The 72,089-nt window shown below is 34.5% G+C and overlaps 1 non-coding gene across 1 annotated transcript; it reads right to left on the minus strand.

The window, feature by feature from the left end:
- Positions 1-14,050: 14,050 nt before the first annotated feature.
- Positions 14,051-21,439, minus strand: LOC131046337 (uncharacterized). Its single transcript, XR_009372576.1, has 3 exons — positions 21,257-21,439; positions 19,626-19,723; positions 14,051-19,111 (listed from the first exon to the last, which is right to left on the minus strand). It is a non-coding gene; the product is annotated as an uncharacterized LOC131046337 (transcript).
- Positions 21,440-72,089: the final 50,650 nt, after the last annotated feature.

Genomic DNA, 72,089 nt, shown 5'->3' on the forward strand with positions numbered 1-72,089 from the left:
GACCCAAAACCCAACTCAAGAATGGGGGGGAACACCCGAGCCATGACCAAGAGGGTTTTGGGGGGTGGGAGAAGATTTCCCTTTTCGTCTACGACAAACCACAATCCAAGCAATAGTATCATTAGGCTCAACAAAAGGAGAGTTAGGCAAGGAGGGACCCGCAAAAGGTTGATCAACAAAAGAGTAGGGGATGAAACAACAAGAAGATGTTGCAGAAAATCATGAGTGGAAATGGCCTAAAGAGAACGTTGCGGATTTGGAGAGGGAGTTGCAGGGACGGTGGATGCAATGGCCGAAGAAGCGAGAGGATATGAAGCATCAGAAACTAACAAACTATTGATTGTTGTTGTGTATGTTGATGATATCATATTTGGAGATGATAATGTATGTCAGAAGTTTGAAGAAGAGATGCAAAAAGAGTTTGAGATGTCTATGATAGGCGAGTTGTCTTTTTTCCTTGATCTTTATTCTCTAGATAGGGGTGTGAGGTAGTTTCTCCTCAGATTGGTAGTCCTCCCCTATCTATCTATCTATGAGTGTGAATCGAGGTTCCTACTAGAACTATATACATAACATGATTGATCGAAGATCTATCCAACCACTTCCCAATCTAGAGCTAAAGCACCACTTCCCAATCCCCTCTTTGGATATGGGACCACTTCCCAATCTCACTAGATGGAATGGATGTCCACAACATAGCATACAAAATCCATCATACCAATCAACTAAAGTCCCACCCATCCCTGCAGATTAGATTGGGAGATAGATTAGAATAAAGCAGTCCCTCGATCTTGGGGTGAAGTTAATAAAAAAAGACATTTTTAATTCTCAGATCAAGTATATCAAGGAGATATTGAAGTTTGGGATGGAGAATTCTCGACCAGTTGCAACCCCTAAGGCTACTAGTTGTAATTTAAGCAAGGATGATGGATCTTCGGATATTGATTAAAAACAATATAGATATATGATTGGAGGATTGTTGTATTTGATTACTTCAAGACCGAATATCATGCAGGTTGTTTGTTTGGTTGCCAGATATCAAGCTAATCCTAAGCAATCCCATGATCAAGCAGTGAAAAGGATATTCAGACATATGAAAGTGACTCCAGATTATGAATTATGGTATAAGAAGGAAGATGATTTCACTTTGAAAGAATATACAAATGTTGATTGGGCTGGATGTGCAAATGACAAGAGAAGTACACGTGATGGTGCATTTTTATTGGAAGTTAGATTGGTCTCTTTGTGGTGTAAGAAATAGGATTTAGTGTCATTATCTATTGTAGAAGCAAAATACACTGCAACATCTCACTTTACTCAGGTCATGTAGATGAAGCAAAATATCAAGGTAAAGTACGATGAGACAGTCCTATTTTGTGTGATAATATAAGTGCAATTAACATTTTAAAGAATCTAGTGACGCATTCAAGAACTAAACACATTTCAATCTAGTATCATTTCTTAAGAGAGAAGGTTGCAAAGAAGGAAGTCAGATTGGAGTACGTCCCTACTAAGGAACAGATTGCATATATCTTTACTAAGACTTTGGCAAAAGATACCTTTGTGTATCTCCAACAAAAGTTAGGGGTTATTGCCCTTCCTTTAAACTAGATGCATTTAAGTTGTGCATTTGTCTAGGGGGAGTTCTAAAGTTCATTTTTTGCTCTTGGATTGATGCGGTGGTTGCTCTTAGGAGCAGTGGGTAAAGTAGTTATTTAAGTTTTGTCCAGAAGAGTGAGAGATATGTTGTTGGTAGCTCTTGCACCCTTTGTCCTTGATGTCAAAGGAGGAGAGAGATCAGTTGTGAGTTCAATGTTTTTTGCTATTGGTGGTACGTGTTGCCATCAATGACAAAGGGGGGGAATGTTGTAAACTTGAGTTATGTTTAGCTATGTTGTCATTGATGCCAACATGTCTGGTGTTTTAATTGATGTCTCAATAAATTCTTGTTGCTCTATCTTACCTATTGCAAATGATGAAGATAACTACCCTATTGAATTTTTATCATAAAATCCAAATAGCTAAGTTCCTAGTGATCTACCATTATTGAGTTTGGTGACTCATTTTTTCAATGCATATATACATCGACAAAATATGAAATGTATTTTTTTTAATGAACACTTGCAAGATTGATAAATGTGGAAATAGACCCAAACTATCAACAAACAGGTTGTTGTCCAAAGATCGGAGTAAACATAAACCTCCTTAAGGACCAAATAATAGTAGAAACTATATTAGCTTTATTTATCCATTAAAGATTCAAACCTCTTACCTAATCGAATGAGAGGAACCCTAATTTTAATTTGAAAACTATAAATGAAAAACATTGTTCAGTAATTAAAAAGAAAAGTGCATTGTAGGGTTTAAGACTGCGTTGTTTAGGGTTAGAGAATATGTTATTCAAGACATGTGGCTAGAGCTATTGAACATCGCAAATAAAAACATCTACTTGAAATTCACAATATAAGACTTTGAATGATAGAAAGGGTAGCAATGGCAACTAGGGTAACAAAAAGTAAGAGACCTAGGTAGGGAGCAAGAACATCTAGGGTAGTGTAGCATCGTAAATTGTACGCACTTGCTAGGGTGGTACAATTTCACACCTAGTTTAGCACCCACCTTGGCGCATTTTGCATTTTGCATTGCATTTCCCCTTTAGCACTTAATTAATTAAATTAATTAGGTCTAGGGTCTTATTGTATCATCTCCCATATCATAAAGTTGGGTCCTTTTCATTAAAGTGTGCCCCTTTCATTTTATTCTTCCAATACATCATTTAATCAAAAACCCTGATTAGGTCCTATTTTGAACTTGGGGGCTTGATTTCGGGGGTCAAAACATCTCGAAATCAGCTGTAACTTCGGGATTCGCTCTAAAATCATCATATCCGACGACCTTGAAAATTTGGTGAAAAGTTGTCGGGACCATGGCGCCCGGCGTGCACATGGTCCTGGACATTTTTCCCAAAATTTTAGGAGCGTGATCCAATCATAAAATAAAGCTTAACCCCAAGAAATTGGCGGGAGATTCAATCTCTAGGTCGGCCAAAAGTTGAAATTAAGACCTAGGGTTTCGTATATAAGAGCTCTCTTTCTTCATTAGAAAGGATCCAGATTTTTGGTTTCAAGGGCCTTCTATGTCGTGAAAGAGCAGATCCTTGAAGACTTCAACAACATTCAACATCCATCCATCAAGCATTCATCAATTTCATTCATCCATTTAGGGCTTTGAAGACATTGAAGAGCAATAAGGGATCACCGACTGAAGATTGGCTTGTACCCCTCCCTTGGGGTTGGGTATGATTTCATGTTGTTTTCATGTCTTTGCATAGGCCTCATTATATCATTTATATTCATGCTTTAGATCACTTTGCATCTTGATTTGGAGCATTTACATTATCATTTACAAGCAATTAGGGTTTACTTTCTAGGTTGCTCTAGTTTGCTTACTTGCATTTTAGGATCTTGCACACACACAAGGTCTGCACACACATTACTTTTACAATACAACTTGGCTATTCGTGGAGGTGGAAATCACCAAAGCGGGGGTTTGACTAAGGCAAAACCTTATATAGCCGCCCAAACACCTTTTTCAGATATAAGTGCTTATTTCGGGATTCAGACGACGTCGCAAGTTGCAGATCCGAAAGAAGTAGGTCGAGACAGCACCCCACACCAAATTGCAGAGCAAAAGACCAGGACAGGGGCGCTGGGCGCCTTGGTCCTCTTGACAGACAACAGTTTTCAGCATTTTTGACAGCTTTCCAGGTTGCAAAATAGTAGTTTCCGGAGCAGTTTCAGGGGCAGAATCAGGACAGTGGCGCCCGCGCCCTCGTCCCGAACATTTTCATTCATATTTTAACACCAGGTACACATTTACATTCTTATCTTGTCCTTGTGTTTACAGCTTTCCATTATTTAAGTTCAATTCTGCAATCTTGTTATTAGTTCATACTTGCACTTTGGGGTTAGGGATTGAACTTGCATCATTTTATCTTTCAATTACAACAAAGGAATATAAATCCTAATAAGTATCCCGTGGCTCTCTCTTCCACAAAAAGAAGTAGCCAATTGTGTGATACCTCTAGGCTCTTTCGTATTCCACAAATGTGTGATTGAAAGTGAGATTAGGGCATGTTTGCTTAGTGTCACTTTTTCCCCCACACAGGTAGCAAGGAGTGTGAACAAAGTGCAATAATGCTAATGCATTAAATAACTTGATGACAATGCTCAACATAGAGATTCAAAGCTTGCGGTCATTGGTTTGTGTCCTAGTGACGGTAGCCATAGGGGTCATTTTTCATAGTGACCAATGTTATGAAAGATGCATAGAAAGACTCAGTTGCATTTGACATCATTCTTGTCGACAAGTTTGTTGTCTCCATTGCTTCCTTAACTATAGTGATTGTGATTGGATTTGGGTCTGTCCTTAGAATTAATTTTTAAGATTATCAAATTTTCTTAGGTAAGTTTCTTGGTAACATTTGGATTCTTCACCCTTGGTATTTTTCAAGTAGTGGTTTTATTATTTCCTAATGGTTTTGGAAGGATTCTATTGGTTGTGGGTTGATGACTATGACCACAAAAGGTCTTTGTCGTGGCATTATTTGAGTGCTTGAGTAATTTAAATATGGCTAGTCTTTTGGTTTTGATTTTTTGATGTTGATGTAAGTTTTCCAAATTCAATAAATTCAATTAGGTTTCAAATGTAGTCCTTCAAATTCTAACAACTATAGAAGGATCATTACAATTGTAGAAGGACCGTCATAGTTGTAGAAGGACCATCATAGTTGTACAAGGATCATCACAACTATCAAAAGTTGGACTATATTCAAGATCTAATTATTCCCAAAACTATTGAATTTGGAAAATCCACATCAACATCACAAAATTCAAATGCAAAGACCAACCATATTAAAATTACTCAAACACTTGAATAATGTTAAGCTAAGGACATTGTATGGTCATAGTGAACACACCCACAACCATTAAAATCCATCCAAAACCGGTAGGAAATAATAAGATCATTGTTTGAAAATTACCAAGAGTGAAGAAATACAAATGCTACCAAAAAACTTACCTTGGTGAATTTGACAATCTTAAACCTAATTCTACAAACATGCCTAAATCCAAGTGCAACCACAACAATTAAGGAAGCAAAGGAGAAAAAAAAATGTTGACGAGAAAGACAATCAATGCAACCAAGTTTTCTTGTGCATCTTTTAGAGCATTGGTCATTGCAAAAATTACTCTTATTGCTACTATCATTGAGATACCAACCAATGACCACAAGCTTTGAATCTCCATGTCGAGCTCTATCCCTAAGGTATTAGGGGCATTGGCATTATTATATTCTATTTGCACATCTTGCTACCTTGACTGCTCTTGCTCCCTACCACCTTCTTGTTTCTTAAGCTATGCTTGCTACTCTTCCTATCATTCAAGGTCTCCTACTTGTGAAATTTCTTGTGCAAGGTTTTCACTCATTTCAAGTAGACAATATTCTTCATGATGTTCAATAGATGAAGCCATGTTTCTTGAACACAATCTCCAATCCTAAACTTGACACACTCTTGAACCTTAAAATGCATTTTTCCTTTTAATTAGAGTTATCTAAATAGTGCTTTATTTTTATAGCTTTCAAATTAAAATTAGGATTCCTCTCATTGAAATTGTTTTCCCTTGTCCCTATTTCCATTAAATAATGGCGTTTGAATCCCTCATGGATTAATAAAGCGAAATTGTGTTTTTTCTTTGAGGCGTTTTTTTTTTTCTCACTAAAATTAAATAACAAAAAAATATATGTCTCAAAGATGATATATGTCGAGGTATTTTGCATAGATTAATCTGAAGATATATAAGCTTGTAGCAATGAGAGATTAAAATAATATATATCCCATTAATATTAATATATAAGATAGAAACAAAGTAAAAGTAAAATAAGATATAAGATATAGTAATATTTCATCAATATTTAATGTTGGAAGGTCCATACAAGAGGTCATGTATCCATGTTATATGTATAAATGCCAAATAACTACCTTGTTGAAATATTTATCATACACTCTAAATCGCTAGTTTCCTAGTGATATATCAAAATATGAAATGCATGTTTTTTCTTGATTAATGCATGCAAATTTGATAAATGTGGAAATAAACCCAAACTATCAACAAATAAGTTGTTGTGGAAAGATCAGAGTAAACATAAACCTCCTTAAGGACCAAATAATAGTAGAAAACATATTAGCTTTATTGATCCATAAAGGATTTGAACCCCTTTATTGAATGGAAATAGGGACAAGGGAAAAATTCCAATGGGAGGAACCATAATATTAATTTAAAAGCAATAAAAGGAAAACACTATTCAGGGATCTCTAATGGAAAGGAAAAAAAATGCATTTTAGGGTTTAAGATTGTGTTGTTTAGGGTTAGAGACTTGGTTGTTCAAGACACATGGGTTTAACCATTGAACATCACAAATAAGACCCTCTACTTGAAATGGGCGAAAACCATGCATAAGAAATTCCACAAGTAGGAGTCCTTTAATGACAAGGACAACAAGGGCAACCGGGGCATCAAGAAGTAGGAGACCTTTGTGGGGAGCAAAAGCATCTAGGATAGCAAAGAGTGCGAACAAAGTGTAATAATCTCAATGCCCCAAATAACTTGGCGACAAAGAGCTCGATATGGAGATTCAAGTTTGCAGTCATTGATTGACATTCTGGTGACTGTAGCCACGTATCATTTCCACAGTGACCCATGTTAGGAAAGATGCACATAAAGGATTGGTTGCATTTGACGTCTTTCTTGCCAGCGAGTTTGTTGCCTCGTTTGCTTCCTTAGTTGTTACAGTTGTATTTGGATTTGAATATGTCTGTGCAATTAGGTTTAAGATTGTCAAATTCACCAATGTAATTTTTTAAGTAGCATTTGCATTCTTATTTCTTGACACTTTTCAAAAATAATTTATCATTTCTTAATGGTTTTGGAAAGATTATACTCGTTGTGATTGTATAAGGTCTTTGGCTTAGCATTATATCAAGTGATTTAGTAATTTTCATATGGTTGGTCTCTAGGTTTTCATTTAGTGATATTAATGTAGGTTTTCTAAATTCAATAGTTTTGTTATCAGTTGGATTTTGAATGTAGTTCTTCAACTTCTGACATTTGTAGAAGGATCGTCATAGCTGTAGAAGGACCATCACAATTATCAAAAGTTGAAGAACTACAACCGTTATCTAATTGATGGAAGGACTATTGAACTTGGAAACCCACATCAATATCACAAAATCAAAACCCAAAGACCAACCATATTGAAATTACTTAAACACTTGATAATGCCAACCCAAAGACCTTGTACAATCATAGTTAACACATAACTAGTAGAATCTTTCCAAAATTCTAGGAAACAATAAAATCGATGTTTGAAAATTACAGAGGTTGAAGAATGCAAATGTTATTAAAAAACTTACCTTCAAAACTTTGACAATCAAAAACCTAGTTATATGGAGACCCAAATCTAAGTGCATACTACAACAATTAAAGAAGCTAATAGGGTGAAAAAATCATCGATGAGAAAGACATTATATGCAACCAAGCCTTTCTATGCATATTTGAGAGCATTAGTCATTGTGAAAATGACCCTTATAGCTATCATCGCCATGACACCAAGCAATGACTACAAGCATTGAATATCCATGACGAGCTCTGTCCCCAAGTTATTTGGGGAATTGACATTATTGCATCTACTTGCACTCCTTGTTGTTGTACTTGCAACAATAAGGAAAGAAATAGGGTGACAAACTCACTAATGAGAAAGACATGGACTCAGTTGTTGAACATCACAAAGTAGATTGTCTACAAATGAAATAAGCGAAAACCATGCACAAGCAATTCCACAAGTAGAAGACATTGAACAACAGGAAAAACAAGGGCAAATACAACATCAAAAAGTAGGAGACCTTAGTGGGGAGCAAAAGTTGCGAAGGTGGCAAGGAGTGCAAACAGAGTACAATAATGTCAATACCTCAAATAACATGATGAGGACAAAACATGACATGGAGATTCAAATTTGTAGTCATTGGTTGGTACCGTAGCAACGATAGCCATAAGGGTTATTTTCACAGTGAACAATGCTAAAAAAGATGCACAAAAAGACTTGGTTGCATTTGATATTTTTTCTTTTTGACAAGTTGTTGCCTCCTTTGCTTCCTTAATTATTGTGGTTTGAGTTTGGATTTGGGAATGTCAATAAAATTAGGTTTAACATTGTCCAATTCACCAAATAATTTTTTTTGGTAGCATTTAAATCTTTCAGCCTTGATAGCTTTCAAATAGCAATTTTATTATTTCTTAGCGATTTTGGAGGATTCTACTAGTTGTGGGTGTCTTTTGCTTAGCATTATTCAAGTACCTGAGTAATTTAGTTATGTGATGTTGATTGAAGTTTTCCCAACTTCAATAGTCCTACTATTACTTAGATCTTGAATGTAGTTCTTCAACTTCTGATAGTTGTAAAAGGACCATCACGACATTAGAAGGACTCTCATAGTTGTAGAAGAACCATCATAGCTGCAGAAGGATGATCACAATTGTAGGACCATCACAGTTGTCAAAAGTTGAAGGACTACATTCAAGATCTAGTTGGTGGCAAGACTATTGAGTTTGGAAAATGCACATCAACATCACAGAATCCAAACTTAGAGACAAGCCATATTTAAATCATTCAAGCACTCAAATAATGATAATCCAAAGACCTTGTACGGTCATAATTAACACAATCCTTCCAAAACCGATAGGAAATAATAAGATTGTTGTTTGAAATCTGCTAAGGGTAAAGAATACAAGTGCTACCAAAAAACTTTAGTGAATTTGACATTTCTTCAACCTAATTCTATAGACAGACCCAAATCCAAGTGCAACAACAACAATTAAGTAAGAAAAGGAGGTGACAAACTTGTTGGTGAGAAAGATACCGAATACAACCAAGTCTTTCTGCACACACTTTTCGAAACATTGGTCATTGTGAAAATGACCCCTATTGCTACCATTTCCAAGATGCCAACCAATGATTACAAGCTTTAAATCTCCATGTCGAGCTTTGTCTCCAATATATTTGGGGCATTGGCATTATTGCACTCCTTGTTGTCCTAGCTACTCTTGCTCCCTTCCAAGGTCTCCTCCTTGTTGCCTTAACTACCCTTGCTACCCTTCTTGTTATTCAAAGTCTTCTACTTGTGGAATTTCTTGTACAAGGTTTTCACCCATTTCAAGTATAGAGATTTCTTTGTGTTCAACAATTGAAGCCATGTGTCTCAAACAACGTAGTCTCTAACCCTAAACAACATAGTCTAGTACCCTAAAATGCACTTTTCTTTTTTATTAGAGTTCCTTGAATAGCACTTTCCTTTTGTATCTTTGAAATTCAATATTAACCTTAATGCTAACAATTACTCTAACTGTACCATTTAATTTATTAATTTATTATAAGAATTCAATAAACAAACTAAATACCAAAATAACCATTAATTATAAAACTTAATTGAATTATAAACCAAATTGAATTCTAACCATAACACTAAAACAAATTGAACCCTAACACTTTTAAACCAAAGTGAACCCTAACTCTATACTAAATCAAATCTAAATCTTTAACCAAATCAACCGTAACCCGAACACTAAACCAAATTGAACACTAATCTCAATGAAATTGAACCCTAACCCTACCTTAAACCAAATTGAACCTTCACTATAAACCTAATTAAACCTTAAACCGAATTGAACCCTAATCCTATACTGAATTCAACTAACCCTAATCACATTACTACATAAGAGGGCAATTGAAGACATTTTTTAAAGACGAAATTAATATTTCGTCTTAAACAATTAAATTATTATTTTAATTATCTTAAATAAAAAATTAAACAATTTTAATTGTACCTAATTAAACCTTAAACCGAATTGAACCCTAATCCTATGTTGAATTCAACTAACCCTAATCCTATACTAAATTCAACTAACCCTAATCGCATTACTACATAAGAGGGCAATTTAAGACATTTTTTAAAGACGAAATTAATATTTCGTCTTATACAATTAATTTATTATTTTAATTATCTTAAATAAAAAATTAAACAATTTTAATTGTCTTAAATTAAAAAGTAAGACAAAAGAAACATGCATTTTTTGCCACTAGACGGGAAGGGGGGGAAGTGAAAAACAAGTATATGTTAAACAATTTTTGGACAAACTGCGTACAAATCCTAATAATAAAATCTCGTTTATTCCATGTTCCTCCACCATCTGATTGTACTACAAAGTTTCTCCGCTCTAACAAGTTTTTGAATGGATGCTTCACTTGTTGTGCCATTCGACTAGCCTCCCACTAATTTGTTGAACTCTGGATCTACATTATTCATTCCTCTAGTTTTTCTCAGAATGATCTTGCCCTTTTATAGGTATACTCTAATTTGGGCTCCATAATTTACCACATTAGCAAATAGAATCCCTAATGTTGTATTTCGATGGAAGAGACTGTTTAAACGTCCTCTGATCCTGGTTGATGCAATCTCCAACAAGAAAAGAGGACTTGCATACATCAAGAGTTTTACTTGTTATGTTGAACCCTGATCCTTCTCTATTTTAGAATTTTAAAAAGGAAATCTTGACTATAGTATGACATGTTTTTGGATTTGATGGTGGGTTACCTATCAAACAATACAATCTATCATCATTAATTTAGGCAAACTGCGTACTTACTAGTTGTTGGAACTCTAAATTTTGGCAAAATTTAGGGTCTCCTAAATGAGATAATTTAGTGAACACCCCCAAAAATGCACCCATGAATCCTGATCCCGATGGGCAATTTGACCTTGCAATTATGTTTACCACCCATAAATAAGCATGATAATCCATATCGAGCTTCCCATAATCAAATTTGATACCTCTGTCAAAGAGCGAAATCTAGGTGCATACTAGTCTGAGTCACAAAACTATTCCAAGTAGCCACTTTTGAGAGTTAATAACTTGGTCCCTGTAAGTACTCACTCTAATCCAATTGTTCCCCTCAATTTTCTATATGAAAATGAACTCTCGTGTCAATTTTTAGAGACCTATGACCTCATTTGCTATTTTTCCCAGGTCAATTCCGTTTGTGATTTATTCATTTTATTTCTTACACATTGCAAGATCTACCAAAGTGGTTCAAGGTTTTGGAACCCTAGCAATCCATTTGATAATTTTCTTGAGCTTAAACCAAATACAATCTATGCATATCTGAAACTTGCACAAGGGTAAACTCAATTATGAAGCCCACTTTGAAAATTAATACTTTTCAGCTCACGGTGAATCCCTCAGAGCCATCAGTTGTATTGTAATCTTCGGTTAAATGTTTACATGATTGCCAACTGTCACAACCTTATTATATGTTTGGGTCAATTTTCAGGATTGGTTCCGAATGCAAGAAGTCAAGATCGAACATTATTACAAATAGTCAAAAATGCACAAATTGAACAGTGTTTAAAATTTGTAATTACGAACTCATTCCAAATTATTCTTGTAACCAGTTCAAGTGGGTTTATTGGTGAAATACATCAAAACAAGGTATGGAGTGTTAATTCAAGAAGATCGGTTTAGTTGATCATCAGATAAGATTAATATTGTTACAAGTTCATTAATGAAAGACATCTTCTTTATGAAAGTTGATAATTCAAATTAATATATTTGATATTATTGAAACCAAATGTTTACTATATGTGGGGATAAATGCGGCTCCCATAAGGGTAGAGCCCAACATATGGTTTTAAAATGGGATCGACTTTCATCTGTGCAAACCCATAATGGCTTGTTATTTGATTTCCAATAATATTTCAAATGGCCACCTTATATGTTTGAAGAGGAATAACACTCAAGAAAAATCAAAATTTAAATCAATCAAAAATGATTCAAATTAATCATTATGGAGCATTATAAGAAATGATCTTATATATATAAACTATATATGTGATGGTAAAATGAAAACCATTACGTTGGTTAATATGAGCCAAAGTGGTGGACCCCGCAAAGAGAAGAGTTTGTTCAAATGCATTATCGGCTAAACAAGGCTAATCTACATAACAAAAAATAGCTTCTCCGAAAATGCAAAGTTATATCGAAAAAATGAAGGAACCCTATATAGGGCATATGGCAGATGAGTATGCAGAAAAACTATGAGCTTGAATACCACATGCATTGAGGAGATGACATCTTATAGAATTAATAATTGCAGAAATTGAATACAAAGACAAACGATCTCGCGAGATCTCATGAAGCGTTGAGACATCAGAGATAAGCACAAAATGAATGTTGTAGAAGGATATTTGATTGTTTCAAAAACTAAATTCTATAACCTTTCACCATACGTGCTGCCTCTGATAAAGCTGCGGAATATGGTATGGGCATCCATCAGAGCATAAAAAATGATGACATGGTGAATATGGCTTCAAAATGTGAAATCATGAGCGATATGTACTGAATGAACTTATTGAAAAGTTTTTCAAAGATTTCAACGAAATGATATTGGTGGGTATAAACTCAAAACTTACCAGCATACTCCAAGCCAATATACACTAAATGTAAACAAAATAAATCTATTGACAAAAAAATAGAAGTTGTCAAGCGAATGCGATTAGCAGGTGCAAAGCCATGATCCTCAAACCATGACCACCGTTTTTGCACTAAATGTGAAAGCTTTGAAGCAGTTTATAAATATTCATTAAAGCGTTAAATAGAAGAATTATGTCAAAGGTTGCATCCACACTGCAGAATATTCACAAAGCAAATTTAGAGAGAACGCGATGGAAACTACTAAGCAAATGCAACCAGCAACATTCAAATTAAAGTTTACAGTCAACATTTTTTAAATTGGATTCAAATCTGTCCTGGAACTGTTTTAAATCACGTCCAAAATGTTTCAGGCCAATTTTGGGGTCATGCACAAGCCAAATACTGTTGTTTTAGTGCCCAAAAAGTTGCCAGCATGATTGTCCATGAGTTAGAAGCATTTTCAAGAGGATTTTGATCATTTTTGGAATGCTAGAAGGCTGGAAAATGACCCAAATATGTTAATCACGACCTGCACTATTGTACAACAGCTCAATGCACATTGCTAATGTCGGACAATGAATTAGTTCATCCAATTTCTTCTCATCCAAGGCGCATAAACTTTGGGGCATTACGAAACTTAAACGTAGTACATGAAGTTAAGTAAAATGTTTCTAGGCAAGAGGTGGGCAAGAATGAGGAGAAGGGTAATTGTTTTACCTAAAAGGTGAATAACTGAGTGAAGATGAGGCTTAACTACAAGATGAAATATTTTGGCAGAGAAGTTAAAAGGGTGAATGATATTATATGGTAAGTGTAAAAATTTCATAAAAATTGATAGTGGGGAAATAACTTAATTGGTGAACACAGGATATTGATTAAACATATATATTACCAAGGGTGATATGTATACTGGGATGAATTTATCAAGGTAAAACATTTGATATGAATCTAAAAATATTGAGTAAAATATTGTTACCCAGTGTAAAGTGTTTTCCACAGATAAGGAGTACGAAAGAAGAATTATGTTCTCCTGGGTAAAGATGTCTTTGGAATATTTGGGAGAATTAACCTCTAAATTGGTGAGATGATTCAATGAGATTATGAAGGCCAACATCAAGTAAAAGCATTATTTTTAAGGAATCAAAGTTGTGGCAAGTGAAATAAGTTCATAATTACAAGTGAAAGAATATGAGGGAAATATTTTACCAAAGGATTGTAAGGATTAGAACGAGCAGAGAAAATGATAACAAAAAAACAGAAAAAGCAAACAAGAAGAGACAACACACAATTTATCGTGGTTCGGCAAATTTGCCTACATCCACACTCAAAGCAGGGAATAACTTATATTAATCAATCTCAATACATGGGCTGCACACAGCCATTATATAAACATATCAGATACGAATTGAAGAGTCTGGAGAAGTCGAACAGTCATGTGTCCGTTGGGCTTCACATTCCCAACAAGGAGACTTCTAGAACATTATTCGCATTTATACTCTTAAAGCTAATATTGAGGAAATATTCCAATAGCAAGGTATGTGCATGTCCAGGTCAAGGGGTGCTCGGGATGTGAGTATGAGCACCATAATAAATCCCCAAAACTTGGATACAAAAGTGTGAGGGCTAAATGGTCTGCAAGGTGCAAGGGTTCAAGGGTATGTGAGGTGTGAGGATGCAAGGTTATGTAGGGTGCAAACCCATAAAACTATGGTGCACTATAAACTTGGATACGTTGTCACTTTTAAATGGAAACATTATTATTGAAAGTTCAAACTTAAAACATATCATCATGAAAAATGATAAAAATTGTATTTACTATGAATTGATGAGATAACTATTAATTTTGATGCAAGAAAAGACTTTGAAACAGACACCATTCTTGTGAAGAAACTAATCAGAGAAAAGGAGCAAGAACATAATAGACTGTCAAATGCACATACCATCAATAATGTCCATAAAATTTTGAGAATAAAAAAACAGAAATGCCTTTGGTTTCTCCACATTGAAAATGGAAGTAGAAAAAACAAGAACTACCTTTTTCTTCAAATAGTAGCATATTTCTCATAAAAAAACATAATTATCAAATGTAATGCATAATTATATTATTCAAATCGATCTACCTATATCATCACACAAAGAACTGCAAAGATGGCACTATGAATATGAGCAGAAAAGAAGTCAATTCTCAAATGTTACTTAAAACTTGCATGATCACAAATGAATCATGCTCCAAGGTAACAAAAATATGTCAAGAGAAGTTTGAAGAACTAGCCATCACTCAAAGCTTTTGTTAAATATCTAAGAGATAAAAAGCTACCCCTTTCAAACTGAATGAGATTGTCGCACCAACAATTTGTGAAAAGAAATGAAGCCAAGAAGGAAACAAAACATCACAATTTAATAAAAGCATTTCAATGCTACTCAAAACTATAAACATCATAAAAAAACTTCAGCATATTAATAGCAGAACCTACAGTTAACCACTTACAGTGCCTTTGATGTTTTCAAGGTCAAACTTAATATCTTCCGTCTTGCTCTTTTTAAGCTTTCATCCATCAAAGCTCCTTTAAATTTGGAAAGCATTTTTTATATGGACATAAAATAATTTGAAATTTCCTAGTGTTGGAATTTGGAAAGTCTGAATTTTACATGGCATGACTAACTCCAATGACAACATTTTTTCATTCACCATTACCTCCTAAGTTGACATGATATCTATTTTTCTAAATGCTTATTTCCATAAGATAATCCTATATTTGTAGGCTACAAATATTACAAAGACATTTAATGGGTTAATGGCTCCAACTCCCACCTACCCACTTCCAACTGTTTCTCTCCATTTTAATTTACTTCCGTCTTCCTCTAGCCTACTTAAATGTAAATTTGACTGATTTATAACTGTAGTTAACATACTACCTATAAAGGATGTTCTCATCAGAAGTCCTGATAGCTACCATACAAATCAAACCGATGTGCTATTACTTAAAATTCCAATATCAAAAGCATCAAATTACTATATTTAACCCATACAAAAACTTAGTCATGAAATCATAAGCATTCCTTGTTGCACATGCCTAACACATCCTATCTAACTTTTTTTCTTAATAATAATAATTGAACAAGTTTTGACCTTGTTTGGACAATCTGGTCACAGGTCTTCTTTAAGTACAATATACACTGAAATATTTGAACTTTGACTTGGATTTACACTACAAGTTAGTTCATTGATAAGTAGAATTCTACTTCATAACATACTCTAGAAAATATCTCAAACTTGAGAGCATTAGACTTGTTGGGAAACCATCTCCAAGGTACCATTCCACCTAAATTGGGCATGCTCATTCACCTGCATGTTCTTTACCTTGATACAAATAACTGATCAGGCACCATTCCCAGCTCTTTAGGGAATCTCTCAAAACTGAGAGAATTAACCTTGTTTGAAAATGAACTCAAGGGTACCATTCCCCCTGAATTAGGCATGCTCACTCATGTGCAGCTTCTTTACCTTTCTAAAAATAACTTATGAGGCATCATTCCCAGATCTTTAGGAAATCTTTCAAAATTGACAAAATCAGACTTCTCAGAAAACCTTCTCACTCGTCCCATTCCCTCTGAATTGGGAATGCTCAGTCAGCTTCAATTACTTTATCTTTTCACAAATAACTTATCAGCCAGCATTCCCCGTTCTTTAGGAAATTTCTCCACTCTGGTTGAATTTCCATTGCGAAAAAAAACTTCACAGGTACCGTTACCGCTGAATTGGGTATGCTCACTCAGCTGCAGGTTCTTTGCCTCAGGCAAAATTACTTATCAGGCGCTATTCCCAGCTCTTTAAGAAATCTCTCAAAATTGACTGATTCAGACTTGTCACAAAACCATCTCCAGGGTACCGTTCCCCTTGAATTGGGCATGCTCACTCAGCTGCAGTTGCTTTACCTTTATAAGAATAACTTATTGGGCACCATTCCCACCTCTTTAGGAAATCTCTCAAAATTGACAGAATTAGCCATGTCAGGAAATCATCTCCAAGACACCATCCCCTACTCTTTAGCAAATCTCTCGAAATTGAAGAGATTAGAATTATCGGAAAACCAGCTTAGTGGGCAGATTGCATAAATTTTGGCATCAAACTCTCAAATTTACATTTCCTTAGTTTAACTCCAAATCTACTCAGTGGAAAATTTCCAGATTCTCTTGCTAGCCTACATCAGCTATAATATCTTTATCTTCAGCACAAAAAGTTAACAGTGGAGATCCTTGTTAGTTTAGAGGGAAGTAAGATGTTGAAGATCCTTTACCTACAATAAACACTAGACAACAACATTTGCTCTCAAGGAATATATTGGCTACATTGCTCCAGGTATTTTTGTGAGCTTTCTTTATATTGGCATTATCATTTCCTTTAATGCATATTCCAATTTTATTCTATATTTGGTCATCCCACAAATAGCCGATGCCTTGCCAACATTTACTGTCTCTTAAATTTTCAGTGACTGTTATTCTTCTTATTCTCCAACGGCCGTTTCAAGAAATCTATTTCTTGAGGCATTCTGTCAACAGTTATGTGCCAGGTCTATGCTTCTACATTTTGCATATATACTGACACAGTATTTTTAAATATAATATCTGAAAACAAAAACCCCACTCTGTCATGCATTGATGGATGTCCAGATTCATTTCAAAGCTCCTATTTTGGCATGGGTCGGCAGGATGCTCCTGCATCTGGTCTGTGTTGGATTTAAGGAGATTTCCTATGTTATTCAAAGTGTTAATTTTTCTCTAGCATATAAGCTGCAGAGACTCGTGATAATTTTAAAATATTTGAAGTTCTGATGAATTGATTCCAATCTCAGTGAGAACAGACTTGTTAATCTGTAAGATTCTGGATTTTTTATAATCTCAATGTTAGAATATTTTCAGCTACAAAATTAATACTGCACAGATGTGTACAATATCATCCCAGTCACAATGGATATTTATTTATAAAGCAGGTAGATTTTCTTTTAAATTGTGATTTAAGATTTCTGTATATCTTCAACTATCTCTTTATTAACTGTTTATATTTTCAGACACAGTCTAATTTAATGGGCAGGATGCCCGTTATTTATATATTAGGTGGAGAGTATAGAGGCAGTGCCAAAAGTATTGGGTGAATTAGGTACAGCTTAATTTAATGCGAGGGTACATCATCAAAATTTTCTCTCATTGCTACCGATTAAATTTAGCAGTTTCTTCGAAATATGGTTCCATGAAATAACTCATCAGCTAAGGAACATTTTTTACAAGTAGGATACGATCCCGGCAACATTATAGCTTCTGCTCCATATTAATGTGTCCAAAAAATGTATCAGAGTTACGTATCAAGCAGCCACTAAAATCTCATCAGAGACAGGACACTATATGTGCCTCAAGAATATTGGTCTCTGGAAACAAATAAGGAATAGATTGATTGATAGGATCCTGTTTTCACACCATCAGAATATAGTCACTAGCTTTCCCAGAATATTGTGGTGAATTTAAAGTTTAACCCCAGTATGGAATCATCTTTTTAAGCCAATGCGAATCAGTTAGGATAGCTTTCAATTTCATTGAGCAACACCATACTAAATTATTTCAAATAATAAAGCTTTAGATTATAAAATATGTGAGATGATTTGGATTCAGCTGCCTCGTTTAGATCTGACATCCACCCATATTTATGAGTAGTGTTTCCAAGAATTCATCTTTCTTCGTTTAGCACTCATATAGATGGATAATGCAACGCTAATGTGTGGAATGAAATGCTGACTGCTCACAAAGATAAAATGCTGACTGCTCACAGAGATAGAGCACTAGGATTATCTGGAATCTCATCCATGCAATTATAATTTTGGCTCAAATGCTAACCCAAAGGGACTTGATTATGGAAGAAGCTTATAGCCAATTTATTTCTTTTACCTTGTCTGGGCTTGGAAATAAGCCACGTCTGGATAAATGATGGGATGATCATTGAGGGCTTACTAGCTCAATTGGTAAAGCACTCTAACATCATATTGAAGATCCTAAGTTTGAATTCTAGCTGATTCAATGGGTCTCAACTTAGATTGCACTCAAACAAATATACCATAAAGACAAAATATTTTCTATTGAACTCAAAACTGAAATTTTCAAAATAACTTCTAAATTAAGATTACAATAGTTTTATAGGCAGTTTTATTATTCTTGTACATGACTGGTTTCTGTAACTGTCTGAAGCTACTTATGCTAGATCTTATATGTCTAGAGCTATACGTTCTCTTCTTTGTCTGGAGCTATGTACTACTGCATTGCACTCCTTACTCTTCTATCCACATTCACAAACTATGTTATTGTCGCAACATTCCTCTTCTCTATGCAGAAAACTTGCTATTGTCTGTTGTTGTCTCTACCCACAAAAACTTCCCTCACTTTCAAATTTATAGCAACTAGTAACAAAATCTTATCACCCATTGATCTCTCCTTTTTGTCTCTTTCCCTTCATTGCCAGCATGGCATCAATTTTGATTCACATCCTTATAATCCATTCATAATAGAAAACAAATATGTAAGTCAGAAAACACTCTTAAGAGTTGAGTATTTGGCTGTATATATCCTAAAGTCAACATATTGCAGAAACATATTGAGTCTTACAATAAACATTAAACCTGAGCAATGCACAAGAAAATTTTAACTAAATTGTAAATCTAGCACAGCGCACAAGCAATTTTTCTACCTCACCATATAAACCCTAATTCAGCACAATGCACAAAAAGTTTTACAGCATAAATCATGAATCCATCAAAATGCGTAAACAAAATGTATTATTCCACCATATTAAGCTTAAATCAATCACAATACACAAACAGTTTCACTATATACAAATTAAATCCAATGCATCTACAGTGTAAATCTTAATTCTGTCCAATGCATAAATAATTTTACTGCGTACACCTTCGCATTGCAAATCTTAGGTAACTTAAATTCAATATGATCACACAAATTTTACTGCATAAAATTAAAGCAAACACAATGTACAGAAAACTTTACCGTACGCAAAGGCTGTAGAGGGATTATACTCGCTTCTCACCAACGTATCTCCATCTGGATACCATGCACTCTGATCTCCTCTGTGAATTTCCCTCCAACTGTGAAAACAACCATAGAAATTAAAAAAACATTAAACATAGAGATGAAAACGAAAAAAAAATCAAATAAACAAAAAAGAAACTTCAAAATCACCTCAAAACCTCAGTAGCTAAAAATTTCAGACAATATAAAAGACAAACTGAAAAAGATGAGAGAAAACAAAAACACACTTGTATGTCAAAAACTTGCCATCTGGTTATTCCGTGACCTTGGAAAATCACCTACATCTTCACCTTTTAGATGAAATTTCGCTTCACATTTTGACAAAGCATTTATGAAAGACTATTTCCATATTATAGATATCAGCAAAGAGTAAAATGAATCAGACAACATAGATCTACATCTACGTAGCTTCCAGGTAGAAAATTAGTCACAAAACACACATCTAAGCAGCCTACAGGCATAATATCAATCAGAGAGCGGCTTACAGACGAGATCATTCGGACACTGTACATTCCGGCCAAACAGGGTAAGCTGTCCAAAAGAGGCCAATGCTTTTGTTCCAATTGATCCCTACAGATCCACTTTGAGTTGTGTTCCACTCAGTCCTCTGGTCTGCCCTGAGAAACCCCCAATGAGTGGCACAACAAGTTATCGGTTTTTGGAGCTGGACCATGTTTTTTATTTTACTTATGAATGGAGAAATGCCTCCGTTCCGGGTTTGGTCACAAGGGAGGAATGTAAAGCTCTCTGTGTCAAAAATTACTCTTGTAAAGCTGCTTTTTTCAGGTATGATAACTCTGATGATTACTCTAGTGGGTATTGTTATCTTAAGTCCAATGTCTATTCTCTTAAATTGAAATCTCCTAGTGATGCGTTTTACAATTCCACTGCTTACATTAAACTTCAAAGAAGTTCCATACAATTAAGCTTTCCGTTATAGGTATCAGTTCTCTGTTGTTAGTGGAAATTTTGTACCATTTCTCCAATTGTGGGTTTGGATAGCGAAATCCAGAAAAGCTAAGCAGCAGCAGAGATGAGATGAAACTGACGATGATGAAGAGGATGATGCTCTGAACTTGCGGACAAGGTTACCCATGCGGTTCTCGTTCCAGGAATTACAAGATGCTACAAATGATTTCTCCGTGAGGCTCGACAGCGGGAGATTCGGTTCAATTTACGAGGGCGTTCTGCATTATGGCACAAAGATCGCAGTTAAGTGGCCTACGGTTTCGGTTAATGGTTTGTGGTTTCACAGGTATGATCTAGACGACCACATTCTTGTTCACCGGCGCTCAATTGTTGTGCCGGTTGAAGATCCTGTTCCATTTCTGAGTGAATTTTCTATATGGCCATTCAAATTGGATGAATAGATAGGTCATCGCATGGGCAATGTAGTGAACATCCGTCCCACCCTGCATAGCCAAGGTAGATATTTTCTGGTTTCCCTAAAGAAGTTTCACGCTTATCATTCGCAGTTTATTGGGGTGAGACAGATAAGTAGTCTATCGGCTAATAAAACAAATAAAATCTGATAACTGCGTACAAATTCAGAAATATAAAATCCACTGAAAACATGGTAAATGACTTACTCCAGGCTTCTGCATAATTTTTTTTTTCTCCATGCTTCTTCAGTGTTGCCGATGAGAAAGAATGGAAAGAGTTTGTAGAACAAAAATCTTATCATGGGCGAGAAAATGAGAGCATCAGTTATCTCTGAGAAAAAAAATAACCAAAAAGCATGCCAAAATTTACTCCGGGTTATTCCTCGGTCTGCCTATTGCAAATGCATGTTTCTTTTGTCCTAATTTTTAATTTAAGACAATTAAAATAGTTTTAATTTTTAATTTAAGATAATTAAAATAGTTTTAATTTCTAATTTAAGATAATTAAAATAATAATTTATATTTAAGACAATATTAAAGAATGTTTTAAAATCCTTCTTCATGTAGTGGTGGCAATATTATATTATTGAAAGGCTTTTTGCGTTCATTCAAAGGCTAAATTTCTGATTAACTAAGAGTATATGTTCAGAATATACAAAGAAACATATCTGCAGCAGCCTCAAACTCAAAGAAGGATGCAATTGCGGCAGCACTTCATAGTTCATGATATATCAATATCAAAAAGCAATTTCTTCGTCCCTTCTTCTAATGCACGTAGTTTGTGCAGTAATTTGAATCTAGTGAAATCAACCATCATTGACTCTGTATCCAATTAAAAGAACTAAGATACACACACAATCTTAAACTAAAGTTTGGGTTTATAAATTCCATAAAAATGTTATATAAGTGTAGTAGGAATCACACATTAACTTTGAAAATATGGAATGTTTTCATAGCTTCTTCATTTAGAAGATCATTTTTCTATTTTTCATTATGGTAGGTGAAGAGTCAAAAGAATCCAACACAACTAACTAATCATAGAGGACAAGAAATCAAACTTTCACACCATGTTGTACTTTAAAGTTTTCACAATCAACTTAAACAAAATCAATGCGCTTACATCCAGTGCCTAATAGAAATGTTTCAAGTCAATTATCTCCTATTAACAAAATCTACATGACAAAGAAATGTGAACTAACATAAGAAAAGTCTATAGATGCCACAACCAAAGAGAGAATATGAATACGACAACTGTTGGATTGGTAGCTTATCCACCATCATCAACCTAATATCTCAATTCCTAGTAAATTCATAGAAGAATTTATATAAAGGATTGACAGTAGAGCTTGAATTAAAAGAATACAAAATTTGGGATGAAAAACTTACTACTTATTGACTCCAAAGAACCATTGTGTATTTTGAAATAGTTACTATAAGGTTGTTATTCATATAAATGTCACAAATCAATTGTAATCCAAATCAATAAATATCACAAGATCAAATGTGCTATGAAAAAAAAAACATTTGGAGATTAGTATGAAATTGTTGTTGAAATGAAGGTCTAATGCAAACTATCTAAGACATAAGAACAATCTTGTATCACTCAAAAAGATTTTCTTTTTCATTTGTTTGTATGTAAGATTAATTATTATGATTTGGATAACTACAACCAATGGTTCTCAATGCAAAGACATATCAGAGTTTCTGACTTAGCCACAAGCATCAAAGATCACTATCTTAGGCTTCTAGCCACTTTACATTTCTAAACTCATTGGTCCCAAGGAGGTTTATGGTATGAAATGCATCACCATTTAAAGCATATTCTTTAATTCATTCATACTATAAGGTTCACTACTACATGCTACTAAGATAATTGCTAAATCTAGCATCAAGTTCTGCACCAATTTGTAGTTGTCATATATCACTCCTAAGGCTAAGGCCCACTATATAAGCAACACTTTCAATAATTTGGCGTTAGTTAAGAGTTAAAATTTGCAATTGATAGATGATATAGATTAAATTAAGATTGTAATTCAAGGCTCAAGGTCATAGTTTGGTGGCAAAACAACAATTTACATGGTATTATCATTTGATAATTCTATAATTCATAAATATTTGTGCCCAATTATCTTTCAAGGTTGAGGCCTTGCAATGTTGTTAGCAAATTGTAATGTATTTAATGTCCATGAATCAATAAGATTGGGTAGTCTGCAATAATCTTGTAAATAGAGCATCAATTGTGAAGCAATTTGCAAGAGAGACTGTGAATATATCAACAACCTTAAGGCGGTTTTTTATCAAATCCAAGGACATGATGCCTTCATGAATAATGTTAGTAGAAAGATGTAAAAAATGTTTGAAATGATTAGAGCAATTAAGATCTAGTTGGGTGTTGTAAATGAAGATACAAAAAGCGGTCATTACTATAGAATTAGTGAATGTGGTGATGAAGAAATTAAAAAAAAGAAAGAGAAAATGTACTAGTTGTTGAATAAGATATGGAAGATCAAGAAGAAAACAAAACAAATCAAGAAAAAATGTTGAAAACCATCTCTATAATTGTTCAGAGATTCAATCTTCTACAAATATATGTTCATTAAGTTGATAAATTCAAATTGAGCTTCAATCTTGATCCACAAGATGAACATATGTGATATAAGATGACAAGTTTTTCTGCTCCACATCCTCATCAGGAGGTGCTCCTCTCTCTGCCCTTTTCTATCTCAAAATGCTAACCATCCATCTCATTCATAAAAATTAAAAAGGGGAATCCAATAATACAGAGAAATTGTGCCTAAAACCCTATGTAATAGATTTGAATCTAAGCAACTTCAATTTATGTAAAAAAAATTTGTTGTATAGAATTTTGCTACATTTGATGAATATTTTCTTTCAACTTAAAAATTGAATATTTTCCTATTGAATAGATTATATCCTCCATATGCCTATACTTTAGATCTTAATTACACATAATTCAATGCTAAGACAGAACAATAGGAAACTAATGGCCTCTATCTTATATAAGTTTTAAGAAAAACACTGTCAAACAAATGTTTCCCTATCCTTGTGCTCAACTAAAAGTGAGACCAAATTATCAAGAAAAGATATGTTAAGGCCCATAATCATAACAAAAAGGTGGTTATCTTATAACAATGTCAATTGAATTTATACATGTTTTATGTATTCAATTGTACGTTAGCAATGGATTGTGAAAGCAATTAAATTTTAACATTTATTAATATGTTCCACCTTCATGTGAATTCTCAATTCAACAGTGCATTAAAGACCTATAATGTATATGATGAATGTCTTACTAATGTTAATGTATGAATATTTGAAATTTCTCATTTTTATATAGTCATCCCTTACCATCCCCTAAATTGACCTAAAACAAGGTCACGTTGCTATGAATCAAATGTTGGTAGGATGATTTTGTTTCTTGATATGTAGATAAGTGGAGTAAGACATGGAATCATTGACCATTTTAAGTCCTTGCTAATAAGACATGAAATGAGTCTAGCTCAATTGTTCTTAAGGTACGATTTAAATATAAGTTATGTTTGATAGTTTGAAATTGATTAGAATTTGAAAGACAATTTAATGGTGGTTAATTCATACATACTTATAATATTGTAATATAGTGAGAGCATAAAAACAAATGAAAAGAATACAACTCTACACAAATAGAAATAGAAACAAAATAATAAATATATTAATTAGGCAATGGAATGAGCCTAAAATCAAATGAACAAAATGAATCATACTTGGGTATACAATCAAAGTTATTATGAAAAATAAATGTTGCACATATCTACCATGTCAAATACTTTTTATTCTATTAATTTTGATGGATAATAATTTTGATGAAATTAATTCATTTATGAAGTAATATATAATATTTTTATACCAAGATAATGAAAATATACATAACCAACAATACATTATAGTAGAAAAATGAAAAATATACAACACACCACTAATATAAATGAATATAAAAGGAGAAAATTTATAATTATCAGAAATAAAAACTAATTGTTGCACATATTTGTCATGTAAAATGATTTATGCTCTATTAATTGTAATAAATGATAATTAAGATGACACATATTGAAAGTGTAAGTAGTATATGTTATATTTCAAAATGTTTTGTACTTAGATGAGGAATTATGTGAAATTTATTTAGACCTTTAAAAATATTTTGCAAGTTTGAAAACAAATCAATTTTTTTTTTTTTTGATCGATAAAAGGCCGAAGCCAAAATTTTATTATTATTTTTTATAAAATTTTTTTACATCTCCATTCAGTGTGGGCACCGGTAGGAAAGAATGGAGACAAGAAAACCTCCAGTCTAGCCCAGATCCCTTCTGGGATCAGATATTATAACCAACTGTACATTTTTACAAATCCTCATCAGAGGTTGGAGGCTGACATATTAAGACATTTTAGATTCTTTCTGTACATTAAATCTTTCAGCACTTTCCGGTTGAATCCATCTTCCACACTTTGGCTAATCCACAAATGCATCGAGTAATAACTTCTGACCAGATTCCCGAATCTGCAAAACCTTATTGCAACTTACTTTGCCAGACTATTAGAAGCATAGTAAACATAATAATTTGCTGCAATCATCCAATAAATAGTTACATCTTTCTATTTAAGTAAGAGGATTATAGCCTGGATATCCCTTAGCTTGAAACCATCTTAACCTTTTGGGTTTCAATTTAAGAGATTATCCAGGCTACAATTCTGCCTACTAATGGTAAGGATCAATTTCTTACAGATTCATAATTACTTTTAACTCTGCAGAAATCAGATGCTCCCAAACATAAATATTTTCATATGCATATGTATGTGTATTTATATGCCAATATGCAAAAAGACTATCAATGAGTCTGCTAGGATCATAAGAATATACAGATGTACACAGAAATCAATATGCCAGGAGAAAGGAGTGAAACAACATAAGGACAGAGGGTCTTTCCAGATGTTTGCATCAATAGAACTTACTAATTAACTGAAACCATGAAAAAGTCAGAGTTAACCTCTACCACCCACCACAAAACTTCAACAGGTAACCTACCATCCATTCATCAATCGATTCAAAGAAATCGAATGAACCCAACCCTGTATAGACAGGGTATCTCAAATCGAGATAAATCGAATGCTAAGCTGTTCTATAAGATCTTCTACTGTCCAGCAAACTACGATACAAAAACCAGAAATAACTATCCCAGTTTAACAAGAAGGCTTGAATCCAAAGATAGAATTATTAGCAACTATAACCGATGAGCAGAATCTTGAAGACCGAATATCAAAAAACCAGAAACCATAACTCAAAGACACAAAGCCTGGCAGACCCAGTTTGCCTTTGAAAGAAATGATTTACTCCTTATTTAAGACTATACCTTCGCAGCCCAGAACCATCATAATTCATATTACATTCATTGGAGGGATGACCTGCAAGAACCAAAACAGAGAGACCAGACTACTACCAATCACCCCTCTACACGACTGAAACACCCCTGGCACTCACACACAGATTTGGTAGTCAATGAAACGGTCAGGAAAAAGAAAATCATATATGAAGGTTCAGATATGTATATATATAAATATATATATATTTATATATATATATATATATATACTCATATATATATAGATTCTGTATATATATATGTATATATGCATGTATGCAATTGTGTAAGATTCTATTTATACCCACACATACCCACACATATACATATATATATGAGAATATGGATATATGTATATATATATGATTGTATATATATACACATATCTATATATATGAATATATATATATATGTATATATTTATATATGTGAATACATCATATAACATGAATCAATCCGTTGAATATGGGATAGACTATAAATATATACATATCTATATATGTGAGTACATACATATATATATATATATATGTATATATATATGTATCTATATATATATCTGAATCTTAGAATGCCAAAATACTGAAAAAAGGCGGCTGTGGCCTCCCATCTTAGAACTTATATATGTGAAAATAGGAGAGGACAAGGCAAGGAGTGATATGAAGGGGTGACACGACCATCACCTAAACTTAATCCGTGAGGCTATCCTTCCTAAAAACACACGAATTAGCATCTGCCCCTAAATTGGCTAACTTGTCAGCTATAGAATTGCCTTCCCTATAAATATGTTTAACCGAAGTTTCCTCAAAGTATTTGATCAGATCCAGAATGCTTTTTAATTCCGCCTTCAATTTCCAGTTTGACACTTCCCTAGTCCTGACTGCATTTATAGTTAACGACGAATCCCCCTCTATTTCTAAATATTTAATCTTGAGTGATTTGGCTATAATCAATCCCTCCCGCAATGTAGAAAACTCAGCCAAGTTATTCGAAGCCAAGCCAATAGGCTTATTTATGCTAGCAATCAGTACACCGTTATCTTGATGAATAGCGCACCTATACCTGCTAAACCAGGATTCCCACGAGAGGCACCATCAAAGTTTAGCTTAGCCCAGCCCTTTCGAGGGGGAGCCCATTTTGTTAGCTTCCTATCTATCTCAGCCTGCTTCCCACCTCTCCCAATAAACGGGGGGATTATCAAACCCCTCCACTTAGATCGAAGAACCTCATCCCATCTGGTTAAATTAATAGACTTTTCCTGTACATGTCTAAGTCTATTATTGACTTTTTCCACAATTTTTGCCTCGATCTTATTTAGAAGGGATTCCACCCTCAATTTTGATTCTTTGAAGATCCGCCTGTTTCTCTCCTTCCAAATTTCCCATACGAGAATTGCCGGCGCTATTTGCCACACTAAGTGATAAATATCCTTTGTGTGGGGAGGTTGCCAACTAATCAGCCATTCAGAAATGTCCCTAGGTCTCGGAGTCGGCCATCCAAGGCTTGAGCAAAGCCAATCCCAACATTTCTGACTGAAACTACAATTTAGAAGCAAGTGATCCACATATTCTTCCTCAGATTCGCAAAGAGGGCATCTCGATGGTCCCATGAATCCTAATTTTAAGAACCAATCTGAAGTAAGAATCCTCTTTTGGGAAGCTGCCCATGAGAAGATACCAGCTTTGGGGAGACCCACTTTATTCCAGCAAAGGCTAATCGGAATAATAGGATTGGTTGCAGCTCTTCTGCATTTCAAAAGTGAGTAACCTTCTTTGACTTTATAAATGCCCGATGAACTACCTGCCCAAATAATCCTGTCTTTCCCACTATGTAATGAAAAATGCCTATGCCTCAAATTATTCCAGAGGATTTCCTTGTCAGCATTTGACAAGTTCATCTCATCAAGGGGTTTCCACTCCCAACCCAAAGCGGGGTCATTGGATATAAGCTTGATATAATCCTTAACAAACCTGCCCCTGATTGATTTGCAAAGTTCTATACCTTCTGCGCTTATTCCTGACTTGTCTAGGGCTGAATAACCCCCCCACGAGTCTTCCCAGAACAATGCCTCAGATCCTTTCGCAATATCCCAAGTTAGATAATCTCTGATCACCTCTCTACATTCTACCATAAAATTCCAAACTTTGGATCCCTTTGGCAATATTTCCGTCCTTAGTATACTATCAGGATTGGAATTAGTGAGATATTTAGCTTTGAGGATCCTTACCCATTTAAGATCCGGTTCCGAGTACATTTTCCAGACTAACTTCGCCTCCAGAGCCATGTTTTGAACCCCCAAATCTTTGATGCCAGCTCCCCCTTTATTTATAGGCTGGCTAATTTTATCCCAAGAGATTAATGCAAATTTCTTTTTGTCTGAGTTCATATTCCAAAAGAACTTCCTCATCTTTCTAACCATTTCTAGACGAGCACCTTTGGGTAGTTGCTGACATGACATTTGGTATATCGGGATAGCCGCCATAACAGCTTTTAGTAATGTAATCCTCCCAGCCGAAGATAGACATTTGTTCTTCCAAGAATCCAACCTAAGATCCATCTTTTCAAGGATTCCTTTCCATAATGAATTTATATTGTTTCCCTTATCCATCGGAATCCCAAGATATTTACAAGGAAGTTTCCCTCTATCAAACCCTAATATATTACAAATATCTGTCTCTATGTTTTGCGAAGTGTTAAAGAAGAAGATTTCCGATTTATTCTTGTTCACTTCCTGACCAGAAACTAAAGCATAAATGTCAAGAATCCTTTTGAAAGCCATGGCTTCAGACCTATTCGCACATCCCATCAGCATTGTGTCGTCAGCAAACTGCTGGTGGGTTATGGCCTCCATTCCATTAGTAATTTTAATGCCTCTGATAATTTGATTCATCCGAGCACTAGTAATGATTCTCCCAAGGCTCTCAACCATTATGATAAATAAGAAAGGGGATAAAGGATCTCCTTGTCTTATCCCTCTAGATATCTGGAAGAAGCCAGCAGGGGATCCATTTATAAGTAACGATACCCTGGGAGATGAGATGCATTCGAAGATTAAATTGATCCATTGTTTAGAAAAACCAAAGGATTCTAAACATTTACACAGAAATCTCCAATCGACTCTATCGTATGCCTTCTTAATGTCTAGTTTGATCATCATAGCAGCAGATCGATTCTGTTGTAACGAGTGCATGACTTCTTGAGCAATAATAATGCCATCAAAGATAGTTCTACCTGGTACGAAACCTGTCTGTTCCTCAGAAATTATGCACGGAAGGATGCCTTTCAGTCTATTCGCTAATGTTTTAGTAAAAAGTTTGTAAATAGTGTTGCATAAGGAGATAGGTCGAAAGTCTTCAAAATTACTTGATTCCTCCTTCTTTGGAATCAAGGTAATGAAAGTGTTGTTGATCTCCCTTAAAATACTCCCAGAGTTTCTAACAGCTTCCAATGCTTCCACAACCTCCTTGCCAATAATGTGCCAGCATTTTTGAAAAAAGCAAGCGGGAAAACCATCCGGGCCAGGAGCTTTATCAGGGTTAAGCTGCCCCAATGCTAATTTAACTTCTGATTCAGTAAATTTGTTGTTAAGCGCTTTGTTTTGGTTTTCAGTTATAATCTTAGGAATATTCCTAAGCAAAGTTAAATTGGCATCTTTAGGGGAAGATTCTGAACTGAATAGGGTTTTGAAATGGTTTACCGCTTCATTAGTTATATCCTTTTGATCTTCCAGAAGTATACCATTATTACTCATGATCTTGAGAATACTGTTAGTGTTCCTCCTAATTTTTGTACTGTTGTGGAAGAACTTAGTGTTCCTATCCCCATTTTGAAGCCAATTCTCTCTAGACTTCTGTTTCCAAAATACTTCTTCTTTAGTCAACGTATCCTCATATTTCCCAAGAAGCTCCTTTTCTTTGAGGAAGCTATCTTGATCCATTCCAAGTCTAAACACTTTTTCATTTAGATCTGCGATTTCTTTTTCTAATGATATTTTGGTTTCAAAAATGTTTCCGAAAACTTCACTATTCCATTTCAGTAACTTGCTTTTGAGATGTTTCAGTTTATTTACAAGGCAAAACATCTTTGATCCCTGGAAACTTACCTCAGACCACCACCTGGAGACGAGATCATAGAATTCTGGATTTTGCATCCACATTTTTTCAAACTTAAAAGGGCAACATCGCGGTGTAGCCTCTCCCTCAATATTAAGAATAACAGGATAATGGTCAGATCCTGAAGATGGGAGAAGCGAGGCTGAGAGGTTAACCGCTAGATCGCTCAAGTTCCCTCTAAAAAGGAATCTATCTAATCTCTCAGCGATTTGTGTAAACCCTGATCTTCTATTGTACCAGGTATACACACCATTACTAGTTTCTATATCTATCAGGTTGTTATGAGCAACCCACTCTCTAAAGTCTTTTAAGGACTGCGGTTCCCTACGAATACCACCCATTTTTTCTGATAAATTCAGGATAGCATTGAAGTCCCCTCCTAGAATAACAGGGGAGGAGATATCTAGCCCCATCATAAACGAGATTTCTGACCAAACCCTGCGCTTTCCGACATCCGGGATTGGGCCATAAATGTTTATTAGGGTGAATGTGAGATTGCTATGTTTGCTAGTTACCTTCCCTAATAGCCAATTTCTATTACCTGCTATAGGACGAAATATAATACTCCGCGGATTCCAAATTATTCCAATACCACCAGAAGCTCCCCTGGCTTCCACAAATTCACAGCAAAGAAGACCTAATTTCCTTTTAAAAGCCTCAGCTTCGACCTGGGCTAATTTGGTTTCTTGTATGAGAACGATGTCATGTTTCCATTTTGTAATGTTGCGTCTAATTAGACGCTGTTTGTTAGGGGCATTCATGCCCCTAACATTCCATGAAGAGATTTTCATGGGGCCGTGGGAAGGCCCTTCCCCTTCCCAGCATCAAAGAAGGCTGTTAATTTGCCTTGGTCTTTTGCATTTCCATCCTGCAGTCTTAATTCGCTCAAAGATTTTCTGCCTCTACTTTTAGCTTCTCTAGCGCAGTCCGGAAAGTTTTTCCCGTCATATATGTTTTTTATCCCTAAGGTTTGCTGGGAAACTATCACTCCATCTCCATCATCCTCTCCCATTTGGGACTGAGCTACTGTGTAGTCATTAACAGGATTAGGTATGATGTCTCCTACCCTATTCTCAATAATTTCTTCCTCTTCCATAGAAGACAAGAGTTCCTGAATTAGGAACCTCTTCTCAGCTTCCTCTTCCAGGGAAAGATTTTCTACTACGTTATTGTCAAAAACCTCAAGAGCAGCAACCATTCTAGAGGACATTTCTTCTTGATCTGCCTCATTGTCTTGTCCCAGATTTTCGACTGACTTTGATTCAGATGGAAATTTCAATGAATCCACCGAATCGGAGATTCTTTTTGTCATCTCCACTAGGGCATCATCTTTTATAGAATTTGCCTCATCTATTATTTTATCCAGATCACTAATGTTACTGGATTTATTGTTATTATTTTCCTCAGTGTAAGCCACTGGAGGGCAATTATCATGTGTGAGGGATGCATTTGATGTGATATTTTTATTCTGATCTGGAAGAGGGTTTTCCATTTGCTTGATACTATTAACCAGAACTGGGCATGTTTTCAGTCTTATATCGGATTCATTTATAACCCCATCATAGAAGGTGGGATGAATGCACCACTCCCCCTTGCTTGATACTAGCATGGAGGGTTCTAAGACCGTAGATTTGATGTCAGATTCAACTAAGATTTTGATATTCTTGTTTAAAACCTCTTTTCCTAGTCCTTCACAGCCCAGAAAAGAGCCAAACTGTTCCCCTATATATTCTAAGATTTTAAAATCCAGATATTCGACTGGTAAAGGACCCAGATTTATCCATCTAGGGCATTTATTTACATTCTGTGAGTGTGGGTCAAAATTTGGTTTCCATTCACATCTAAAAAAACCATAGCCTTTGTATAGTTTTACCTTACCATGGAGAATATCATTTTTTGTATTTTGATTATCACACAAGATTGCAAGAAAATTATTTTCCAAGATAGAGATACTTACCTATCCCGGGTATTGGGCCGTCCACCAATCAATAATATTTCCTGAATCTTCACCTATTCCTGCCCATTTAGCAAAAACCCCACATTCGCTATATAAATTGAATTGGGGTTCCATTAACTCTGCCGGAATATTACAAATTCGCCTCGGCCTTCTTCTGGGTTTTGGCTCAAAATTTCTTACTTTCCCGAGCGGCACCAGGTTTGCCCCAGTTGCCGGACATTGGTTCGAGGCTGTGGTTTTATGCCTATCAAAGTTTAAAGACAAATTTCTGCTTTCGCCCATCTTCTTCTTGGCAATTTTCGATCGAGCGACTTGCCAATTTCCGTCGGAGGGAAGTGACAAGGCTTTGGTTTTTTTTGCCCTAATTTCATCGTTTTTCCCAAATTCGCTTGTTCTGTAAACCAAACTCCTTTCGTTTGTTGCAGGGTATCCCTTACATGGCGGACTGAAGACCGTAATGCTCCTCGGGCGCGTGGCAAAGACTTGTCTGCAACCCCCCGCCGAAAACCTGGCCAAGTTCGCTGAGAAATGATTTCGCATTTCGCCAAATAGCAGAGCTAGTATTTTACATGATAGCTTATAAATTATTGCAACCTAAAGATCTCAATGGGATATTAAAAAAAAACAAATCAATATTAGAGTAAATTTCGATTCTATAATAATTTGATTTATTATTAATTTAAATAAAAAAACTTATATTTTTTATAATATTTAGTTGTAATTTTTATTGGAAAAATTAATTTGAAGGTTTTTTTAGTAAAATGTTGTATATGCTAAAATCTAATTAAAGCATGAGAAAATTATAAAAGAATAAATAGGAGTCTAAAAATTTATATTACTTAAGAAAATTAAATTATATGAATTTTTCATATATTTTTTATTTTTTAATCATGTAGTTATAGAATAAAAATTATTACTTAAAAGATCATTTATGTATTAATATGATGAATTGAAATTTAATTTTTTTATTATCATGTATACAAATCTTAAATTTTAATAAATAATATTATATTTCAATATATATCACTAAGAATGAAAATTGTATGTTATGAATGTGATAAACAACATAAAAATTTACTATAGAAAAAAGAAAAAAATTCTCATATTAAATGCAAATTTGTAAATAAAAATGTATTGATTGCATTGTAATTTTTTTACTACATTTTAGATTGAAAAATTATTTGAAATAAAAGATGGAATCATATGTGAAAGTGAATAATTTTATTAGAAAGCGTAAAAAATAATAATAGCTCAAGATATAATTAAAATAAATCAAATCTCCTCAGAATAACTAAACATTTAAATTGTAATGAACTCGTAAATCATATCATAATGGGAGAAGATTGTTTCATCAAAAAGACAAACCAACGTTATGAAATTATAAATGTTTATACATATAAACATCTTATTATGCATAAAATTGACAATATACATTTGCATTAAATTCAAATTTTCTTTTCTTACAAGATTTTCTTGTGAGCAAATTTTTTGGATAACTAGAAGAAGTTTTTTTTGGCAAAGATAGAAGAAGAATCTTACTTACAACAACCTACTTAACTTCTCTTATTAATCCATCAAAATTATACAATAAAATTGATTTGTAGAAATAAAAAGAACATCTACATCAAGATATAATAAAAGAAATCTCTTCACCTACGTAATCAAATAAGAAAATAGAAAATAAATATAAATGTATAATACTTTCATGGAGAAACACATGCTTTTTTTCATTACTTCCCTATTTTCATAGCCAAAACTTACAAAAATCTATCTTTTAAATCAACAATATAAAAAAAATCTGAAAAAAAAGTTGTTGATTTTTTTAACTAAAATATCCTTCTTCACATCTGCAAATTCTAAAAATAAAATTAAAAAGCCCAAATATTATCAACTCAAATTTCTTTTCTAATCTACCATGAAAATATAAGTAGATGAAAATAACATAATCAAATGAGATAAAACAAAAAGATCATCCACAAATTAAATTGTTTTTAACAAAGTTGGAGCCATAAAAAAATGAAAAATAAAGGTTGTCATAGTCAGTAAGGGCTTCTACATTTTGACTGTTACCACATAAAATAGCATTTGATGTTTGACAGTTTATATACACCAACAAGTTTAAAAAGCTTGAAATGGAAAACCCTAAAACCAACAAGACATATGAAATTTTTATTCACACCCAACAATCCAGAAAAAGTATACATTATATAAAATGAAACGTGTATATAGATTTTGCTCAGTAGCTACTTCTTTTCTGTTATGAATAATTTCAAGAATTGGTTTTTCTTTTCCATTATAAATAATTTCAATAATTTGTTTTTCTTTTCCGTTATTTAGCGTATTAATCGCCCATATCGACTGAAATGCTTTTAGCCAATGAAATTAAAAATAAATAAATTTTCAAACATGTTTATTTAAAAAAATTGTATCTAAGGGTAAGTGCACCAAGATGCTGAACAAAAAAATGGCCACATGCAAAAAAAAAAGAAATTTCTCATAACCCGAGTGTGTTCTATGAAATTCAAAAACATGCTAGGTTGGTAAACAAGTTCCTCAAAACCTGTACGGGTTTTGAGAAACAATTTCTCATAACCCGTACTGGTTATGCAAAACTAGAAGTTTTGGCCTTAGTTTTGCATAACCCGTACGGGTTATGTATAACTAGGAACCAAAGAGGAAGTGGGGAGAGAGGGAGAGAGAGAGAGAGAGAGAGAGAGAGAGAGAGAGAGAGAGAGAGAGAGAGAGAGAGAGAGAGAGAGAGAGAATAGTATAAGGAGAGGGGTAGGGAGAGATAGTTAGAGAGAGTTAGAGAGAGAGAGTAGGGGGTAGGAAGAGGAGAAGGGAGGGATAGTTAGAGACAATGAGAGAAGGGGATAGGAAGAGAGGGAGAGAGAAAGGGAAAGAAAGAGAAGGGAGAGAGGGTGAGAGAGGGTGAGAGAGAGAGAGAGAGAGAGAGAGAGAGAGAGAGAGAGAGAGAGAGAGAGAGAGAGAGAGAGAGAGAATAGGATAAGGAGAGGGGGAGGGAGAGAGAGTTAGAGACAAAGAGATAAGGGGAGAGAGAGAGAGAGAGAGAGAGAGAGAGAGAGAGAGAGAGAGAGAGAGAGAGAGAGAGAGAGAGAGTGGGAGGGAGAGAGTGTTAGAGATAGAGAGAAAAGAGGATAGGAAGAGAGTGAGAGAGATAGGGAAAGAAAGAGAAGAGAGAGAGAGGGTGAGAATAGGATTGAGAGAGAGAGAGAAGGGGATAGGAAGAGAGGGAGAGAATAGGATAAGGAGAGGGGGTGAGAAAGACAGTTAGAGAGAGAGTAGGGGAGAGGGGGTAAGAGAGAGAGAATAGGATAAAGAGAGCGGGAGGAGGAGAGAGAATAGGATAAGATAATGAGAGGGGGAGGGAGAGGGGGGAGAGGGAGAGGTAGGGGGAGAGAAAGATGGAGATGGGGGAGAGGGTGATAATAGGATAGGATAACGAGAGAGAGAGAGAGAGAGAGAGAGAGAGAGAGAGAGAGAGAGAGAGGGGGAGAGAGAGAGAGAAAGAGAGTAGGAACGAGAAGGAGAAGAGGGTGAGAGGCTCGACAGAGAGAGAAGTGTGAGGGGGAGAGAGATGAGATAGAACTCAAGGAGGATAATTAGGGCTCCGAATAGACAGAGATGGTGATGGTGGAAGGAAGACGAGAGAGGGGAAAAGAAGAGAGACATGCATGTATACAAACATATACACATATAAATATATGTATATATAACTATAGATATGCATATATACATACATAAACACATTATATATGTATGTCTATACATATGTGTACTAAATGATAAGTTTACAAGCATACATTTTGATGTCTTCATAACCCATATGGATTTTGTGAAACTCAAAATGATGTTTTTCATAACCCGTATTGGTTTTGTGAAACTCAAAATGATGGTTTTTCATAACCCGTACAGGTTTTGTGAAATTCAAAATGATGTCTTTCATAACCCGTATTGGTTTTGTGAAACTCAAAATTATGGTTTTTCATAACCCGTACGGGTTTTGTGAAACTCAAAATGATGGTTTTAGCTCTACATAACCCGTACGGGTTATGTAGAACTATGAATGGTACTTTTTGTTTTTCAAAACCTGAGCGGGTTATCTTGCACATTAGAACCCATGTGGGTTTTGGCTTGGTAAGAGGGTTGGAAAATGACCCTAAGGCTTGCAAGCCCATTTTCCCTCCATTTTTGTCTCTTTACACATTTTTTCATCTTCCAACATGATTTCTTGTCTTCATCATCATCAGGTTTACAAATGATCTAGTGGGTATCTCTAACATTACCACCATAATCTCACACGTCTTCTCAGCTTTCTGACCATATAATTTTTTCTATTTTTAAACAACATTAGCATAATAAACTTTAATTTTCTTTACCAGTGCCTTGACAGTCCTCACAGACATAGGTCTACCATTTTTTTTAATAACTTTTTATATACTTGACCAAATTTAAATTAAATTACATATTATTGTTCTACACTAGATTCTATACAATTAAATTTTTTTTTTTTTCATTTTCGATTATTTTGATGCAAATTATGCCTAGCGCACGAACAGGTACTAAATTTTTAGGATGCGGTCACTTCAAAAAATCATAAAAAAAAAACTATTCAACAAAAAATTACAAAAAAATACACAACTTCTAGATCTCAATATTACCTTTCATCCTACCAAAGGGTTTTGCAAAATACTAAATCTAACTATATATTTTGTGTAGCACACGAAAACAACTATGTTATGTTTTTTTCTGAAAAAATCAGGAATAATTTTTCGTGCGAGAGAGGTTTGACCCTCTTAATATTATCCAATTTTAAAAAACTTTAGTATTTTAGGAACTAGATTCAGAATACTACAATTCTTATTGTTTTCTCAACTCCCAATTTTGAGTGCGTGACCTTCAAACATCTCTTTGAACTTCAAGTTTACCTGTTTTCAGAAATAAAGTGGCCACTTATACCCCCCTTTTTGTTCACCATCTTGGTGCACTTACCCCTTAACTTTAGGAAAATATTTTTTTACATATCAATTTTTTTTGTAACGTGATTTATTAAAAATATATGCATTTATATCATGTTAAGAACAACATGATTGCTATAGTTCTATGTAGGAACTTAAAATCTATCTTTTTTCTGTCAATTACCAACCCTTGTACATATGTTTTCTGACCTAGTCATTGTACATATTTTGGACCTCACTTGGGCACACATCCCTTGTCATGATCAATTGATGGAGTTATCGTAGTGAATAGCTTGGAGGCTACGACTTGAAAAATAACTAAAAATCAAATAATGTCTTGAAATAATCACTAAAAATTCAAAAAATGTCCTGAAATAATCACTAAAAAATAAAAAAAAATCCTAAAATAATCACTAAAAAAGAAAAAAAATGTCCTGAAATAATCACTAAAAAATAAAAAAAATGTCCTGAAATAATCACTAAAAAATAAAAAAATGTCCTGAAATAATTACAAAAAATCGAAAAAAGTCCTGAAATAATCCAACAAAAATCAAATAATGTCCTGACAAAAGCACACAAAAAAAAAATCAAAAAAAAAAAAAAAATTTAAAACATAAAAAAATCCAAAACCAGTCATTTTCATTTCATCAATAAATTGGCTCTTTTGTACATAGACAGACATTTGAGTGAACATTAGACAGAAAACACAATAAAACATTGTGCTTAACAAATCACACATTAACAGATGAACTATTCAACCAATCATGCATTCAAATTGGTCAAAGTTGTCATATCAATCAACAACATCAACATTATCATTGTCATTTGTCAACAATATCATGGGTCTTATACAGGGTGTAGTATACTCGAAACCAGACTGTGTCTTGTCTTAGATGGGGTACTGCATTCCTTGAAACCAAACATCATGATTGTCCTTTAAACACAACATTCTCACTTTTGACAATGAAGATTAGGATGTTTGTTTGACTTGTTTGAACTTGTGAATCTTATTTTTCTTTGATTTATCTTTGATCATGTTCCTATGCTACTCGATGATGTCACATAGTGATTCAAAGTGTTTGGGACGACTCATGTTCATTTTTGTTTTGTTTTCTATTTAGAGAGTGTTTAATAGATTTTTGGGGCATCTATCTCTTGGGTGTTTGTGATAAGTGCATTTGCTTTGTGAATGTCGCACATACCTTGACCTTTGACACACTTATTGTTGGCATATGATGAACCGACATGTTGATATGATGATAATGTATGTTATCATTGATGTCAATAAGTGTAAGTGAACTGGTAAGCAAATTGAAAGAAGTTGGTGAACCGGTATGAAGAGGTATGAAGAGATGTAGTGAACCGGTGTCAAGGTTTCACTGAGTGTGACTACTGGTTGGTAGTCTCAGCTCTAGGGTTTCAGGTTTGGCAATCTCGCTTGTGCGATGCAACCAATGACATTCTGTGATGAGTTAGCTAAGAGATGAGGATGAGATCGTGATGCCATGTCAGCTTTGTGCATGTGAAAGATTTCCTTGAGGATCTTGCATGAGAAGATCGACTGCATTAAAAGTCTACCTCGGGAACGAACATTCTTCTTGGCGGTATGAGAAGAAAGCGTGATGAGTTACTGATTTCTATGTACTGTGAAGAATGGACGATGCAGATTGTCTTGTGATATGTTTGAAATTGTATTGCTCTATGCAAAGTGTTTGGACGGTCAGGATTGGACCACTTGTATTGTAAACCTAAGATGCTTAGGGTTTAGGGTTTATGCTACCGACCTAATTGTTGTCTATAAGGTCAACGATGTTTGCTATCATAAGTTGTTGGCAAATGTTGTGTGTGTATCCGAGTGATGAGATACTTGCTAGACCAGTAAGAGAAAACTGTAGAGTGTGATTGCAAAAGTAGAGGAACTGAAAAGGATCTACCTTGGCATGTAGTATTGTTATCAGATCAGAGTTTTTACATGTTGTCTTCTAACCATTTCAATAGTTGGAAAATCCCTTTACCAGGTAGCTTTAACAGGCTTACTGTAAATCCTCTAACCAGGTGACTCAAGATCATTGAGTTCTTCAAATCCTCTAGTGGGGTAACCTTTAATAGGGTTTCAACCTTTAACAGGGTATATAGCCATCCCTTAACTGGGTGATCTTTAACAGGATCGATTCCTAGCAAAACCTTTTTGTAAAGTCTTTAACCGGACTAGGCTCCTAATAGAGCGAGCTTCAAAAGAGTTCAAAAACAAGCTTGTGGGTATTCATCCCCACCATGGTTTTTCCCATTTGGGTTTTCACATGAAAAAATCTGTGTGTCATGTATTGTGCATTTTTCATGTGATTCTTTGTTTAAGTGATTATGCATGCAAAGCTAATGGTTATGGTATTGGTGACACACCACATGCATATGTTTATGGGTGAAGTTGTTATCAAGTATTGAATGTATTTGAAGTGTTCAAACTTATCAATTTATCTTGTCTTAAATCTTATTGTGTTTAATCGATATTGCCATGGTTAAGTTCAGTGATTAAGACAACCGGTTGGTATTGCTTTAACTTGATAAGTTGTTGAGAAAGTTTTTTGTCTGTATTGATTCACCCGCCCCTCTCAGTACCAGTTAGGGTATCTATTGTTCATCATTATTCATCACATATTGTCTTAGATAGTTTTTTGACTCATTCCTTATCTGCAATGTGTCTGTTTTACGTAAAGGGATTGCATTATTGCCCTGGCCTTCAATGTCCATGTGCACCGCATCCGTTTTGCAATATTAAATAAAGGCTCTCATTCAATAATGTGCACTTGTGAAGGCAAGGTTTCTTCACCCCTTTTTCTTTGTTTAATTTCCACTTACTAACATTTCTTCTATCCATCATTCAACTCTTTATCTCTAATCAATTAACTATTCTTATGTTCCCACACATTTTTCTAACAGTTCTTCTTTTCTTTTGAGAGATCATTCATTTCTTTCATACATAAATGATCTCTCGAGGGGGCGTCCCACCTCCATCTCTCGATCTACTGGGGAACGATCTTTTTAATGATTCTTTGAAACAACACTCAACATCGCATTGTCTCAAATACCTGGGCAAAATGTAGACACTCAAAATTGGTCATCACCCCTATGTTGCTAACCCATTTTTAACATGTCTTCTATGTCACATTTGATCTTCATCATATGTTGACCTTGTGTCATTCCTCTTGTTTTAGTTCATTTCGAATCCAACCCTAATCGATCTTCTTCATTTGCATTTGGTCCTAAATCATTATGATTGGCATTTTATCATTTTCAAATCATCGAATTGGTCTCATCTTGACAATTAGACTCAATTCCCTCTTTGTTGATAATTAATCAATCATTAATTATCAACCTCTTTATCAGTCAATTTCAATCAGTCCTCTATGACACTCTATTAGCCTTTCATGGCACTTTATCAATTGATCTTATCAAGTCATTGTCAATTAGTCTTATCAATCTTATCAGTTTTTTATCAAAAGTCATTATCAATTTTGGGTCTTCTTCGATAATTAAATAAATTCAATTTATTTGATTAGCTAATTCCTAAATATGAATAATAAATTAATAAATTTAATTTATTAATTTATCATATTTATATTCTCATATGCAGATAATAAATTTAATTTATTTAATTGTCCCATATTTATCTTTTCAACCTGCTAATTTGGAAAAATATGAGGATAATCAATTTTGTTTATTTATTAAATCCTCATATTATCTTCCTCGATATGATTCTAGATATCTTTCCAGATTTCTTCAACTTTTTCTCTGTCTCCTAATGGAAACTTTGTTATGTGTTTGATCCTAGCCACTGATTCATCCTATCTTCAAATTAATCTCGTCCGTTGATTCAAAATCCTCTTTCCTATAAATTGAGCTCTCATTGTTCCTTTTTGACATCCATATTTTGAGTAACTATATGTTGTCTAATTAACTCTTTGAATCTTCTCACCCTTGCTTTCAACACATTTGCAATTTGGAGTTTGAGAGCCACATACCATTTGATTAGATAAAAAAGAAGGAGCATCAAAGCCTTCATCGAATGGAGTAAAATTGGTTTGATTTTCTCTAATTTATTTTATTTCATTTGATGACCTTGTTGTGAATGTGCCAGATTTTACATGGTTTTGTGTATTTTCTTGCTCACAATATTCATCTTTATAAACATTCTAATTTAATGTCAAAACGATTGACCTTAGGACCAAGAATATTATAGATCATTTCTGCATAATTTAAAAAGAATTTTAGGTAGAAAATGAAAATACATATATCATAATGTTTGCAATTACATAATTAAAATGTCAAAAGTTAGAATATTTCTAAAATAACTTACACTATGTATATAAAAATTATTTTATAAATTAATTTAGAAAAATTAAAAAATAGTAAATCTCTAAATTACTTTCTAAATTAATTTAGAAAAAACAAAAAATAATATAGTATATTTCTAAACTAAAATAATCTGTAAAGAAATCTTCTTTATAATCTATCATGTTAATTTTAGAAATAAAATTTAAAAAAACATTCTTCCAAACCTCCACTCCCGTGAATATTAGAAGCATCATGTGGAGTAACATTTAGAGAATTTTAAAATAGAAACTTAACAAATCTATTTAATTTTAAAAAAAAAAATTCATTCCAAATGTTGGCACGGCGTCCCGTTTCTAGCAACAGAGGTGAAGATGGATCCACTGAGCCCAATATATCCTTTAAGAATTCCCAATACACTTCCCCTGCTCTGGGGGAAATTCTTGACACAGTTAAGCACAACCCTTGTGTTGAAAAAAGTTTTAGAATTGGCTCATAAACACATGTATAAATACATCTACCATTTCTTAGGCTTGGCAATCCTTTGGGTCACAGACAACCTGATCATCATATAACCAAAGATGTTTATAAGGGCTCCTAAGCCCAGAACTATCCATGTTGGACTGACCTCTTTGATCAAACCAGCTGGAATTCCAACATTCCCTCCTAGATCTTTGAAAAAATCCACCATGGTCAAAGTTTCCTGATCATATTCTAGAACTATTTTTATTGCTTCTGAATATATACCAAATATGTAAGTACCTCCTGATACGGTCATGATCAGAAGACATGCAAACAACACAAACCATCTTCCCTTGGCCACATTTCTGGCTAAAATAGATGACTCCTTCAGATCCATACTATCTACAACAAGGAAGGTCCTTTAGTACCTTGTTTGTTCCTCTGGGCGCTTACTAATGTTTTCTCTCTCGCCTTATTTTTTATTCTTACAATGAAAACCTATAATCCATGAATATAAACCCTGATCATGGATCACGGATGTGATTCAAAATGTTGATATAAAAATTAATACAAAATCTAATTCAGAAATTAAAAAACAATCTTGAAATTAAAAAAAACAAATATAAACCCTTCTTGTTTCCATCTAGATCAGATGGGAACATTCATTTCAAAATATAAAGCCTTATAAATACCCAAGACTCTTAGATCTTGATGCCCATGACTAAAAATACCGAACTTTTAAATATTTCTTTTGAAAATTAAAAATAATCATAATTCTAAGTAGGGTACTAATGGAAACTACATTCGAGCAACCACATACAAATCCAATTTGCTACAGTTGTCAGCTTGCCTCTTCTAAATTTAGCTACAAGGCTTTAACCTATTGAATAATTGACTAGGTGATTTCACACAAAGGTACACATTCCAATAGAATGTAATAGATAACTTGCAAGGAAACTCAAAGGTAGAAATGAATAAGATCACAAAAACCAAGACAAGGGTAGAGCTAGACCAAACAAGCCTACACTAGGCTAACCTCAAACCAAGTGTTCACTAGAAATGGTTTGAACCAAATATTTAATTGCACTCAAGTCTCAACAAGATAAATTAAATTTCATACAAGGGATTTTTTTTAACCCAAAATGTCATTATTCACTAGCATAACCATTTACCTCATGTACAACACAAGCATACATAGTGAATGTTGACTCTTACATGAGATGTATGCATAATATAAACTAATGATTCCACCCCACAATCATAGAAATGTTTAAAATATAACATATATTTCATAAGCATTAGCTATCATTGGTTTTTTTACTTATAGCATTAATCTAATGAGAAAAAACAGTTTCTAACCAAAAAATGGTGTGTTGACCATTTTTAACATATCATGTGCATAGTGCCTCTTAGGTTAAATTAATTAATTAAACCCGCTTTTTTCTAACAATTCTTCTAAGTTCTAAATAAATAAGTTAAATAATTATGCCGAAGACGTTCCCTATATGAACTAAATCCTCTTGACTTCTATGATCAATGGACCATGTCTATGGAGAGACTTCCAAGATGATTGCAATGTTTAGAGCCATTGGATCATTTCAATAAGTTTATAAATTGATATTAAAAACTATCCAATATCTCATCTTTAAAATATTAAAAATATATTGTAATCTTATTTTTAAAATATTTTAATTTAGTATGTATTTTTCTAATAAATATTATAAAATGATATAAAAAACTTGCACAAAAAATAAAAATCTTAATTTACCATTAAAATTAAAAAAAGTCTATATATTCATTTAAAGTTGGATCATTTTAAAAGTAAGTTTCTAAATTGATATTAAAACATGTTCATTATCTAATATTTAAAATATCATAAAAGGACAAAAAAACATAGTTTTAAATTAGTATGTATTTCTCCAACAAATATTAAATCTTATTTAATTTATTAATCATTTAAAAATTCTAATATAAAATGATTTGCAACAAAAAAGTAATAAAATAGAATAGAAAGTTGCTTTTAAATCTAGATTTTAGTTTCAACTTATTCAATAATTTTAATTCGTTATTGTTGATTTATTTTTAAATCTAATTTAAATGTGTTAGATAATAACTATTTTATGATATTTAAAACTTACAATTTATAATAATTTAGAATTTTTTGGCGATTTGATTAATAATTTTATATCCAATAATAATGTATTATTAATGACAAAAATTTATAGTTAAGCTATTAGAAACAATATAATATATGAAGACCCGATTTAAATAATGTGACAACATACCCTAATTAACTGCATAATACATCATTCAAGATATGATAAATCTTAGTGTAAGGATTTCAATTGTAATTCAATTAATGTTAATGTTGTTTGTAATCTATTAGTTATATTTTTTAGTGGTTGTCATGTTTCCTCTTCTCAGCCAAATTCAGTTGAAGGTGTGGATGCGGATCTTATTGATAGTCCTTCTTTAACTGTTTCAATGTGTATGGATTTGATTTCTCTCAGAAGTTAGCCTTGGAGCAATCTCCTTCTGTTTCCCCCCCTATTGTTAAAACTCCTAAGAAGAGGGGTTGGAAACCAAAATTGGCTAAAATCAAGGAGGAGATTGTGGCTGGTATTCAATCCACTATTGTAGAGAAATTTTCTTCCCAAGTCAAAACAAGGAGGGCATGTTGCTCTCTTTGTGATAAATGAGGATTTTATCTTGGAATGTCAGGGGCTTAAATGCCCCTGACAAAAGGGGAAGGATTAAGAAATTTCTTGATTCTTCAAAAGTGGATATCATCTTATTGCAAGACTCTAAACTTTCTCAGGATTCTTTTGATAACATAATTTCCAAATGGTCCCTTTGGAAAGTTGTTCATGTTCCTTCTTTGGGTGCTTCTGGTGGTCTTATAACTTTATGGAATCCTAAATCAATCAAAGTTGAGATGTTATCTTTTGCTTCTCATTGGCAATTGTTAAAGGTTGACTGGTTTGAAGTCTCTTTTGTTCTGTTTAATATTTATGGTCCGACTTCTCCTTTAGATAAAACCAACTTATGGGATTCCTTATCTGAATTGTTTTTACGATATGATGATTTTTTTATTGTTCCTGGGGGTGATTTTAATCCTCTCCTTTCCTAGGATGAAAAAAGAGGGGGTAATCCTACAGCTCAAAAGGTTATTGATGACTTTTCTTCCTTTCTACAAGACAATGTGTTATTCGATATTTTCCCTTCTAATGGTTCTTTCGCTTGGACTAATAGGAGATCTAAATGCCAGATTGCCTCTCGCCTTGACAGATTTATTATTTCCCTAAACCTACGTTTGAGCAACTTTTCCTTTTCTTATGAGATTCTTACCTCCTCAGATTCTGACCATTTCCCAATTTTGCTCAATTTTTATAAATTGGATCATGTTCCCTCTGTTAGACCTTCTTCTAAGTTTGAGAAAATGTGGTTCACTCATCCTCATTTTCTTTCTTTATTAAAGCAATGGTGGATAAGTGCTTTGTTTTGCAAAGGTACTAAGATGTTTCAATTTTATTCCAAACTGAAATTTGTGAAATCTTAAATTATGGCTTGGAATAAATTGGTCTTTAAGAATATTTTTCATGAAAAAGAGGCAGTTGCCAATGATTTGAAGGTTGTTAATGAGGAGATTATTAGACATGGAACTAATTCCTTCAGTAATGATGCTCAAAAGAAATTGCAAGCTTACTGGGAGATCCTTTGCTCCTGGGTTGAAATCTATTGGCAACAAAAGTCTCGTGAGGTTTGGCTTAAAGAAGGTGATAGGAATACTGCCTTCTTTCAAGCTGTAGCCAAGCTTAAACAAGCTGCTTCTACAATTTTTAGTATTAAGGATTCTAAGTCTGGTTATGTCCTTAATTCAGATCAACAGATTAGAGAGGAGGGGGTGTCTTTTTTTAAGGAATTGTTATCTCCTTCTTTCTCTTCTTCCTCTATGGATCATCATGTGGATTTTATTTTAGAATCTATCCCCTCCCTTGTTTCTTAGAAGGATAATGAATTTCTTATGAGGCCTTTTTCTTTAGATGAGTTTCATTTTGTTATTTTTTCCATGGCCCCTGACAAAGCTCCGGGTCCTGATGGGTTTACTATCTTGTTCTTTCAGAAATGTTGGGATTTTATTGGTTTTGACTTATTAATGGCTTTGGAAGAGTCTAGGAGGGGTGGGTATATCCTTAAAATTTTTAACATCACTTAAATTGCCCTTATCCTGAAATCTAAGAATCCTCAAACTTTTGCTGAATTTAGACCCATTTCTTTGTGCAACTCTATTTACAAAATCTTCACGAAGGCTATTTATTTAAGACTTAAAATTCTTCTTCCTCATATCATCTCTCCTCAATAAGGAGGTTTTTTTTCAGGTCGGGAAACGCATGAGGGAGCAATTGTTGCTCATGAAACTTTACATTCCATAAATTCGTCCAATATCCCAGCTTTTGTGGTCAAACTTGATATGATGAAGGCTTATGATAAAGTTTGCTGGGCTTTTTTGCTCAAAGTTTTGAGAAAATTTGGTTTCTCTGAAAGCTAGTGTAAATGGATCAAGAGTTGTATTTCTACTGCTTCATTTTTTGTCATCATTAATGGAGCTCCCTCTGGATACTTTTCTTTAACCCAGGGTGTTAGACAAGGAGATCATTTATCTCCTTTCTTATTTATCATTATGGTAGAAGCTTTTAGTTGATTGGTTATTAAGCAAAGGGATCTAGGCTTTTGGCAAGGGGTGTTAACTCCTAACTCTGATATTTCAGTCACTCATAACCTTTTTGCCGATGATACACTTTTATTTGGGTCCTCTTCTATTCCAGAGGCTACTCATATTAAATTTATTCTGGATACTTATACTGCTAGATCTGGCCAACAAATTAGCCCCCATAAATCCAAGATCTTCATTTTTAATACTCCTCAGTTGGTGGCTGATAGACTTGTGAATATCTTAGGTTTCCCAGTAGACTCTATTCCTTCTACCTATTTGGGGATTCCTTTCTTTATGGGATATGCTAAGTCTTCTTTTTGGAATTCGGTTATTGAGAGACTTAAATCTCGTATTTTTGCTTGGAAGGCTAGGTGGTTGTCTCTTTCAGGTAGGATACTTCTCATTAAAACAGTCATATCTACCATTCCTAATTAATATATCTCAGTTCTTCAAGCTCCCACATAAATCATCTCCCAAATTGAAAAGATTATTCGATCTTTTCTTTGGAAAAATAACATGATAGAAGATAAAAAGATTCCATTGATTTCTTTGACCAAGATGTCTCTTTCCAAGCAAGTTGGTGGTGCTGGGATTCATGACTTATCTAAAAGAAATAGGGCTTTTGGGGGCAAACTAGTTTGGTCTATGTATACTAAGCCCCAATCTTTGTGGTGCCAAATTATGCAGGCTAAGTATTTGGATTCCCAGAATCCTGCTAGGATCTTCACAATTCCTAATCCTCCACAGGGGTCTTCTATTTGGAACTTTATGATCTCATGTAGGGAAGTGGTCTCGAATTTTCTCTCCTGGCATTCAGGGGAGGATATTCTTTTTTGGAAAGACTCCTGGAATGGCTTTCTCCCCCTTTCACAGCATGATTCTCTTGCTTCTGTTTCAGTTGTTCTTTCTCAATCATGGGGAGTTAGATTGGTTGATTATGTAGATAGTGTTGATCTATTTTCTCACAAGGTCTCATGGAAGGATCCCTCTAATCTTTCATTGTCCCTATAGGAAATTCAAAATTTTAAATTTGTTTTGCAAGATCGAGTGGCTTTCCTTTCTAACATCAAAGATCAACTTATCTGGTGCCCTTCTAAATCGGGAAAATACTCTGTTAAAGAAGGATATTTTGTTGTTCAACAAATGGCCAATCAAAATGCTCCTCATCGTGCCTTTTTGTTCTATTTGAATAATTCTGTATTACCTAAAGCTGGTGTTTTTTCTTGGCTCGCGCTGCAAAATAGAATTTTGACTAGTGACCGTTTAGTCAAATTCAATATTGCAGCCTCCTTTTCTTGTGTCTTATGTGGTAAAGTTCTTGAAGATGTCAATCATCTTTTTCTTCATTGTGAGTTGGCGAGTAGTTATTGGCATTTTGTCCTCCAAAATTTATCTCTTTCATTCTCTTTACCTTTATCTTTATGGGACATGTTTAATTCTTGGCCAGTGTTGTATTCATCTTCTCTATTTGCTTGTTTGTGGTTTATAATTCCCTCTTCAGTCATATGAGCCATTTGGTGGGAAAGAAACAAGCGCATTTTTAGAAGTATTATTGAGCAAGTTAATGCTCATGTTCAGAAATATTTTAATATGAATTCAGAGTTCTCTTCCTGGGACAATTTTATGATCTCTTCTTGGAAAAGTATCATTATTCCTGTATCACCCGCCTTTCCAAGGATTCGGAAAATACCTATAGACAGAAATTCCATAAAATGGCATCCTCCTAATGCCCCTTTTTGTAAATTGAATTTTGATGGTTCCTCTCGTGGAAATCCTGGTGATTCAGGAATAGGGATAGTTTTTCATGATCATTTGGGATTTTTATTAGCATTAAAAGCTATGCCAATTTCTTCTAGCACAAATAATATGGCCGAGGCTTGTGCTCTTTTAGAAGTTCTTGTTATGGCTAAGGATTTGAATTTCAAATACCTTCATATTGAAGGTGATTTGGCTATTGTCATTAATGCTTGCAAGGCAAGAAAAGCTGATAATTGGCATTTCTGGTATATTCTTGAACAAATATGGACTCTTCTTGATACATTTGAGCACCTCATCATCTCACATGTTTATCGTGAAGGTAATGCATTGGCTGATTGCCTCACTAATGTGGGTTGTGACAAAATTGTTATTGATTCCTCTCGATTGGGCTGTGATTTGATGAGCTTCCCAAACCTATTAAGTATAGCCTATAGAGAGTCGAGTATTTAATCTTTCTTATTATATGATTGCTTGTTTATACGAGTTGATATTCTCTTCTCTTGGTGAGGTATTTCTTTTCATAATTCCATTTGGTTTTGATTTGAGGAACTTTACTTTACTCGATCATCACTTGGCATTCATTAATGATGAGTTGGTTGTTATTGATGTTGTTCGTGTGTTTGGTACTCTCTTCTGGTGCGAAATTTGGAGATATTTATTTTTACATTGGGAATCTGTCCTTCATATGCCATTTAAAGTTTGGCGTGGCGTTGTTTTCATGATTATCTCTGTATGCAGCTTCTTTTGGTTTGTCAATTTTTTTATGATATATCTCCTCTTTCTTTTTATTTACGACATAAAAACTTTGGGCTTAATTTCTCTCTAGCATTTCCGAATTCACCTCTTCTCCTTTGGCATTTGTCTATAATGGTGGACCGCAGATCTCATGTCGTTGGTGTCAGTCATGTTTTGGACCCTTGTGTTTCTTGTAAATTCTCTATGTTCTATAGTATATATATATTTTGGTTGTAGGTATTTTTTGGTGCAGGGGCATGTCAATTTTGGTTGTAGGAGTTCTTTGTTGCAGGGCCTTCAAGATATCCTAGGAACTTATTTTGTAAATAAGTTTGCATGCTCCTATTCTGTAAAATGAGCTTGCATGCTCCTATTTGTAAATGAGCCTGCATGCTCCTTTGCTGATCTCTATTTTATAACTAGCTCTGGCTAGAGGATTGTTCACTACTTCTCTTCTATAGCCATGTTGATGAGCAATGACCAAAGTTTTTCTTGCTGGTTCTTTTCTCTGGGAGCTCAGTTTGAATCAATTTTTAAATATATTGTAAAAATTATATATTATTAATAAAATATATCAAGTGGCATTGCCACCTTGCCAAAAAAATAATAATAATAATTTAAAAAATTAGTTTAATTTTTTATTTAATTATTTTTCAAATTAAAATATTTATTATTTATTATTTATTTAAAAATATTTATTTTTATTAATATTTAGGTTTTCAAATATTTTGACTTTACATTTAGTTTATTCTATTTCAATTTTTAATTAAGATTTAAGTTTGAAATTTATTTTTTAATTATTTATGTCTTTTTATGAAAATTAAAAATGATTAAAATGATTTAATTTATAATTATTTATCTTTTTAAAATTTTAATTTATTTTATAATCGTTATATTTTAAATTTTTATTTTAATTTATATAATACATTTAATTTCTCATCACTTCTCTTTATCTCTCTATCTTCCCACCTCCCTCTTCCTATGTCTCCTTCTCCATCTCCATATTCCCCTCTCTCTTTATGCCTATCTCTATCACTCTCTCTTTCTATCCCTATCTCTCCTTATCTCTCCCTCTCCATGTGTGTCACTCTCTCTCTATATCTTTATTTCTCTATCCCTTATTAATCTATCTCTCTTTCTCACTCACACACTCCTCGTTACTCCTACCCATATAGATATCTCAATATGCCTTACACTTTCACACATGCACCTTGTTTCTCCCTCCCTACCTCTATCTTTTTCTTTATCTGTCCCACCTCTCTTTTTTTTCTCTATTACCTCCTTTATCTCTCTCTTTCTCCCTCTGGATATATATTCCCATCTCTCCCTCTCCCTCTCCCTCTCTTTCTATATTTCATTATCTCTATCTCACTTTTATTCACTCTAGTACTCCTACTCTCTCTCTACATCCATCTACCCCTCTCTTTATATCACTTCTTGTATCTTTATCATTTTATGTCTCCATCCCCCCTCTCTCTCTTTCACCCTTAATATTTTCCAAGTTATATTTATTTCTCTATCTCTCCTTTCTATCCTTATCTCTCTCTCTCTCTATCCCCATCTCTCTCTCTCTCTCTCTCTCTCTCTCTCTCTCTCACCCTTCTTTTATATCTCTCTACTTCTCTCTCGTGTCTGCTTTCCTTTCCCCTCCTTTCTTCCTATTTTTATATATCTATCTCCCTCTCCACCTATTGCAAACATAACAAAACAACAAATTTATTTATAATCAAGTATCTTTAAAAATATATGATAAAATGATAAACATATAATACTTGCACACAACACAAAAAATCTTAATTAGGTATTAAAGTAAAAATAATTCTCTATGATGAAATTAAATATATTTAAGATAATATTTAAAATATTCTAAAACAAATAAATTCATTTATAATCTTATCTTTAAAAATATTTTGAACTAGTATATATTTTCATAACAAATATTATAAATTAAAATATTTATATTATATTTACTTGTAGTTTTAAAAAAAAAATTACTAATAATATCATCTATAATATTATGTTAACAAAATTATATATAAAATATAACAAATCCACAGATTAATATGAAACAAGATTGATTAATTGACAAAAAATATATACATTAAAATTGATTGAATTTAATTAGTTTGCTTTGGCTTTAATGTAATGTTAATCTTAATTATTTTGATGATGACAAGATTTCCAATCTCTCTCTCTCTCTCTCTCTCTCTCACACACACACACACACACACACACACACACACACACACACACACACTCATCTCTCTATCCATATATTTTTTCTACTTCTATCTCCCTATCTCTTTATCTCTCTCCCTATCCATTTATATCTCTCTATATTGTCTCCTATATGTACCTCCCCTACTTTAGCTATCTCTCTTCCTCCCCCCCTCTCTCTACCCATATATATATATATCTTTCCTCTCCCTCTCTCTCTCACACTCTATACCTCTATAACTACTCTGTGTTTGTCTATCTCTTTATCAATCCCAACTCTCTCTCTCTCTCTCTCTCTCTCTCTCTCTCTCTCTCCATATCATGTCTCTCTCTCTCTATCTCTCTATCACTTTATCTCACCATCTATATATCTCTCCCTCTTCATCTTCCCCTATATCTCTCTTTTCCTCTTCCTCTCTATCTCCTTACCTTTCTCTATCTTTATCACTCCCTATACCTCTCACTATCTTTGTATCTAATTGTATCTCTTATTCTCTCATTTTATCCTCTCTCCTACACTATTTTAAGACATGTCTCCCTTTCTCTCCCTCTCCCTCTTTATATAGCTCTACATGTATATCTCTTTTCCTCTATTTCTATCTCTCAATATTTCTTTAATATCTCCCTCTATCTCTATCTCATTATCTATCCATCCCTCCTCTCTCTCTCTCTCTCTATATTTTATATATATATATATATATATATATATATATATAGAGAGAGAGAGAGAGAGAGAGAGAGAGAGAGAGAGAGAGAGAGAGAGAGAGAGAGAGAGAGAGAGAGAGAGAGAGATGGATAGACAATGGGATAGAGATAAAGGGAGAGGGAGAGAAAGGGAGACATGTCTTAAATAGTGTAGGAGAGAGGAAGATAGAGGTAGAGATGAGGATAGAATGAGAGAATAAGAGAATAAGAGAGATAGAGGTAAAGATGAGGATAGAATGAGAGAATAAGAGAGAGAGGGGGGGTGGATAGATAATGAGACAAAGATAGAGGGAGAGGGAGAGAAATGGAGACATGTCTTAAAATGCGTAGGATAAAGGAAGATATAGGAAAAGATAAAGATAGAATGAGAGAACAAGAGAGACAATTATATACAAAGATAGTGAGAGGTAGAGGGAGAGATAAAGATAGAGAGAGGTAAGGATCCATTAGCAATGAACTCATGTTTTGTTTCCAATAGGGAGACATGGAGAGAGAGCATAAAGGGGGATGGAAAGAGAGAAATATAGAGGGGGAAACAGAGGGGTGTAAATATTGAGACATGGAGAGAGAGCATAAAGGGGGATGGAAAGAGAGAAATGTAGAGGGGGAAATAGAGGGGTGTAAATATTTGGAAACATAACATGAGTCCATTGCTAATGGATCCTGATTATCTTCTTGATTTAGAGTTTTTGTTTTAGCTATATTTGGATCATGTAAGTGGATGCATAGTTTATTTGAAGCTATCACTTCTCCATTAAGAACTTTCTTGCACAAACAACATCATTTTCCAAATGACCTACCAATTGACCTCATGTATTGCACAAATGCATGCAAAAAATAAACCAAAATTTTCTGTAGTTAACATTTCACACCTTTTTGGCGTACCTATTGCACACTAAGGTGCAATTGCTAGTTTATTTATTTGTCTCCTTTTGTCATTAATTAAATAAATTCATTTTATTTAATTAACTAATTCCTGAACATGAGAAATAAATTAATAAATCATTTTTATTAATTTTCATATTTATCTTCCTTCCAAATAAAGATAATTAATAAATTTTATTTATTAATTCATCTTTATTTCCTATTTTTCTTAATTTTTTATTCTTCCATTTTATCCTCTTATATGGAGATATTTAATAATTTTTAATTATTAAATTTTTTTATAAAATCCTCCCAATTTTCAAATTTGGAACTAATATCTTTCCTTGATTTTCAAAAATCAATCTTTTTGGCAATATCTCATTAATCTTAATTTTAAATTCCACAATGAGGTATGCAACTTCAAAAATCTGCTTTTTTTTTTTTTTCTTTTTTTCTTGTGAGGAGATAATTAATTAATCTTATTTATTAATTTTCTTATAGGAGGATATTTTTTTTAAAAAAAAATTATTCTATTTATCTTCTTGAATGAAGATATTGAATAATTTATTTATTTGTCTCATAAGGAGTCTTATCGGTATTGTCTTTCACTAGTACATTCTGGCCTAATTTCCGACAGCTAATTGTCGGAAGTCCAACGACAACATGTCAGACTTCCGACAAATGTAATCATTGAAAACTCATCGTCGTTCTTCCCGACGATGCCATTTGCATCGACAGTCCGATGATGTTATGAACTCTTTCAACGACTGCTATGTTTGCTCCTCCGGCCAAAAATATCGTCGGATTACGGTCGAAATTCCAACGCTCCCCCACTACCATGAATCGACGACTGTCCGACAAGGAAGTGATGTTGGACATACAACATCCTTGTCGGATTTTTCTATAGTTTTCATCATAATTTCGACGGTATCAGATGCTGTGGGTCAGACGGCTTGGCCGTCGGTGTATGAAAGCATTGCATGAGTTTAGCTACTTTTAAAAATTGCATAAAACATTTTTAATTTATTTGATTCAGTGTTATTTGAAAAAAAAGATTATCAATGATGTTTCCTTTCTCTAAGAATTGTCTAGGATCTTTCAATCAGATAATATGTAATATCCAATGACTAAATCTTTTCTTTACAAATGCTTATTTTATTTAATTATCATCTGAGTGTGAATTATAATTTATATTTGTGTGGAAGAAGAAGATACAAGCTGAAGACTCGTGTGCAAGTAAATTTCATAAAAGAAAGCAAGTAGACATTATCTTGAATGACATGGAAACAAGCTCATCAGCTGCCTAGAAGAGAGCAATTGGAGAAAAGCAGAGGAAAGTGTTAAAGGGTGATAAATACATAGAGAGTATGCAATACAAACAAACAATGTCTGGAGTGTGTGATGTGATGTCTCTAATTTATGTCTGGAGGGACTAACTGGTTTTGTAATTCCTAGGAAACCTATTAGGCCACGCTTGCAGGAAATCAATGTGTTCATGCAAGGGCCACCTTTTTTCTATTATGAGAATGATGCTTTTGCACTGAAGGATATTTGGAAGGCAATATCCAAAAATTTCTATGGTGCATGGAACCAGAGTAGGTGGACTCGAAGTCCTTTTCGACTTCCAAAAGACCAAGAGGTTATGTACACAATCTCCCAATAGAAGGGCGATTTCAAGCATTACCTCTCCTCCCCATGACTATTCAGGAAGCACTTCCTCAGACAAAGGACTATTGGCCTCCATGGGATCAAAGAAAAAAATTGAAGCATAGACTCTAGACGATGTGGTGGTGTCCTTCGTGAAGAAATCTGCACTATAATTGAAATTTCACAAGGGAAATTGCAAGATAGTGAATAGAAATACATTCTTGAAAAGTGTAAAGAATGGAACTTGGTTTGGGTGGGGCCAGGTCAGGTGGCTCCTCTAGAGGTTGACAAGATAGAAATTATATTAGGATTTGAAAAAGATCACACTCATGGAACTTTGTGTGCGACTGATCAATTGCGCTGTTTGGGTAATGCATTCCAAATAGATACATTTGCATACCATTTATCTGTCTTGAAAGCATTTTATCCTGATGGCATTAAATTAAAGTACTCTATCTTCTGGTGGTCTCTGGAGCAGAGGTTGCTTTGCATCGACCTAGGATACATTTAAGTTGTGTTGTATCTGCGAAAATATGTATCCGAGGTCGATGTAATGCAACCTCTGCTCCACCAATACCAGAAAATAGAGAAAGTACTTTAATTGAATGCCATTAGGATAAAATTATTTCAAGATAGATAAATGGTATGCAACTATATCTATTTGGAATGCATTACCCAAACAACACAATCAATCAGTCACACACGAAGTTCCACGAGTGTGATCTTTTTCAAATCCTAATATAATTTCTATCTCGTCAACCTCTAGAGGAGCCACCTAACCTAGCCCCACCCAAACCAAGTTCCATTATTCACAGTTTTCGAGAATGCATTTTTGTTCACTATCTTGCAGTTTCCCTCATGAATTTTCAATTATAGTGCATAGTTCTTCACGAAGGACACCACCACATCATCTAGAGTCTATGCAATTCAATTTTTTTCTTTGATCCCATGGAGGCCAATAGTCCTTTGTTTGAGGAAGTGCTTCCTGAATAGTCATGGGGGGAGAGGTAATGCTTGAAATTGCCCTTCTATTGGGAGATTGTGTACATAACCTCTTGGTCTTCTGGAAGCCAAAAGTACTTTGAGTCCACCAACTCTAGTTCCATGCATTATAGAAATTTTTGGATATTGTCTTCCAAATATCCTTCGGTGCAAAAGCATCATTCTCATAATAGAAAAAACGTGGCCCTTGCATGAACAGATTGATTTCCTCCAAGCGTGGCCCAATAGGTTTCCTAGGAATTCCAAAACCAGTTAGTCCCTTTGGACATAAATTAGAGACGTCACATCACACACTCCAGACACTGTTTGTTTGTATTGCATACTCTCTATGTATTTATCACCCTTTAACACTTTCCTCTGCTTTTCTCCAATTGCTCTCTTCTAGGCAGCTGATGAGCTTGTTTCCATGTCATTCAAGATAATGCATGCTTGCTTTCTTTTACGAAATTTACTTGCACATGAGTCTTCAACTTGTATCTTCTGCTTCCACACATATATAAATTATAATTCATGCTCAGATGATAATTAAATAAAATAAGCATTTGTAAAGAAAATATTTAGTCATTGAATGTTACATATTATCTAATGGAAAGATCCTAGATCCAATTCTTGGAGAAAGGAAACATCATTGATAATCTTTTTTTCAAATAACACTAAATCAAATAAATTAAAAATGTTTCATGTAATTTTTAAAAGTAGAACTCATGCAATGATTTCATGCACCGACGACCAAGTCGTCTGACCCACAACATTATCTATAATAGAACAAATCACCATAATAGGCTATTATAAAGTATCTATACAAAAATATGAAAGAACATTAAATTACCATTACAAACCAATAAACCATAAAATAGTGAAAATACAACCATAACCAAAAAAATCATAAATAGCAAGGGATAAATAAAAACTCAATAATTTCAAAATATTGAATTCACTATACCACATTACAATCAACTAGGTACATAACCTCTATGCCCATCGTTCGAACACATTTTAAGCTATCTCGATGCCCGATGAGACTAGCGGGATAACTCACATCGATCAATAAGAAGAGAGGTGGTACAGGGCACCTAGCACTCCAAGAATGTAAGCTTTGATTTATTTTTAGTTTGTGTGTTAATTTGTGATGTAATAATGGACCAACCATTTAGGACTCAGTAGAGCCATGGTTGAGTTGTCCAAATTTTGGGTTGAGTCAATTGTGCTCAGGATGTTGTTAACCTGAGAAGTGAGATGCTTAGGTAGTTCACAGGCAAAATACTCCAGATGAATGTATTCATGATTTAGGAGTCAATTTAGTTGTGTTTAGGTCTTCTAGGGTGTTTGAGGACCTTCAAGAGTCTTAGAATGCAATACAATGCAAAAGTGCATCTTGGAGCAAAAGTTGTCAAAAGTTGTTGAGCAACATTTTGCAATTTCTTGCAAAAGTTGCATTTTTGGTTATGGGAATTAGGAAGTTGGTTGAACTGACTAAAACAAATGGATATAATCCAAATTTCACTTCATTGTATGGGTTGGAGGATTGGAAATGCAAGAGCAAGTTTTTGGTTTGTGAAGCAGTCTTGTTTCCATCGGTTTTTGATAGTTTTGTCTTGATTTCCTTGCTTGTACGGTCTAGTATGGACTAGATGGTGTAAAATCATTTCCATATTTGTATTTTCATTGTATTTTATTTCAATAAGGTTTATTTTAAGGTTTGATTGTTCCAGGTTGTAGAGATTTCTCCCATTCTTTGCAACTAGGAGCAAAACCCCTGCAAGTAGGGTTTAAGAGCAAGAAATGGCTCTAGCCTAGGCATTCTTTGATGGCACCTATTTAAATCACTAAGAATGATAGGTTAGGGTATTTACATAGGTTTGGAATAGGGTTTGTGATGTTGTAGGTCCAGGAGGAGGAGAAACAATGAAGGCCTAGGCTCACCGTAGGGAGTAGGTGAGTTAGGACAACAAGTAAAGTGCGATTTGTGAGCACATGGAGATTGGTGCAGGCTGAAGTGGCATATGAATGGAAATCCCTCTAAGTTACCTTGAATTTTCCCAAGGTTTTTAGAGAAGGATATTTGACTGGTGAAGGGTTCTAGACCAATTTTGTCAATCCACCTATTAGGCCTAAAACCCCACAAAATACTATAGCATTGGAAACCACACATGTACAGATAACCCAGATGCACTTTTCCAGATTTTTCTATAACTTCTAAAAGGGTACTAAAATCTATGATTTATTCCTAGGCCTGTTTGGGATTTTTTCAAATTAAACCCCTAAAACCGCTTAGGGAGGGCTAATGCAATTAGGCCTATTTAGGTGCCGGTAGAGACATAGAAGACTTGAGAGACCAAGGTGATGGATTTGGTGAGTCTAAAAATTCAAAACACATTTAATAATCCTTATTAATGGATTGGGAAACCATAAGAAGAGATTGTATGTTAAGATCCTTGCAGGAGTGGTTGGAGCCTAGGAGAGGAGAGTGTGAGTAACTAAGGTGACAACCTCAAGTGGTGGAGTTGATTGTCCAAAAACCATTGGCTATACCTAGGAGGCAAGTCAAGAAGGTTCAGACCTTGGAGGTCTCATTGTCATAACCCCTGCCAAGTGCCATAAGAAGGACTTGAGTAGTTGTAGGGTTGAGTAGGACAAGTTGCTCAAGAAGCTGAAACAAACAAGGCTCCAAGACTCTCTACATCAAGAGGTCATCGACTTATGTTATCTTGATGAGTACAAAAAAATCGATGACAACACACAATCATATTTAAAACATCTCCCCCTTTGTCATTGATGGAAACTTTGATTCTACTCAGAAATTTGCATTTTCCACTCCTTTCTCAACCTCTGTTCAATTTTAAGTCCTCATTGACAAGACTACGACACCTTAGGTGCCTTGGTACTCATGATTGGGACCCAAAATAGGACCCCTCATTTCTTGACTCATGTGTGCAAAAAAAAAAATTAGCTTCATGTCAGTCGGCTCCAAAAATTCAAACATTTGAAGGGGTCTACCTACAATTCAAGTGATCTCTTAATTAAAAAATCAATTCAATTCCAAGTGAACAAGCAATCAAGCATTCATCAAGAATTGAAGGAGAATTCAAGTTAAAGCACAACATTCTGCATGACATCCTAAAACCTTGTGTGAGGATTCAAGAAAGATTCATCAAGGTATCATGTTCAATTTCAAGCATTTTTAGATTAGATCTATCATTTCCCTCAAAAGGAAAACATTATACTTCAAGGTTAATTCACAACCCGAGGTTTGACCTAGGAAAGACCCCATCAACAAACCTATTTTCGTCATTTTGTGTGTAGGAAATTGATTCAGGAGTTACGTGTGAAGAATTTGGCAAAGTAAATGATGACAATCAAACTCAAATTTTGATGGCATGAAAAGCAGAAGACTAGGCCAGTTCACACCTCCTAGTCCCAAGAATTTTTGACAACATTTTGATAGTAGATTTTGTGTACCATCCTAATCCAAAAAGCATTCATTTTGTCTGCATCTGACAGGTGGAGGATCTAGATGATCCACACCTCCTAGTCCCAACAATTCTACTTGAACATTCAGTCACAGGAGAAGAGATATGACTTCTAGGTCTACTAAGGAGATGCTTACTATTAGTCATATGATAAGAGAAAAGAGAAGAAATGTGAATAGTACTAGCTAAAAGGTTGTGTAATGTTGGGTGATTCATGCTACATCATGGATTTCATTGGCTAGCGATTTGTGTTATGCTAGGTGATCCATGATAGAGCAGATTAACAAACAAAACCATTTGTTCGCAAGGCAATCCAAAAACTCTACTACAAAATGGTTGTTGTAGTGACACAAAACACAAACAATAATAATAACCAACACTTGCAAAGGTGTAAACAACAACAATGATCACACTAGCAATCCATGCTATTCCAAGTAACCTTTAACGAATCTCAAAAATATGATAACCATGCCCTAGGGGGCGCTATGTAACACAACACTCCTAGTTTGAGGATATAACATAAATGAATTAACACGAGAAAAAAGGAGAGCTCATATGCCTCCCCTTAATATGTCAACATACCTTTAGGTTGATATCTTAAGGTAGATAATGATCAAGGATAAGCACCTTCAACACCAAGAAGATACCCTTAATAAACATACATGCATTCCAAGCTAGGAAGAAAGATCCTTGTACATGCCTCATTGCTATAAGAAAGGAAGAGATAGTTGTAAAAGAGATGTTTTTCAACAAGTGTAAAGGGATGATTTTAAAGAGGGAGGAAGAGATCTTTTCCTAAATATGTCTACCTCCAAAAATAGAGGAGATATTTAATAAAGATATCATCTTTTAAATTAAGAAATGGGAAGGAGATTAAGAATACAAACCTTCCATATTGCTAGGAAATGGTATCCTTGATGAAGGATTGCACACTTTCTATCACTAAGGAGAGATCGTTCATAAAATACATACCGTTTCAAGAAAGAAAGAGGTCCTAATCAAGGAACACACACGTCCAAGCAAGGAGAGAATTTGGATTGAGGACAATTCTATGCAAGAAAGGATATCAAGTTATAAAAGATAAAAATCAACAAAGGTAAAGTGGATCCTTAAAAAAGAGGAATAATTGACAACTATTATTCTTGCTCCACAATGTAGAGACAAGAAGAACTATGCTATTACGTTGCCTCCCAAGTATGATTTCACATGAAATCATATGTAGTACCATGAATGACAATGAGCCCCTAATAGGTAATTTTGTCCTAATTTTGTTTATTTTTTTTTCTTCAATTTTTCAAGGGGAGAGTAATAAAGTTGGCTTTAAGAAACTCATACAAAATTAACTCTTGTTGTGATTAAATTTTTTTGGAAAAGTCATAGATATATTAGACAATGGGGGAGGGGATGTCAACAAAGGAGGAGGATATAAACCTAAATCTTCTTCAGAAAAATGTAATGTATATTTTTCATGAACATCCACAATTCATTGCACACATCCTAAATCGTGTCCATTGCATCCATGTTTATAATTAAATGTGGTATTTAAATCATGTCTAGAGGAGCGTGTTCATTCATATTTTCAAAGTTTAAAGATCCTCAACCATCATCAAGACATGTGTTGGAAGAAGAGGTTGGAATAGATTTAGAAGAAGCTTGAATAATTGACACATACAACTCCCTTGAGACTTCATATTTGGATAGAGGGACCTTATATCAAATTAAGGAAGGCATGAGAGTGATATATGTATTAGTGTAATTATTATACTTTTTGAATATTTATCCTTAGTATAATATTGGAAATAGTATCTTATACTAATTAGGGAGTCGTAATGAGGATATTATTGTCCGATTTTTAGTTGTTGATCTCATTATTTAAGAGATAAATGATTTTCATAATTTTTAGATATGAAATAAGAGGAATTTGAGGTTGCATCATCATACACCCATTTTCTGAGGACTCTTGCCAATTGTTTGACATAATGACAAGCAGCTAAACATTCTGATTTTGAGTCTAATTTGGTGTTAGATCATCATAAATTGATTGTATATGCATTCTTGGCTATCATTCTTTCACTTGCAATCAATTGTAGTTGTACATTTATGAGAAATATGTGATGGTTCACCTCTATACCAAACTGAAAACTTCTGTGACAACATTCTGCATAACACGCAATAGTAGCGAACAACATAACACATATATTTGATAACAAATATTCCTTGTTTTTCAGTCATCATTAGACAAGGGATATTACACAATCATACTAAATAGATTTCAAACCCCATAATTCATATAGAGATCAACAAATTTTCTTGCCTAAAGGAATAATTTCATGAAAATAGACATCGGTTGGGAATACGATATCCAAATTTTAAAAAATAAATAGATATTGGAATGTTGATTCTATGATATTAAACATCTTTAAAACATGTACCCTGGCAATTGCAGTTACAACGTGTGACAAAATTCCTCTATTATTTATCCTATGATAGATTTTCATACCTTGTTCCAAAACTTCCAATTTCTCTGAGGCAGTTTGTCAAGCAATCGATGTGCCATTTCAAAGCTCCCATTTTCGCACAAGCTGGGGGATGTTGACATAGCTTTATACCTATGCCCAGGCCAATGGAGAATCAGAAACACCACTATTTTCAGGTGCAAAATAGATGGGTGAATGAAAGAAGGGGAATGAAGCCTATTGGTCTTTAGCCCCCGGGAGCATGCCCCTATTCCATGAGTTGACATTGCTCCCATTTTCACACAGGCTGGGGGATGTTGACAGAGCTTTACACCTACCCTATTCCATGAGTCGACATTGCTCCCATTTTCACAAACCCTATTCCATGAGCCGACATTGCATGGAGTTGACATTAATCAGTCAAAATGGTTCACATATCTCATCCAAAACCTGGAGTACACTTACTTTGGGTGGGAGTATGCTGCTGGGGCGACAATGTGAGAATTGGAAGAGGCCATGAAAATGATGTTTGAAATATCTTGGTCTTTTTTCTTTTTTTTTTAAGTAATGCCCGCTGTCGTCAAAATTTCGACGAACACGGGAACTTTTAAAAAAAAGCACATATTTCATTGGCAATTCCTTCTCTATCAAAAATAGATATTGAATGATCATTGGAATTTCGACGAATGTGGGCAATTTTTCAAAAAAAATCAAATTTGTTCACAATATACCTTCTCCGTCATCGGAATTTTAGGCCAAATGTATTAGTGTTTGATATGCACCCAGTTGAGAGTGTATACAACAGTACTCACAACTTCTCTCCAATAGATATGCAAAACATTTCCTTCAATCATCATCATTCTAGAAGCTTCCCGAACTACCTCTTCTTCCTTTCCACAATACCATTCTCCTGAGGGGTCCGTGGAGTAGATAATTGTCTCTTCACCCCATGCTCTTCACAAAAATAATTGAACTCACTGAAAGTAAATTCACCACCTTTATTAGATCTTAGACACTTTAGCTTCTGTCCAGTCTCAGTCTCAACCATAGCCTTGAAAATCTTGAACTTCTCCAATGCTTCAGAATTATCCGTTAAGAAAGTAACCCACATCATCCTTGAATAGTCATCAATTAGCAAAATGAAATACATGTCACCCTACAAGCTTCTCACTCTAGAAGGACCACACAAATCACTATGCACAAGATCCAATATCCCATTAGAAGTATATTGTTTTCTTTTGAAAGAAACTCTTGTTTGCTTCCCTAATTGACATTTCTTACATACCGAGTTAGTAGGCTTTACAATCTTAGGCAGATCAGTTATAGCTTGAGTGGAACTTATCTTAACCACGCAGTCAAAATTTACATGACACATCCTTCTATGCCATAACCAAATTTCATCAACCTGAGCAATTAAACAACTTTTACCACCAATATTCAAGAGAAAGATATTACCTTTAGTCTCTCTACCTGATGCAATCTCAGTTCCATAGCTACTCAAGATCTTACATTTACCATTATTGAATTGCAAATCATATCCCTTATCAACCATCTATCCAACACTCAAAATATTGTGCTTTAGACCTTCAACATACAAGACATCATCAATGTTATGCTTACCATCAAGAGAAATAACACCTCTACCATGGATTATACCAACTTTGTCATCTCCAAATCGCACTACACCACCATCATACTTTTCCATACTCACAAACTTACACTCATCAACTGTTATATGATGAGAACAACCACTATCAATAACCCATTCATCTTTCTCTTCAATCTTAGTAACCAAAGATTTCTCTTCAATAATGTGGCTAGTAGAATCAACAATCACCGGATCATCTTCCTTGATAGCAATGAACACCCACTCATCTCCTAAATATCCTTTATCAGACTCATCATCTGCCACACCTTTATCAGCAACAAAGTAACACTTCTTCTGATATTTAGACTTATATAGCTTCAATGACTTCTAAGAAACTCTTTTTGGACCTTTTGAGGCAAACTGTCCTATCCTATTGCATCAAAAACATTTAAGGGGCAACTTTCCTTCATACTTACCAACACCTTTCAACAATCTTCTGGAGATCAGGGCTTCAAGCTCTTCAAGCTCTCTTTCATCTTCTTCAAGCTCTCTCATCTTCTTCTCATATCTAGATACTCTTGTTGAAATTTCTCTGGGATCATATTTCTGCTTCTTAGATACAATAGCTTTAAATGTAGATTCAAATTTAGGAGGGGCTTCACCAAACTTGCTCAACTCAAAAGCAAAAAGCTTACCGATCAACATGTCTCTAGTCACATCTGTCACTTGATCTGGATCTCTTCAATAGCAACTACCTTATGCTTGTAAGCAAGAGTCAAGGATCTCAACACTTTAGTAATAATATCATATTCTTCCAATACTCCACCAACACATTTGATGTTCAACACAAGCTCATTCACTTTCTACATAAAGGAGGTAATGTTCTCATCTTTACCCATCTACAACATCTCATACTTTCCCTTCAAGCTCTACAACTTAGAAACTTTCACATGAATATCACCTTCATACAAAGTCTCTAGCTTCTTCCAGATCTCATGAGAAGTCTGCAAATCCATCACAGCAGTCATCTCAGAATCGGACAAGGCACTCAACAATGCTTCCTTAGCTCTAATATTGAATTCAAATTCCTTTATCTCATCTGGAATGGTAGGACCATTCTGAGGAACATTATACACATTCTTAGTAATCTTCCAATAGTCTTCACCGATGCATCACAAATGACATTCCATCCAGTTCTTCCAAAGAGTGTAATTAATTCTATCAAACCTCAGACTATAGGTCTTAAAAGCAAAGGTTGCCATCCTGGATCTCCTCAAGCGATGAAGCTTCTTCTGGGGGATCTAGCTCTGTTACCAATTGTTGGAAACAAGGCATAAAACTAAGAGGGGTGGGGTGAATCAGTTTGCTCACAAACTCTACACAACTCAAACTTAATTTCAAATTTGATTATTAATAATGAAAGCACAAATCAACACCACATCAATAACACACATAACACCAATATTGTTGACATGGAAAACCCGGTTAAGGGAAAAACCACGCTGGGAACCTACCCACAATGAGATAATACCCTATTAGAAGTAAGTGAAATATTACAATGGGGGATGTACATGCATTCAAGGACATTGCCTAGATCTCATTGCTCAAATTACAAAACAAGAAGGGATACAACCCTAAGGAAGATTCACTGTCTTACAAAAAGATTCAGATTACATCCAGAGGATCATGAGCTGATGAAATAACATCTCCACATGTCTGGTTACAGTTCCAGTTAAGCACACATACTCAAACTCTGCTCTTTCCACTTTCACACTTTCTCGCACTTTTCCTCTGCTACTAAAAGATCAAATCAATATTCGCACATGCAGATACATCTCACAAATGAATATTACATATATTTATACAAATCATCAACCTATATTTCAAGGTTGGATAAACCCTCAACATAAATTACACAATAATAACCTCACACGCTACCCAAATCAACATCACACACAATAAATACCGCCAAGGATTATGCCTCAAACATCTGTAACACGCTGCAATCACCAAGAATGCCGCATAACACAAAGAACACCACTAGATCAAGGAAATGATCAACAATGTGCACAATGATCAATGCATACCATCAACATGGATAGAACATGATCTAGAAACATCCACAAGCAATGTGAATCGCACTAGAAATAACTGCAACATCACCACTTACTAGAATCCCCATCATCAATATACCGAACCTCAAGAAAACACGCTGAACTAATTGTCAAACTGAAAGATTCACTTGTAGAATTCTAAATCACAAACCATTTGAATTGAGGACACATATGAACATCCCAAAAACTCTTCCAAATACACAAACCAAGATATAACAATTCCAGAGAAATGCAGAGTAGAAACCAGAATTGCAACTAGCTCTTCCTTGCTTGAAGGTTTGTATTCTTTTATGAGGATCTTCTTCCTAGCTTAGAACACATGCATTTTTGTTATGGATATCTTCTTGGCATTGAAGGTGTTTTATTCTTGATGTGGATCTCTATCTTCCTTAAGATATCAAGATGACAATATGTTCACATCTTAGGGTATGTGCGCCAAGTTGTGGCACCAAAATGGGGTCTTAAGATGCCACTTTTTTTTTTTGAAATCAACAAAGTTTGAACTCCAATGATAAATTGAACATATTTACACTCCAAATTTGAAGATGCAACAAGAACAAGAGTCATAGTTCTTCAATTCTACTTTATATTTAATTCTAATTTATTTTGAAATTGGTGGAGATTAAGGGCTTCAAAAAGGGGGGCCACAAAAAGTGGGCCTGTTTTTATGCAGAAAACATAACATAGTGTCTGTTGTGGCCCCCCTAAAATGTTAATTTTTAAAATTGCTTCGATGATAAATTAGCTAGAACCTTGTAGTTTATGTTGGATTTTTTGGCTAATATTTTAATGGTATATGTTTTTTTACTAATTTTTGAAGTGGACACTATTGATTGATTTTCATGCCAACTTTAGTCCTGAGAATTCCGACTAGAGATAGAGCAGAATAGCTAAAACCCTTAGAAAAACTGCTAATTGAGCCCTAAAAACCTAAACCGTAAAGGCCTTATACCCTTTTTTATCCTTTTCAGGCTGTAAATTCTAATTTTATGTTGACCTCCCTAGCCATTTAAATCACTTAAGTTCCTACCAACTAGAGGGTCTCAAATCATGCGGGGCCGGTTTCCCCCTTTTTCTCCTTACTGGTGAGCAGGCTCCAATAGTTTTCGCTATTTTATGGGATGAGGGAGCCTTTTATTTTTATTCCTCGTGAAAAAATGAAAATCATATTTTGACAAAGTTTTCAAATCCCGATAAGATGCATTTTTGGTCTTACTGATGTGCTTGATCTTAGCGAAATAGAGTTTTGTTGGCAAAGCTTGACTTATGTCATAGCGAAAGGTTCCTCTAAGTTTAAGGCTCCTGGAACCCCACAAAGGTTCTAGGTCCACCAAATTTGCCCACAGGATAGCGAGATGGTGGGACTGACCAAGGATAGGTTTATCCCAGTAGTGGTTTCAAGTTTTCCAAATTTAGCAGCGGGCTGGCGGGGAGATATGATGTTTTCGCCATTTCTCGAAGATCAAATGAACTAGTGGGGCCCTCCTTGTGAAACTAGGAAATGAAGGCAGTTAATATAAATGTTGTCACCATTTCGCAGAGGTCTCAACCCATTCATGATTGGACCCGACCTGTGAAATGGTGAAGGGATTTTCAACATAGCTTACCAAAGGAAACAAAGGCAAAAATGCGTATTGTTGAAAGGCTCGGTCTTGGCAAAAAGGCCATAGCCCATGGTGGGGCCCCTTTCACGAGCTACGATGGACATAGTAGGTCTGGCCCAATACGTGGAACGATGGCGGTCGTGGATTTTCACCTAGGGGAGAAATGAGCGACGGTGTTTTAAACTACAGTTGGGCTCTTGGAGCATTAAGTGGTGATATTGCACGCATCCATCTTCACACACCATAGAAGATCCAAGGGCCAGAATTCAAACTCAACAGGGAGATAGAATTTGAATTCTTTGTGCAAGTTGGTTTTTGACTAAGCAATTGAATCTAATTTTTGGCATGGTCGGTACCCCAAATTTGATCAGAATTCATTCCAACCATCGGGAGTCTTCACCATAACTCCATACTTGATGTACAAACTAATTTTGAATGCTACCTGCAGCTCTTCAATGTATATTGAACTTTTTTGCCTCTAGAGTACCACCATGATGCATATCAGATTAGAGCTTTCTTCATCTTGTTGGAACCGATGAACACTGAGAGAGGGGGGTGAATCAGTGTTCCAGTATTTATAAATTTGTTAATCTGATTCTTAATCAACCAGATGCACAAATAAGAAACTGAAATGTAGAAACACAAGGCAAACAAGCACATAACCAAAACACCAATATTTTTACGTGGAAACCCGAAAAGGGAAAAAACACAGTGGGATTTGAACCCACAATATTATTCCACTATGGCCAGTAGCAAAACAATATTACAAAAGGGGAATGCACTTGCATTCAGGCACACTGCCTAGAGCTCACTACTCAGTTACAAAAATAGGTCTACAACCCCGGAGGAAGGCTCACTGCCTTACAGGCTAATAGAAAATTATTACAATGAGTAATAAACTAAAAAAAAAGCATCTGACCATGCCAAATAATAGTTCTGGTTAGGCACAAAGTGATTCACTACATTGTTATGATAAACTGCTCTGTTCAGCTCTGATCTGCTTACCATATCAACACAATTCAGGATGTGCATGTGAAACTAGGCTCAATCACTCCTAAAACCATTTCACATACCATAAAATCTCATGAAAATACTATTCAAGTCAATCTTATATATCCACACTAGCAAAATTGATCTCCCACAAGTCGGCTTCACAAAATATCTGAATATGAAATGTGTAGCGTTGCAAGTTGACTCAAAATCCTTTCTAAAACATATTATGGACCCAAAATACATGTTCACACACTTCCTATAGGTCTCATTAATTATCTCGAACACATCACCAATCACCAGAATCTATTGAAGAAATCTGGACCACAGGTTACACCAATAATAATGAAGATAACATTGATTTACTATTCTACTAGATATCAGATCTTCAAAAAGGATTAGGAAGCAATACCAGAGGGTAGATTTGCATGATAATTTGCTTTTAATCCTCAACTAACTAACCCTGATCATTGAAACCAAAATCTGATTCACTAGAAATGAGAAATGCCCACAAAACTATACACTGAGCTTCACGGGGCAGACTTGATACTAGAAAGCTTACTCAAGACATTTGGTTAACCAAAAATCCATATCGAATAAGATCAGGAAGATGAGTTGCCATAAAAGACAACTTCTAAGAATCTACATGTATCAGATATCACCAATCTTCACTGGAGCATCACTGGGACAACATCAAATTCTAACACATCTGCATAGATATTTTGCTTTTCCCTAGTAACAGGGATATCTTCCAAAACATTGTGTACATGCAGATCAGATCATCTTCCTGATTTGATCCCCCCCTGATATTTTGTAACCTAACCGTAGCAAGATTAGGGTTTCTAATTGTAATCCGGTCAAAGTTGTGCCTAAACTACAAAGGCAATTTTGTAACCTGTTTACATGGACCTTCTTTCTTTCTTCTGTAGAAAAACATATGTTTATCTGCATATGTAAATTAGCTTTGCCTTGCATGAATAAAATTAACCTTCTTGCCTTATTTCAGTTTAGCCAACCTGTGTGATTTGCTTACCTTATTGTCTGAATACATCTTCTTTTGTTTTCCTTAACATAAGTGATTGTGTTGATCCCTTTGTAGTTGGCATCTGTGAACTAAATCAGTTTCTCTTGCCATCTTACAAGAATTCCAACATTCACTCATTCTTAGTGATGAGTTGAGATATTAGCTCTTTTATTCCTATAACTGATAAGTTTTTGCCATGTTTTAATTTCTATAACAGGATAGTGTTTGAGTCATATGATGTATTAAACTTTGACTATGTGCATTCTAGATGATAACTAAACCCATTAAATCCTATTTTGTTTTAACCTATTATTCCTGTTGCCATGCGGATTATCATAGGTGATATCATGTGTGAATGTATAAGTGGTGTGAATGTATAAGTGTTATGATAAATTTATATATATATATATATATATATATATACATATATATGTATATACATATATATGTATATATATACATATATATATATGTATATATATACACATATATATATATATATATGTATATATGTGTATATATGTATATATATACATATATGTATATATGTATATATATACATATATACATATATACATATATACATATATACATATATACATATATGTACATATGTATATATATACATATCTATATATATATATATTTGTGTGTGTGTGTGTGTGTGTGTGTGTGTGTGTGTGTGTTCTATCTTTTTAATTGCAGGAATAAATGAGATGTTGCAGAAGTTGTTATAATTTCACGTCATAAAGGCAGTTGGATACATTCAAGGGGCGGTTAAATATTCAAAACAAAAAAGAGAATAGTGTGCATAAGAAGTTGCAAAGGAATAGCAAGACATTGCTAGAATCATTTATGTTTTCCTTCAGCAAACATCAATCTTGTAACATCGCCATGCTATATTCTTGGCTGCGGTTTAGCAAAGATCCACATTTCCAGTGGATTACCTCCTTCTGTTTGTTGTCATAAATGTTTTCTGCCTCATTTCATCGGTGTGACCTAGATAGTAGGAAGTTGTTATAGTTTTGTATAAATAAAAGCACGCTTCTCTTCTCAGAGGTTAGAGACAGGGGATTAGAAATAGAGTTGCATAGTATTTTTAGAATTAAAAAGCATTTTCTTTCATTCTATGTGTTGCATCGACCTTTGAAAACAATGAATAAAAATGATGCTATTATGAGTATATAGAATTATCTTTGAAGTCTGGATACACTCATCCAAGGGGCCCCACTTGGTGAGTATTCCTGTGTATTTGTTAGATTCAGTTTCCCTTTTTGCTGCAGTAGACGTTCTAGCGATTGACTGTTCCTGTAGCCACTGGAACCAGATCTTGTGACTGTCCCTGCAGCCAAAGCAGATAGAGTAATTCATGTTTGTCAGCTTTGAACTTAGTTAACAGTTCTTTAATTAGAATTTTCTATTAATGCTAAGCTTTCCTGTAGCCATTCAGTTTTCATGATTCTTGCTTGTTTATTTCAAATAGATTTAATTGTTGCGGTAATGCAGGATAGCTATCGTACGAACTTAGTGCATATATAGTACAAATCCATTTCAATTAATACGTCCCTAGGTTGACAAATAAATGAACTTCAGTTATGAAGATAATAACTACACAGAGTGAATGACCAATCTTTGGGTTGAGACTTTAGCTCTAGTTATTGTTCCTATTGGTGAGGCAAATATTTTTGGCGTCGCTATTGGGGATGGTGTCAAACTAAAAACCTTTTATGGTTATGAATTTTTTAGCTTTCAGTATAGTTTTTTTTGATGACTCAGTTTGTTTTAAGTAATTATTATGAATCGACATGCATAGACAAAGAAGAGATGCTCAAGGTAGATTCCTTCCTAAGCGTACTAATCATACAAGACTCAATCCATATGAACCACCAAATGTAAATCCTTTTGGTGCACTTTACCAAGCCCCACATAATTTGAACCCCCTTGAATTTGAACTTTCTGAGAACAACCTTCATTTCCTCTTTGGACCTCCTGAAGGGGAACTTCGTTCAGTAACTCCTCCTCAAAGACCAATGCAAGGAAATCCACCCCCTGGTGGGAATAACCCACCTCCACCTATGAACCCAACGTTTGAGTTCCCTATTTCTGATATGCATGATAATGCTAATCTCAAGAACATCCCAACTTCTTCCCTTCCTAAATTCTATGGATTAGTGACAGAGGATCCAGACACTTTCCTATTGGAATTTGATGTCCTTTGTAGGAGTTATGATTATACTATAGATGCCCATAGACTCAAAATATTCCCTGCCACTTTAAAAGAATCAGCTTTGAGATGGTTTATGAGTCTAGGGAGTAGTACAATCACTACATGGGATGAGATGAAATGATTATTTCTTGTGAAATATAAGGATTATTGTAGAGGGGCTGACCGCCATGGGGATGATATTTTTAGAATGATACAAAAGGAAGATGAGAGTCTAGAAGATTATCTAGAGAGATTTCTATTCAGTGTCAAGAAGTCCAAGCATAGTATTCTAAATGAAGATTCTCTTAAGTTAATATTTTTAAGGGGAATCAGTGATGAATGCATAGATGCTTTGGATCTTATGGGAGGAGGTGATATAACACAATCAACATGGAATGACATTGGACAAATTTGTCAAAAGTATTCTTGATCTTCTTCTAAGAAGAGTAGGAGTTTCAAGCCGAGAATTTCTTCATCAACATCTAGTAATGAAGTTTCTTGAATGGAGCTTAGCCATCTTTTGAAGGATTTTAAGGAGGATATCATAAATAATATGGCTACTCAGTTAGACACACTTTCAACTAAGAAGAAGCATGAGGAAGATGATGCAATTCTTGCAGAATTCTGCCCACATTGCATATAGAAGAAAAACGACTGCAGATCTAAGATGGTTGCAAATCTTGAAGTTCTTGA

This window comes from Cryptomeria japonica, chromosome 5 (assembly GCF_030272615.1).
Source record: "Cryptomeria japonica chromosome 5, Sugi_1.0, whole genome shotgun sequence".
In the NCBI taxonomy this organism is placed as follows: Eukaryota; Viridiplantae; Streptophyta; class Pinopsida; order Cupressales; family Cupressaceae; genus Cryptomeria; species Cryptomeria japonica.